The following is a 60,948-nucleotide window of genomic DNA, read 5'->3' as shown; positions in this document are numbered from 1 at the left end:
AGCTCACAGACATTATCAGGTTGACCCAGGTTGCAGCGGAAACACTGCCTGCAGGCCTCAGCCCCTGAGCTCCAAGCTTTTTCCCTTCAATACACAAACGCTTTAGCCTGGAGGAGGGAGACAATCCTGCTCCATCCTAGAGCTGGCGGCTTGCTCTCAAGTACTCGGGGTGACGCAGGCTCGAGGCTCCACTCGGGGGCGCTCTTGTCTAGCTCGCGAGCCGCCCTTCCCCTCAGGTGGAACCATCCGGCTGGGTCCCTGGTTTCTGGGCGTTTGGTAATCAGAGAACACCAGGCACTTCCGGCGCTTCCGTGCAGGCCCGGGAGTGGTGCTGGGCCCCAGGGGGCATTTAGCTGGGCGCCTGAAGTGGACGGCGACCCTGTCCACCTGCGGATTCCTGCGGGCGCTCCGCCCCTCTGCCAGTCTAGCGCCGGAGCTCGGGCCTGACCCCGGGCCGCGAGCCGGGCGCCCAGGGGAGGCGGGGCGATGGTACAGATGGAGACCCAACTACAGAGCATTTTTGAGGAGGTGGTGGTGAGTGGAAGGGCCGGGGATCCAGGGGACGGCCCGGCGAGGAGTCCGGGGCAGCGGATGGCGCTGCCGCCACAGCCTCTCCGCGCCGCTCCGTGTGTGCAGAGCTGTAGCGATTCTTAAACTGCTATCGAATTCGGAGTCCCCGTGAAACCCACACCATTGTGGCAAAGAGGACTGTTGTGGGAGGAACGTGCTGTTAGTTTCTGCCTGTGGCTGATTCAGAGACTGGTCCTCTGTTACACGGTAATCGTTGGCTCGAGAAGGCCCCTTCTTTTTCCTTTTTTAATTCACATCGTTTTCTTTTCTTTGCAGAAAACAGAAATTATAGAAGAGGCTTTCCCAGGGTGAGTATGTACGTGGCAGATTTTTGTGTTTTTACATGAGTGTATCCTTGTAAGATTTTGCCTTAGTTTTGCCTTCGAGGTTTATAAGATCAACTGTTCTAGTTATGTTGAATTACCTTTTTCAAACTAGTGTCAAATAATGTGATTTTTGTTTATAGAATGTTTATGGACACTCCTGAAGATGAAAAAACAAAACTATTTAGCTGTTTGGCGGCCTTCAGACAGTTTTGGGGCGGTCTTCCTCAGGTGAATATTGCATTTTTAATACATTCAGCTGATGATTTTTGACCCCTTCTTTTTTTTAACATTTACTTTAATATTGCTGTTGAGGTTTTTCTGGGAAGGGAGAGATAAAATTGCCATTATCTTCTTTGTCTATTCTGGTTTCCATTTGTTCCAGTTTGTATTCTTCCGGTGGAGAACCTGTATTGAGAAGTCAAGTTGATGATAGCGCAGTGTGAGATGCTAAAAATCTGCCCCCATGTTAGATTATATAACACTGTTTTCATCCTATCCTGATTTATTTGGTGCATTTGAAAACAGCTGTGTTAGGGAGTATAAAGAATAAAAATTTCATTTTCTCAACAAGGGAATTGACCCAGTATAATAATGACACAGTATTAAAGATGCAAATATGCCACAATAAGGATGTAATTTTATTTATTTATTTTGAATATGTTTTTATTGATTTGAGAGAGAGAGAAAGGGAGAGAGAGAATCATCGATGTGAGAGAGAAACATCGATTGGTTGCCTCCCGCACACACCCCAACTGGGGAGCAAACCCGCCACTTGGGTAGGTGCCCTGACCAGGAATTGAACCAGCAACCTTTTGATGCACGGGACCACATTCAATCAATTGAGCCACACTGGCCAGGGCAGGATACAATGATTTTATAATAATGGTATAAAGATATAATAAAAATGAGGGAAAGAACAGTAAAACTTAGTAACAGACAACAGCCACCCAGAAATGTATCCCTGAAAAAGTCAAAATGTGTGATCCTTAAAGAGTTTGTGTTCTAGAAGTGCATTCTCATGGTTTATTATAGGTAGGGAAATGTTTGCAGTCGTGGTGCTGGTGGTTAAGACTTGCTACTGAGACATGGATCACATAGTGTCAATACATTCATTAATTATATTGTAATAGGTAATATTTATATGGTGCAAAACACAAAAAGTACAAAAAGGTGGGCCCAATTAATAGTTTGCCTTTTGCCCTGGCTGGTTTGGCTCAGTGGTTAGAGTGTCGGCCCACGGATCAAAAAGTCACGGGTTCAATTCTGGCCAAGGGCACGAACCTTGGTTGCAGTTTGTCCCTGGCCCTGGTCGGGGTCATGTGGGAGGCAACCAGTCAATGTGTCTCTCTCACATTGATGTTTCTCTCTCTCTCTCTCTCTCTCTGTCTCTGTCTCTGTTTCTGTCTCTGTCTCTTTCTTCCTCCCACTCTATCTGAAGATAAATTGAAAAATATCCTCTGGTGAGGATTTAAAAAAAATAGTTTGCCATTTATCTTTCTGAGCTTAATTACCTGTTCTTTTTTCTGTCTGCAGCCAGTATACTCAGTTTATGTTTCCTTCTAGAAGTATTTTTATGCATGTAGAATCATTTTTACAGAATGATCATATATTATGTACACTATTCATTCACACCTTGCTTTTTTCTTCTTAATAAATTCTGAAAGTAATTCTACAGTAAATCATTGAAAATTAAAATTTCTGCCTTTGTTCCTTTCCTGCAGCATAATGTTCTATTTATGGCTGTACCTTCCTTTATTTAACCAGTCTCCTACTGACTAACATTAAGGTTGTTTCATACCTTAAACTATGCAAAATGAATTAGATTATATACGGACACAGAAAAATTCCTGGAGTAGTATTGCTGGGTCAGAGTGTATTTATTTGTAGTTTTATAGAAATTGCCTAGCAGTCTTTTATAAGGGTCACAAATTTATACTCTGATTAGCAATATGAAAGTGTATATTCCCTATAGCCTCACAATGAGTGATTATGAACTTTTTTATTTTTGCCAATATAAAACATGAGAAATGTCATCTCAAGATAATTTTATTTTGCATTTTTCTGAGTGATGTTGGACATCTTTACAGAATATTTAAAAATTTTAATAATTCACTAAATATTTTATGAGGTAAGGTATGGCCCTTGTCTTGAAGAAGATTATGTTCTAATAGGAAGCCAGGAAGAAAATAGGTATTTCTAAATCAGCATGGTGTGTTCAACAATAGAAGGATGTCTGAGGGACGGTGGTAGTGCAGAGGAACAGGACATAGGCTCTTCTTGAGGATATCCTAGAAGACAGATTTTGATAAGGCAGATTTTTGTCAGATTTTAAGTTATGCAAGTCCAGAAATTTTCTGTCATTGGATTCATACCTGGGCTCTTAGGGATTAGATTCACACTAAATTCTCATGAGGCTGATATGCTAACCCATAATGAACCCCCCTCCCCCACCCTATGACAGAAATATTTTACCTGCTGTTAAATAACTTACCAGCCCTGGCCAGTGTGGCTCAGTTGGTTGGGCATTGTCCCATGCATCAGGAGGTTGCTGGTTCGATTCCTAGTCAGGACACATGCCCGGATTTTGGGCTTAGTCCCCAGTAGAGGGCGTGCAGGAGGCAACCGACTAATATTTCTCTCACCCTCTCCCTTCCTCTCCCTAAAAATCAATAAATAATCTTTTTAAAAAATAAAATAAAAATCAATAAACTAGTCTTTAAAAATAAAGTAAGTAAATAAATAGGTTTCTGCTTACAATACCTTACACATTTTGTGTTAGTTTTCTATTGACCACAAATATGTTAATATCTTACTCCTTTTGGAGGTCCCATGTGATAAAAATGTGGGAGTTTAAGCTATATAATTGTAAGATTTTAAGCTGAAATACTAAACCTGAATTTATTTATTTATTTAGAATTGTCTTTATCCACGAATGTTAATAGTAGAGTATCTCATTCATAGTCTTGATATACTCCCAGGTGTAGTATTAGCTGTTTTTTAGTTACAGGATGTAACTTTAAACTTAAAATATAATTATTTTCTCATTTTCCAGGAATCTCACGAACAGTGCATCCAGTGGATTGTTAAATTCATTCATGGCCAGCATAGTCCTAAAAGAATTTCTTTTCTTTATGATTGCTTAGCAATGGCAGTCGAGAATGGCCTTCTTCCACCCAGGTATGTTCAATGGTGGGCGTGAGCAATGCAAAGAATTTTCTTTTTTATTAATGCTTGGAAATTGGTGGAGATTATTGTTGTAAAAGGATACAGAAATGAAAATGAAGTTACGTTCAACAAGCAATCCTTAAACCCTGGCAGGTAGTTCAGTTAATTAAGAGCATTGTCCCGATACACCAAGGTTGTGGGTTCAATACCCGGTCAGGGCACATACAAGAATCCAACTATGAATGCATAAAAAAGTGGAACAACAAATCAATGTCTCTCTCTCTCTCAAATCAATCAATAAAAATGTTTTAAAAAACAGTTCTTTATAATACTACTGTTTTGAAAAAAAATTTTTTTTTTTTTTTTTGAGAAAGAGAAAAAAACATTAATTTGTTTTTATGCATTCATTGGTTGATTCTTGTATGTGCCCTGACCGAGGATTGAACCCACAACATTGGTGTACTGGAATGATGCTCTAACCAACTGAGCTACCTGGCCAGGGCCAGGGTACAGTATTCTTAGAGTTGTATATTTAAAGGCTCTAAAGTAGGCTGGCTTTGCCTTTTAGCCCAGGGGCTAAAATCACTCACTTTGATGACCTTTTTCTAATTAACATTTGCTATACCTCAACCTTTCGTGCCCTAAAACAATAATAATCATTTTATTATTAACACTCATGGTTAATGGTGGTTGACTGGGCATACTAGTCACTTTTTTCTCAGGGACTCATGATTACAGTCAGATGGTAGCTAGGACTGGAGTCAGGACAAAGGCTTACTCATTCGTATGTCTGGTGATTGATGCTGACCTATCATCTGGGAGTTCAGTTGGGGCTATTGGCTGGAACCTGCACATGCCCTCTTCTGTGTAACCCCGACTTTTCTCAAAGCATGGTGGACTCCAAGAGCAAGCATTCAGAAGAGGTCTAGGCAGAGCTATATCATCTTGCACTGGAAGTCATCCAGCGTCCCTTTTGCTATGATCTTAGGCCTGCCCAGGTAAAAGGGGAGAGAATGTAGACTCTCCTCCAACCTCTTCATGGGAGGAATATCAGTATCACATTTCAGAAGAGCATGAGGATGAAAAATCTTGTTGCAGCCATCTTGGAAAAATACAGTCTGCCACAAACATAGATGGTAAACATTTCACCATCTTACTTTAGCTAGATTTCTTTCTAGTAAAAATGTAATGAGTATTATTTAGTTCTACTTTGTATTTATTCTTTCATACAAGTAAAATATGTAAAATGCTATACATATTTTTTAAAGTGTTCTTGAATAATAATGTACTTTTATGAAAAATACTCACTATGACAAATATAATATCCAGAGTATACAGACCTTGACTATTAGAGAACTTGCAAAATTCTGTCTTGTAATTGGAATGGGTATTTTTTTTCCTAGGATGGTTTGTGAATCCCTGATAAACTCTGATACTCTTGAATGGGAAAGAACACAGCTTTGGGCCCTAACATTTAATCTGGTTCGGAAAATAATTGGTGGAGTGGATTATAAGGTATTTTTTGCTAATTATAAAAAGTAATCTCAGGCAAGATTAATTTTTCAGTTATATAGATTTTTTTTTTTTTTTAATACTCACCTGAGGACATTTTCCTATTTATCATCAGATAGAGCAGGAGGGAGGGAGACAGAGAGAGAAACATCAATATGAGAGACACATCGACTGGTTGCCTCCCTGATCAGGGCCAGGGATGAACTGCAGCTGAGGTACGTGCCCATCACTGGAATCGAACCCACAACTCCTTGTTCTGCAGGCCAACGCTCTAACCGCTGAGCCAAACCAGCCAGGGCACACACAAGTCCTTCCTTTCTTTTTTTCTTTATTGATTTTAAAGGGAGAGGGAGAGAGAGAGAAACATCGATGACAGAGGACATCGACTGGCCACCTCCTGCATGCCCCACACTGGGGATTGGGACCACAACCTGGTTTTTTATACGATTAATCACATAGTTTTTACTCAATAAATGCATGTTGAATGAAATGTATTCTCTATATATCAAATTCTGCTCTGAAATAATGCAACTTGTAATAAATATAAGAAGATAAATGATTAACAAAATAGCCTTGTTGGATAAATTTGAAGAATTAAGGTATGTGATGGCTGAGAATGGAGAATAAAGTTAGAATATGCCAAAGGGAGTGAGCAAGAAAGTGTCATCTGCCAGAAAGTTTAATATTTTTGTCCATATTTTCATATTTTCAAGTTCTATTGAAATATATTTCTGTCTGTAAGCCCAAATCAAGCTTTTTTTGACCTTCACACAGTAGAAAGCAAAGTGCAGAAAGTTTAATATTTATTTGTTAGTGCCTTTGTTTATTCATGACAAAGTATTGTTTAGAATTCTATTTGGAATATAACTCATCTCTTGGGTTAATATTAGGAACTTGAATATTAGCTCCAATTCATAAAAATTGAAGGTATGATTTTGAAGGGAACTTTTTTTCTGAGTGTATAATCTTGAAACCTTTAGATGTTTAACTAGAACAGGGAACATTACTTAGTTTTAATTTATGTCATTTTTCTTATATCAGGGTGTTCGAGATCTCTTAAAAGTGATTTTGGAGAAAATCTTGACAATTCCCAATACAGTGAGCTCAGCTGTTGTACAGCAACTTCTAACAGCAAGAGAGGTAATTTAAACATGTCTACAGTGCATTGGTCATAACCTCAAAAAGAAAGATTTATATAGTTCTGTATTTTTAAAACTTATGGTAATTTGTGGAATGTTCCATTTATTTACTTCTACAAAAATCACTTGTTTTTGTTTTTGTGGGTTTTTTTTGAGAGTATGTTTATTAAAGCTGGAGACAGTGACACAAGGAAGGTTGTAGGATAGAAGAAGAAACAGGACAGAGCCCAGGCGGGCTATTCTGGCCCACTAGAAAGTCAGAGAAAAGGGGGCTCTGGAGACAGGTTCAGGGAGAGGGTAGAAGGGGGAGTTAGCTTGGATGAGCTACTGCTTGATGCCTATTGCTCCCCTGGTTGGAAATCTCATGGGGACCCTTAGAGATGCGTGCCCCTCGGGAGTACACCCAAAAATCACTTTTGGTTTTAAAGATACTGTTTTACTTTTTAATATTTTTATTAATTAGTGGTTTTTAATTGTAAAAACAACAATATAGATATTAAACTACTTTCAACCATTACAAGATGTCAGCCTATGGATCACTTAAAAGATCTTTGGGCTTTGTAACTAATGTTGCAAGAATTGTTACTTTGGTCTGTTGCTCTCCTGTTGGTGTCTACCAATATTTAAAGCATTTTCATTATTGTTTACTAACCATCAGCAATCTGTTCCATTGTTTATTAATCTTCATTTTTAGAGATTCTTCACATATACATGAATTCCTTTGTATTGTAGTATAAGCCCAATAAATTACTGAAATAATATTTCTACTTTTTAATATATTTGTTGTTGTTGCATTTAAAGGGCTCATCTGTGGGACTGGTCAAGAATAATAACATTGCCCTTTTATTTTTTGTAGGTTATAGCATATATCTTAGAAAGAAATGCCTGTTTGTTACCAGCCTATTTTGCAGTCACAGAGATCAGAAAACTATATCCTGAGGGAAAACTTCCACACTGGGTAAATTTGATAGTTTCCAAATTTTTAATAGCAAGTTTTATTTTAAAAAAAATAGTTATAGTAATCTTATTTATTAAATGGTCACTTTCATCCTTAGAAACTATGTATTTTTTGTCATTATTTTCAATTTCTTTCATTTCTCTGCTGTCCTGTTGAAATAGTTTATATACCATGTGATAAAATATACATAGCTTCATCAAATAGCTAAGGACATTGCGATATGATTTGATTGAATTCAGAGACAGAGGAACTAGTAAGTAATTATTTGGAAGGAAGCAAAAAAGAACTAACCTTAGAGTCATTTTAATGTGCCAGGCTTTATACTAAATCTTTACATATTATCTCATTTTATGTAAGTAATGATTATATTCAGAGCAGTCTTGATTTTATTTTTATACTTGTTTGTTTTCTGTTTTGTTTTTAGTTACTTGGAAACCTGGTGTCAGACTTTGTGGATACCTTCAGGCCCACAGCAAGGATAAACTCCATTTGTGGTAGGATTATAATTTAAAATATACTAAATAGTGTGTGATTTTTAATGATCTGACTATGGAACAAATTTGACAGTATCTTATACATGTCTTGTGGCTTATCATTTTAGTAACTCTCTATGAGCTTAATAATAGCTCTTTACTTGTTTTCAGGTACTTTGTGTGCTGAATGAAGAGAGGGAAAAGCAAATGTCTGCACTGATTCTAAGCTTTAGATAGAACCATTCTAGATGTCTTTCCTGGTGATTAGAGGGAACTTCGAATAGAGCTAGTAAAGCATCATGGAATCTCTAAGCAACTGGAAATCTTTACAGACCAGTCCCTCTGTGGCCACAATACACAAAACTATGAGACTCCTTTAGCCCATTTCAATTCACACCTTTGCTGTCTATTTCATCTGTTTTATTTTCCATTTTTTCATGTTTTGTTAGATTCTCAGAATTTTCTTTTAAAAGTAAGCATGTGATTTGGCAGTGTTTGTAGTGCCCATATTTATTCCTGAATTATTTTGAGAAATTATGGTGGCCACAGAACTGTCTGGAAATATAGACCATTGTTTAGTTAATAGCACTTCCTTTTCAGCACACTGAAATACAAAAAGAAACTAGAGAGACATTAGACAGATAATTCTCAGGCTTCTAGCTTTTGTAACTGAGTGGATATTGATATCATTTATGAATTATGGAAGTGATTTGGTTTTGAGAAAGATGATGAGTTCAATTTAATACATGTTGAGCTCGATGTGCCCATGGGGCATCCAAGTGGCAGTGTTCATCAGGCAGTTAGATGTATGTGTGGTAATCATATGCTACAACTGAGGCCTCAAGGAACATCCTGCTTAAAGCTAATCATACTGACATTAGACTGGAGAGGTCTGCAAACTTTTTCTATAAATGGTGATACAGTAAATATTTTAGGTTTTGTGGGCTATTCAGTCTGTTGCAACTACTCAATTCTGCCATGGTAGTGCAAAAGCAGCAGTGATCCAATAAAACTTTACAAAAAGAAGTAGCAAGCTGGAATTGGCCCATGGATTTGCTGACCTGTCTTAGACACTTGGACAAATGCAACATTTTTTTTTAGTTTGAAGGCTTGTACAAATGGGTATCATACTTTGTGGATACCTTCATGTTCACAGCCTTAAAAATTGGTCTCTAGCCATCCAGACTAAAATTAACCAAAGAAAATTTCCAAATTTTTATCTAATTAAAACATTTTTTTAAACTCGTGTCTAGTTCAGCATAGATAATTCATTAAGTATTTGTAGAGTAATGAAGGACCAGCATTGCTGTTTTCACATTTACTTAAAAACTTTGTATGTAATATATGTAGGTCGCTGCAGCCTTCTGCCAGTTGTAAATAACTCGGGCGCCATTTGTAATTCATGGAAGTTAGATCCTGCAACTCTTCGTTTTCCTTTGAAAGGCCTTTTGCCATATGATAAGGTATGTTGCTAAATATAATGGAACTTTTGGCCTAACAGTCTTCATCCCTTATTATATAATGTGTGATGCTAAATTGTCTCTTCATAGACTGAAGAAGAAAATATTTATTTTTCAAATATATTGATTTTTTGAGAGAGAGAGAGAAATCTCTTTGTTGTTCCACTTATTTATGCATCTATTGGCTGATTCTTGTATGTGCGGTGACTGCAACCTTGGTATACTGGGACGATGCTGTCACCAACTGAGCTACCCAGCTAGGGCTGAAGAAGTAAATATTTAATAAAAGATAGTGTATGGTTTAATATGTGGTTCCAGTATCCAAGTATACTCTGGTTTGTGATATTTCAGGTGTTTAGGCTCCAGTGGTCCAGCTCTAGGCAAGTACTTGGAGTTAGAAGACTGACTCTTTAAACTGACTGCCCATTTTCACTCTTCCTTTACAAAGGGAGGACCAAAAATGGATTTGCCATGTCCATAAAATTTGAAGAGTGAGCCTCCTATTAGATTTTTTAAAAGGGGGATAGGACAAAAGTAGAGTAGAAAACTCTCAAAGGAAAGAAAATCCACAAATATTAATAAAATGAAACAAGAGGCTAAACATAAAGCTATAAAGAAGATTGATAGATCATTATGTTGTCTTGGTTGGAGTGATAACAGAGCAGGGTATGGGGAGCACTGAATGTTTTTCGTGTAAATGTTTCATGTCAAAAATGATATATAGAGTAATTAGGAACCTTGTCTAAAAGTGAGGAGGGCAAAATACTGCAAGTAAGGTGACAGTCTGAGCTCTTGGCAAAATGTAAAAAAGCAATAAACTAAATTAATTTACTGTTATTATAGTAATAATAATGAAAATAGATAAATTTATTGTGTATTAACTATGTACCAGGCAGTGTCCTAAAAACTTTATTTTGCAAAAATTCTTATTTTTAACTATCATCTTAATGTCTCCATTATACAGATGATGAAACTGAGACACAAAGTGGGCAGTGACTTCACTGAGACCCCATGTTTAGGAAGTGGTAGAATCAGAATTTGAACTGAGACAATATGATGCCAGAACCTTCACTCTTAACCCCTGTGTGATCAAGTCTATCGAGTCATTTGTCCTCTCCAAATTGGGAAATAGTGTTTGTTTTCACTTGTATGAGGTGGTTGGAAACTGCCTCCATTTCTCTTTGATGAGATTTCTGAGCAGAAAATCCTCTCCTTGCAGTGGTGCTTAAGACTTTCGTGTGGCTCGCTGAAGTCATTTTTAAGTTTATACTCTATGACTTTGGGCAAGTCCCTTTGCCTCAGTTATCACTTAGCAAACAAGGGTCGGGAGTAAACTAATTGCAAGCACTAAAATCCTATGATTTTTTTTCCACTAGATACTGCCTACTCTGTGCAGGTAACAAGTACCTTTGGAGGATTTTTTTTTTTTTTTTTTATCCCAATTTCAATTTATTTGAATTATCATTTACTTTGATCTTGAAGCAATAATTATTTTTTTATTTTCTTTAAAGGATCTGTTTGAACCACAGACTGCTTTGTTGAGATATGTATTGGAGCAGCCTTATTCCAGGGATATGGTCTGCAATATGCTAGGTTTAAATAAGCAGGTACTGTACTGTGCTGGAAACCTAGTAAATTCTTCGTAGAATCTGCACTATTCTTTTCTCTTTTCTTTGCTATAGCTAACTGAGCAAAACAGTTAAAAACTATTTGGTGATTTTTGTAAATATATGATTTATTAAACGGTGTATTGTTCCTATCATATATATATATATATATTGCTTTAAGAATGTTTAAATTTAAAAGGAGGTATTTTAAAAGTTGATTTATTTTGCATTGCTTTTTTTTCTATAAGGCCAGTTTCAAGTATACCTTTTGCCAGAGAAACCTACACATGACTTAACCATAATTTTTTACATTTTTTGTTATTTGGGTGTCCTTTTTTATAACCCTCAGTATCTTCAGCATGGCTTCCTTGCTGATTTTTTTTGGGGGGATGGTGTTTGTTTTTGGTGGTTTAACATGTGGGAGGGTTTGTGCTGACTCTGGGTTCCTTGAGGCTGGCCTCATAGTCACTGTTTTGTCTTTTCTTTTTTTCTTCCTTTATTTTTGTTCTGTCCTGTCTTGTCCTGCCCATCCTCCAATGCTCTAGACCTTGAACATTGCTCAGGTATGTTCACAACCTTACTGTTGTATTGTGACTAACGATACGCTGGCCGCTTTGTAGCCACTGATTCCATTTAGAGAATACATGTATGGTCGGGGCTTGAAATTGGCAGGACCATGCTGAGACCAAGGCCACTAAAAGGATTTCTTCTTGGGATATGAGAGTTGTTTTTGGTTTTGGATTTTGGTGTTTTTTGTTTTTCATTTTTTTCTTTTTAACAAAGAGACAACACCTGGCACGCAATAAAGCCTGTCACTTTTTGATGGTTGTTTTTCCTTCCCACTCCGTTTTACTGTTTTTTCATAATTTAGGGCTAAAGCTAGCCTGGTGGAATTTTTAGAGATGGAAAGATTTGTGGTGGCCTTTATCTTTCCAAGCTTTTAAAACATAAATAAATAACAACATCAATAAAAATACTTCTGTTGCTTTGCCTTAAAAAAGAAAACAAATTAAAAACCAAAGAAAGAGAAAAAAGCACTTTAATAGAGATATGTTACTTTTAAAAGTTGGAGTGGTAAACCTCATACAGGGATGGTTTTTGTTTTTTGTTTTTTTTTTTGAAATATGGGGATTGACTAAAAAATGTCACACTCTTAGGTGACCCCACACCTGCCTGACAAACACCCTTCTTTGTCAGTCTTTGCCAGAGGTGTCCTCCTCCCAGAGTGAGCTCCTCTCTGCTGCAGCTCACCTGTGGTGGGAGAAGAACACTGTGGCCCAACTTTATAAACCAAACTCTTGTACAGTCCCAAGTCTGTTACTGGACTTTTCACCTTGGAGATTTTAAGCAAAACAGTGGTTCCAATTATTTTTGTTAAAAATTTTTGAGCCCAACATATTAAAATAGAACAGCTTTTTGATGTTAAAAAGACGTTCTTGTCTAGGTTATATAAAATAGCGTTACTGTTTGCAATACTATAGTGAAGGTTGTGCCAGTGCTTCCATTTATAAAGCCCTATTTTTAAGGACATATAGCTTGGCCATAAAACTTGCTCAGTGTTGAAACTTTGCATGCCAAACCTCACCCTAGTAGCAGTATCTCTTTTATATTATTTTAAGTTTTTTCTTCTGAAAAATTTACCAAGTTTCCTTGTTTGGACAAACCTTTGTACATGTGAAAATGAAACTGCTTCACACTACAGTAGCTGACAGTTACCTCATATAATCAATCTGTCAACTTAACATCTTAAATACCCAGACATTAATTCTGATCAACTTTCACTTGAGTTAGAGGTAAGTAATCAGTTAACTTCGAAAGAATGCTTCCTGCTGTGTCTTAAAACTTACTTTTGCAATGAACTTTAAATCAAACTTGACTCAACTTTTTTACAGTTTGGTGGATAACTGTATACCCATGGTCATTTGGGCTGCGAGTACCTTCCCCCAGAGAGCCTTAGCTGTCACTAGCTTCTTTCTTTTGGGGGGCAGCTCTTCTCAAACCAAAAACTGACAAAACATCTCAGAGAAGAGTATCTCTGATCTGATCATTTTAATAACAAGTTTCAACCTAAAAAAAGTTTATGACTAAGACATAAATCCATAAAAAATAAAGTTTATAATGGAAATGCTGACAGAACATTATTATTATTAGTCCCACTGAAGTGTAAACATTGTGAAGAATTTACAATTCATCAGTAGTTGGTTTTGGTAGAAAAGTCTGTAGTGAGTGGAATTGTAGATGGAAGATATATGCTGAATTAACTGGATATGTTATTTTTACCACCTGGAAAGTAGAGAAGAAAATGAGGACACACAGTATAATAAGCACATGATTAAAAATAAGCAAGTTACCTTGTCACATATTTTATCATTACAAAACTATATCCTGCACTGTACTTTCTTATCCTTTCTCTAGCAATGCAGTAATTAATGAAAGCTTGAAACCTTTTAAGAGCTGTCCATATTGCATTTTCCAGTAGGAATTGGGCTATACTTCGTTTTAAAATAGGTCACATTTAGGTCATAAATAGCCCAGTTCTGTGACCAGCAAGGTGTGGTAGTCACAGTGGAAGAATACTGTTTTGTGTGTTTACACGAGTTTGTGTTCTTTCTACTAAGAGCATTACAAAACATATACTTCTCAAGCTCCTGTGTGGTGGTGTATGAACTCTGGCTACTCTGAGACAGTGAAGTGCTAGACTCGTCACTGTTGATCTTTGAAAGGCACCATTGAAAGTGGCATTAGCTGGCATAGCGCTCTAGTTCTTATTGGCAGAGAATATAATAAAATAACATACAAAGGGATATGTTTTTCCCAACTTGTCCTGAATAGATATTTCTTTAAAATTGTTTTCTAGCACCGAAATAATGATTTAAAATTAATCTAAGTGCATGCACCTAAGCACAGTATGTTAAAATTTCACCACAAAAGCAGTGCCAGAAGTGTTATATGAAAGCATTAGAGGCCACTCAGCTAGAATATGGTCACTAAGACTGAAAGAAGCCTTTTCATTTGCCATTTGAAATCATGATGGGGAAGAGTCAGGGCATGGGTGGAGGTTAGTGTTAATGTTTGTCTTAAGGCTTCGGCTTTTCAGTAAAAACGGAAAATTCAAGATGTTTCCAATATAGCTTGAGCTATTATGCATAATTTGAAGTGTTAAAATATTGAATTTAGAATCTTACTGTTAAGAGAGGTTTTGACTAAATATGCATAGAGATATGATGTAAACTAATTCAACTTATATGTTTATATAATAAAGACTTAAATTTATAAAAGCTTTCAGAAGGCAAGTAGTAACCATAGACATAGTGTCCATTGGCTTACAGAATGAGCATAGCCTAGGGACTGATAATTAACCTTTATTTACAGATCATTTAACTGCTTTGCAAATTTCCCTTTGTTCCACTTGGTAAAGTTATCTATGTGATGGAGAGTCTTAATTTTAATGTACTTATCATAGTAATTGAAAACGAAAGCAAAACTTACTCTAAAGTAGTTAATGGCACAGATCATTTCCTTTTTTGGTGTTATTAAAATTGGCAAGTAAACAAAGAAACATGTTTAAGCTATTCCTAAATTTGGTTTGAGAACCATCCTTGCTTTAACCAAATACACCTGGAAAATATAGAGTTAATCCTGACAGCTGCTCTGCCACCGCAAACACAGGGACAGGGACATTCAGGCACCATAGGGATTCCTGACTGATTTAATTCTTCGTAGAAAATTTAGATGTAATCTTGAGTCTTGGTATGTGTTGAAAAATCATCAGCTTTAACTATAACTTTCCTCCTTTGTCAAAATATCCTTGCTTTGTCAAAATCATAGTATTTTCAGTTTTCCTTCTTAAATCATTAACTGTATGACCATCACTACACCCCTAAAATATGTAGGTAAAAATTCAGTTTCTAAAAAAACGAATAGCTAATATTAAAAAGGGTAACTCCAAAATGACTCAGGTGCTAAAACCAATGTTATTTAGTTTGCTCTTTTTTTCTGAAGCAGATTGATGAAAGACCATCATGGATGGAGGAATAGGTGACAAATTGGTTAGTGTCCAAACTAGAAGCAAATTCCCATCTGAAAAATTCCTACTGGAAATAACGGCTTTACTTCTTTTCACAAATTTTTCTGACTCTTATATACTTTGAATGATCTCACTCTAAATTTGTGTTGTCTGACACATTTCTTAGGTTGTTGGTGGTTGGCAGAACTAGTGAATTTCAAGCCCTGTACACAGTAGTTTTGCATGCTGATTTAAGAAATAGTTTGTAGTGTTGTCTGTTGCACTTTGCTCTGCTTCATAATGATAATTACATTTGGAGGAAAAGTACTGTAGTCTCAACTGGTGGTGTTAATATTGCTCTTTGTAAACCTGTAATGTGGTTGAACTGTGAACATGGCATTGTGTTTTTGGAAAAAATATGAAACAACCATTGATGCTTACTGTTTTGGATAGATGTTTGTTTTCTTTGCATGCTTTAAGAAAGTGCAGCTATATTGGAGCTTTACAAGTTTGAAGCTGGCAGAGAGCATGCAAAAAAGGGGATGCTATTCATTATGTTTTGTTTTTTTCCAAATTTGTCCCCATTTTGCATTTTTTCCCTAAATTTAAAGAAATCATATCCCTTTTTCATGGCAAAAGACTAATAATTACATCTAAAGTTTAGAAGGAAAGCATGTATATTAATAATTGTATTCACTAGAAAGGCATCTAACTGCCTGGCTATTAAGCCATATAACATATTTTAAAGGAAATATGAAAATGCATAAAATATGGCTTAACAGATATCTGTGGTAAAAGTATATTTTTTAAATCACTTTAAAAAGCATAAATCATTTTGCCTCTAGAAAGGGAAGTTGCATTTTCATTTTTAGTGTTTAAACTCAGTTCTTTTTCTTGTTTTAGATTTTAAAATAGTCTAATATACAATTAAAGCTGCATTATGTTTGACTTCTAAGAGAGAAGAACAGAGATTAACTTTGAGACCAACTTTTTTCTGTAGAGGAAGTTTTCATTTCACTATCAGGATCAATAACATTGAAAAAAAGATATTGATAATCTGGCAGCTATTTATATATACTTCTATATATAAAGTTAGAGTAAACTTGTGGTGATTACTTCAAAATAAATTCATAGACTTTTTTGCTATCCTGTCACAGTATTTGATACCTGGAAATCCAGGGTTTTCATATTTTGAGTAGATTGCAAAATTAATACCATTCTTCTAATTTCATATGCCTTTTAAATTAACTTTTTTCAAAGGATAAATAACAAAAATTTCTACTGTGCAGTGCCCTTTGTCGAATTGAAATAACGATGTCTATAGTGAAAGTCAAAAGTTAATGGGAAGTCTATCTTGTGTGAAGCCTGAAAACAATTTTTTTAATGAAACTCGTCCTCTATGATAATGTAACATGATGCAGCTTTAATAGACTAAATCTAACCTTAACTTTCTAAGTTCAACTTCATTTCATGCTTCTCAGCCTCTTGTTATAAATAATGCCCATTAACTAGTAACTTAGGAAACTAACCAGGAGGCTTTTGGAATACTGTATTTAATCTCTGCCCCACAGCACAAGCAGCGCTGCCCTGTGCTGGAGGACCAGCTGGTGGATCTGGTGGTCTATGCCATGGAGCGATCTGAGACTGAGGAGAAGTTTGACGATGGCGGAACAAGCCAGCTGCTGTGGCAGCATCTCTCGAGTCAGCTCATTTTCTTTGTGCTTTTCCAGTTTGCAAGTTTTCCACATATGGTCCTTTCTCTTCATCAGAAGGTTAGTACTAAATCTTTTGTTAGAGCTGCGTCACCTGTTGATTAGTATGTTTTAGACTGGTATGGACATTGCCTAGTGATTTCAGCATTGGCAGAAGGTCTGAGTCCTAATTTATGTTTTGTTTAGTGCTTCTGTGGTTTCTTAACTGTTCACTTTCTTATGATAAAAAACTGGATTTGGTCATTCATTCTATATATTCACAGTGCAAGGATCAGGGGATACAAGATAGAAAGACTCTATGAGACCCTCAATGAGCTCCTTACTAGTGGAAAGACATAGATGTAAACAATTTGATTATAATTTAATGGTTTACATAGTGAAAGTATGTTTCCTTGAAGGGAATAAAGAGGAGTCCCGATTAAAGACATAGGAGTGGCTTTATCAAAGAGATTGTAAAGCTAGCACTTAAACAACAAATAGAAATTGGCCAAGAGGAAAAGTTGGGAAAGTGTTTCCATAGCAATAAGATAATCATTTGGAGAGGTATAGAAGTGTGTAAGAACTGAAAAGAAAAATGTAAAGGGGAAAGTATTGATGAGGTAAGGAAGACAGGAAGGAAAGACCAGACATGGAGAACTTTATATGGCCATGTGTTTGTTCCAAGGAGTTTAGATTTTCTCTGGGAAGCAAATGAGAAAGGGAATGACATCATCACATACAAGTTGAAAAGATTATTATTAATGGCCACATGTAGGAAGATGGTGACATAGATGAATGGGACCAAAATCAGAGTCAAGGAAAATAGTAAGGGAGCTATTGAAGTGGTCTGGGTGAGAGGTGCAGAAGGCCTGAACCAGAACAGAGGAGAAGCCCGAGACCAGGTATGCTGAGAATTGACTAGAACTTGGTGACTCTAGGTGACAGAGGGAGTAACAGGAGTTTAGGATCACTCACTGGTATCTACTTTGCAGTGAATGGAAATGTAAGACAATTAATGCAAAACAGGGAATGTAGTACAAGAGTAAGTTTATATAGTGGCAAGAGTTTATTTTAGCCATAAGCTTTTAGACACATTGGATAGGAATAAAGTAAGTGTTATATTTATAACATCTCTACAGCATGGATTATTTGGAGCAAGATTTTTCAAAAGAGTTGCTAAAATCCTTTCTACCCCACTGAACCCGAACCTTCCTCACTCCCACCATTGATTTCTATTATAGTCCACAGGAAGCCAGAAAAGGTGTTTTTTTGATAACCAGTCCTTGAGGATTTTAAATTATGCTTGATCTGAGCCAAAAGGCTGAGAAGCTTGAGAATTTTAAATTTAAAAAACATTTTAGTATAACAGCATTCTTCCTGTTTTGATTAACTATTTTTAGTAATTACCTCATATTAAACTTGATTCTCATGCACGCGTGATCAACTTTACTATGTTCTGAAACATTTAATTTTTGATATGCATAGTTGGTGTGGGAGTCAGGGAGGAAAGATCTATACTATATCAATATAATTTAAAAGGCTATCCTTGGTGTATCTTGAGTTGAGACTGAGTCATTAGCAAATCCCAAAGTTAGATGCTAACATTATGAAAGCAGGGTTTTTTCTTTTTGACTTTTATTCTTTAAATTTTATATCTAACTCTTTAACTAGCTGTGTAGATGTATATTTAAACCATCTTTTACAGTTAGCAGGGCGAGGACTGATCAAAGGCAGAGATCATCTAATGTGGGTTCTCCTGCAATTCATTTCCGGAAGTATTCAGAAAAACGCACTAGCTGATTTTCTTCCTGTCATGAAACTCTTTGACCTTCTGTACCCAGAAAAAGAAGTGAGTTTTACTAAATAGTTAACACTGTGGTGAGTGAATCATGTCTAATATATGTGTAAGGATTCCGGTGTAATTCTGTGAAGAGCATTGGATCTGGAAGCGGGAAATCTGAGTTCTAGTCCCCGTTCTGTGACTAACCACAGTCATGAGATGGACACTAGATCTCTTGTTTACTCATGTATAATGAAGAAATTTCACTAATTATTTTTGACGTTTATCTTAAATCATAGTTGAACATTTATTATAGCAAATTTTTTTCCTACATTTTAAGTAGGTTTACAGTTTTCAAAAGCATTATGCTGTTTTTATCTATGCACATAACATTAGTGTCTGTGAATATCTTTTTTTGTTTGTTTGCTAATTGATGTGTCCCCCTCAGTGTTTTATTACATAAGGTATTTGAGTAAAATATGGTATGTATTTATGATTATCATTTTTTAAAAACCATTTTATTATGGAAATTTTTTTCCAGTTTTGAATCAGGCCATCATTTTTTCTTTTTACTTATATAAGCTTCAGGTGTATAATATTATAATTCAACATCTGTATACACTACAAAGCAATCACCCCCAAAAGTCTAGTTTCCATTCATCACCATACAGTTGACTCCCTTCACCCCTTTCACCCACCCCCCAACCCCTTTCTCCTCTGGTAACCTTTGATCTGTTCTCTGTATACATGAGTTTGGCTTTGTTTTATTTTGTTTGTTCCACTTATTTATGTATTTTTTGGTTGCTTCTTGTATGTGTCTTACCGAGAATCAAACCTGAAATCTTGGCATATAGGGATGACACTCTAACCAACTGAGCTACCCTGCCAGGTAATTTATGGAAAATTTTAAATGCACAAAGAGTAGATTTAATAGAAAAGTAAACTCCTAGGAAATATTTGTTTCGTCTTTCCTTTTTATCTTGCCAATGCTGGATATTTAAAAGCAAATTCTTAACCCTGCCGGTGTGGCTCACTGGTTGAGTGTCAACCCATGCACCAAGAGGTCACTGGTTCGATTCCCAGTCAGAGCACATACCCAGGTTGTGGACCTGATCCCCAGTGGGGGGCATGCAGGAGGTGGCCAATCCATGTTCTCTCTTATCGATGTTTCCATCTCTCTCTCTAAAATCAATAAAGAAAAAATTTTTTTGAAGCAAATTATTTTTATGTTCTCAAAAGGCATATATGTGTCCTTTAGAAATTCTGTTTTCAGTATATATATCACATTCATTAAAATTTCATAGTGTTTAATTTTTAAAGAATAAAAATTTTTAAATGATTGTGAGTGCTTGGCTAAGCACCTGTGAATTTGTTATTTTCTTGGTAAGTCAGAACAATTTCAATATTTTATAGTTGTTATATTTTCTGATTTATATTATTGAATAATCAAAGAACAATTAGAACTAAATTACTATAAGATATTTTAAAAAGAGCTGTCTCAAACATAGATTACTAAAATAGTTTTAAACAGTTAATTTTTCTCTTTCTGATATTACTTTTCAGTGTATCCCAGTTCCTGATATTAACAAACCTCAGTCAACCCATGCATTTGCAATGACTTGCATTTGGATTCATCTTAATAGAAAAGCCCAAAATGACAACTCTAAGCTACAGATTCCAATACCTCATTCCCTAAACCTTCACCATGAGTAAGTATATGTAACTTAACAGTTAATTTTTTAAATTTTATAAATAGTGGATTATAGATTAATATTATTGTTAGTATTTGTATAAAGGATGGAAATCTCCCCACACTCACTGGCAATAAGGGTGCATATTTAATGTGTATGTCATACCAAGAGAAACAGAAATTGACCAATATCCTCATCAGAGAACAACTAGAAGATCAATTCTATTTACATATATGTATCTGTGTATATTATATATATATATGTTTAATCAAGTCTGATCTTTGCATTGATATGTTTTGGTTTAATTAGAGTTCTTAATTTCCAAAAGTATGTACAAATGTTTCAAAATTTCTTAAGTACTTGGGATTTGAGCATGATCTGACTGGGATGTCTTTCACTCCCTGGGCTGCCAGTGTTGACTGAGCTGATCTGTCTGGCATGCTCCCTTACATCATTCCCTAAGCCGTGATTACTCAGAGAAGGTGTTCTTTTTTCGATAGGATGGGGCTTCAGTCAAATGTGTTAGGAAATGCTGAACTTATGAAAAGGACTTCCTAAGAGACTGTAGAATAGTCAGACTTCACATTTCATTTAGCTTTCATTGTAACTGACTGCCCTTAACCATTGTTTTCATAGTGACATCTGTACTGAAGGCATATAGTTGGGTTTATGCAGATAGATAATAAATAGAAACCTAGTTCATGAATCTGTGAGTTATTTCTTCATTTCTGAATCTTAGTGCTGTATTTGTAGTACATACTTTCAAATACCCATTAATTGTTAACTTATAATACTTAATTCGTTCTGAAATGCTACTTCTACTTTTATATGTGTTTCTACATTTTGGGCAGAAACTATAAAACCTATACAGATAAAAATGGTATTAGTAAACAGTTGCGTGAAATTAAACTCTTCTACAAATGCAAGTTAAGTTTCTGGAAATTATTTGCATTTTTTCTGTTTAATGGGACTTGAAATTTTAGATTTCTACAGCAGAGTCTTAGGAATAAAAGTTTACAGATGAATGACTATAAGATTGCCCTGCTGTGTAATGCCTACTCTACAAATTCAGAATGTTTCACATTACCCATGGGAGCTCTGGTAGAAACTATTTATGGAAATGGAATTATGAGGATACCTCTTCCTGGAACGAGCTGTTTGGCGTCAGCATCTATTACTCCCTTACCAATGAACCTCCTGGATTCACTGACAGTTCATGCCAAAATGAGGTATGGTCTATATATGTGGTCCTGTGTCATGGAATGGATATCAATATAGTACAGACTTGATTTTGTGATTATGTGTATATGTTATGGTTAAGTACATTAAAGAAATAACTAGGTTTTTAAATGATAAAATAATTGTTTATTATAGGGTTTCCAAAATATACAAATAAACCTAAAGAAAATAATTCCATAATCTATGAGAAGTAAGCTTTGTAAAATTTTTTTGTATATTTTGAGTCTTTTTTTCTATGAATAAATATATGAATTTATGGATTTTTTTAAACAAAATGAGCTCTTACTGCAATACAATTTTTTAACCATTTTTTCCCCGTAATAATCTATCAAACACCTTTTCAGGTTTAGTGTTCTTTAAAAACATCTGTTTTAATTGCTACAAAGTAGTTTTTTGGCCTGGCCAGTGTGGCTCAGTGGATTGAGTGTCAGTCCCGTGGACTGAGAGGTCTCGGTTCAATTTCTGGTCAGGGCACATGCCCAGGTTGTGGGTTCAATCCCCAGTAAAGGGCATGCAGGAGGCAGCCAATCAGTGTTTCTCTCATATTGATGTTTCTGCCTCTCCCTTTCCCTCTAAAAATAATCAATGCAAACTTTTTATTTTAAGTTTTTTGTATGGCTATAAATGACTTTTTAAAAATTTTTACTGATTGATTTTAGAGGGAGTGGAAGAGAGAGAGAAATATTGATTTGTTGTTCCGCTTATTTATACATTCATTGGTTGATTCTTGTATGGACCCTGACCAAGGATCGAATCTGCAACCTAGGCATATCGAGAACATGCTCTAACCAACTGAGCTGCCTGGCCAGGGTTGGCTATAAATGATTATTTAGCGAGTTCCACATTGTTGACATTGAGGTTATTTGCAATATCTTAGTTTATAAAGATGGCTGTGAAGACTATCTTATGGCTATCTTTGCCAGAAGACAAATTATGTAATCCATAATTACATTTTATTAAATAAACTTGCTGGAAATAGAATTGCTGGGTCAAGAGATGCAAAAATTGCAATGCCTTAACTGTTTTGATTACAAATAGGGGCACTTTTAGAATGGACCTTATAGTTTCTAAAAGGCAGACAGACTCTGTTGTGTGTGGTTCTAGAACCTCAAGTGTCCCTAAGAGCCAAGCTGATAATATAAATGTGATGCCTGGTACCTAGTGAAGGAGCCCAATATTTCTCATGGAAACATGAGCGTGCAGGGAACTGGAGCTGACGAGTGTGCCGGGCTCATCTCATGGTGCTGCCACTTGAGCTAGTTTCTCCGATGTAAGAATGCCGCCTAGCGTGGCTAGCTCTTGTCAATTGTTCTGAGAGGAGCTAGAAATTCACGTTTATTTCTTGTCTTTCAGCTCTTAAGTATTGGCTCAAATTTCAAAAACTATATAGGTCAAAGAGAATTCATCTGAAGGCTTCTAAGTGGTACTTCAGTTCTTGCAATGCATGCTCTTTTTCAGAGGGTAAACATTGTGATCAGGTGTACTTGAGCAGCGTGCTGTGCGTGACAGAGTTGAGGGAAGCCCTATAAGAACCTAACATGGGTCTTAGCCATGATTTATTAAGTAATTCTGTAACAAAAGTTAAGTTTCTCAGGTGGTTTTAGTTACATATTTACAAAAGAAAACATACTGAAACCATTCAAGTATATTCTATGACTTGGATTTAAATTCTGCTTTTCCACGAGCAGAGGGATCCCGTTGCACACCGGAAGCAGCACGGATTTTGTACAGTGTGTCACTGCCAGTGTCCTGTACAACTTCAGTGATTAAAGTGAGACTGAGTCATTCCATATATTTAAGTTCAGATTCATACCAAGTTTCCTATCAATAGATTAAATCCTGTATTTATGTCAAAAATATGGATTTTTATTTGTTTTCTTTTGTTTGTCCTCAGCCTTATCCACAGCATTGCTACCAGAGTTATAAAACTTGCTCATGCAAAGTCCAGTGTGGCCTTGGCTCCAGCCCTGGTGGAAACTTACAGTCGTTTGTTGGTCTATATGGAAATAGAATCTTTGGGAATCAAAGGATTTATCAGTAAGCCAGGACCTTCTTGTGTTTATAATCATTAACCCATTCCTTAATTCCATAAGTACCCTTCTAGGTACTGGGAATACAGCAGTGTACAGAAGTCACTGCCATCATGGAGAGTACCTGCTAATGAGGGAGACAGACAAAAATGTAAATAAATGAAATTGAAGTATGTCAGATGACAAGTCTTACAGAGAAAAATAAAAAGGAGGGATAGGGTCAGGGGAGTCAGTTGCATTTTTATGTAAAGTTGTGGTAAGAAAAGGTTTTGTACTAGCTGCTTGGGATACAGTGAGCAGGACACAGTCATTGTCTTCATGCAAGAATCATGGTCCTATTTGCCTCTCCTGCTGGTTGGTTCTTAAGTAGCAATGAGTACTAAATCTGACTGCAATACAGAGGGCATTTTCTGGCCTTGCAGAAGACGGCTTATACTGTCTGTTATGCAGTTCTGAATAAGAGATACTTCATAATATGGAAGTGTTTTTCTGATTCATGGTAATTCTAACTTTTCACCAATACAGTATAATTTTAATTTTAACCATAGTTACTCTTCTTATCACATAATTGAGAGCTGAATAAAGCTTTCTTGGGAGGGAGGAGGGAATAAGAGCATGTGTGATGCAATTTGTGTGTTAATAAGTTATCCTCTTCAAAACATTGGGAACCTTAACTTCATAAAAACAATTTTAAAAATAACGAAGTGAGAAAGGTTAGAATAATTTTATTTTCAAGTCCTGTCTCTTATTTTTCCAGAGGAAGTTGACTATCAGTTGTCAAATTCCAGAAGAAGAAAAAAGCAAACTTGGTATTATAATTATGATCTAGATTTTTTCCCTGACAGTTAAAGTAGAAATTATAGGGAAAATTTGGGAAATATGTGCACATATGTATGCCTCTGTTGTGTGTGTTCACATTCAAATTTGTACAGAGATTTTACTCAGTGTGACTTTTCTTAAAATGTCTTTTAATGCACAGCTTTTACTAATTAGTGTCGTAAATGATCTTGTTCCTTAAGGTCAGCTTTTGCCAACTGTGTTCAAGTCTCATGCCTGGGGAATCTTACACACTCTTCTTGAGATGTTCAGCTACCGGATGCACCACATTCAGCCTCATTACAGAGTTCAGCTCCTGAGTCATCTTCATACTTTGGCTGCAGTTGCACAAACGAACCAGAATCAGCTCCATCTCTGGTGAGCTATTTGGAGACTTTCTTTCAGATTTATAAGAAACTTAGGTGGTGCCTGGCTCAGTGGACTGAGCATTGTCCCATGGACTGAGAGGTCCCAGTTTGATTGCTGGTCAGGGCACATGCTTGATCCCCAGTAGGGGGCATGCAGGAGGCAGCCGATAGATGTTTCTCTGTCACATGTATGTTTCTCTCTCTCTTCTCTCCCTTCCTCTCTTTAAAAAAATCAATAAAAACATTTTTTTTAAACTATTTTGGAGACGGGAACTTAAACCTTTGCCTTATAATATTTTTATTGCTTTGTCATAAAACTCCTCTGCTTCTGGAGTACATTATTTCTATTATAGAATGAGTAGAGGCCAGCTTTTTATTTATATTTTTATTTTTTATTGACTATATTGGAGTGAATTGGTTAATAAAACTATATAGGTCGATACATTCTTGCCCGTGGCTCAGAATGCTCCTGCATGGGCCGTGCCAGCATCGCAGGACCAAGAGACCTTAGGCAGCTCCAGGTGAGCCTTGCAAACACCACAGGTTCAGCAAAAGACCTTGGCTCAGCCGTCCTTTACGTTTTCATATGTCTGTTGGCCATCTGTATGTTCTCTTTGGAGAAATGTCTAGTCAGTGCCTTTGCCCATTTTTAATTGGATTGTTTGGATTTGTGTTGAGTTTTATGAGTTCTTTATAAATTTTGGATATTAATCCCTTATCACATGTATCATTGGTGAATATATTCTCCCAGAGTCCAGCTTTTTTGTTGTTGTTGTTGTTAATCCTCACCCGAGGATATTTTCCATTGATTTTTAGAAAGAGTAGAGGGGGAGAGAGAGAGAAAGAGAAACATCGATGTGAGAGAGCCACATCAATTGGTTGCCTCCCACATGACCCCAACCAGGGCCTGGGATCATACCTGCAACCCAGGCACGTGCTCTTGACCGGGAATCAAACCAAGACCCTTTGGTCCACGAGCCAATGCTCTAACCGCTGAGCCAAACTGGTCAGGGTCAGAGTCCAGCTATTTAAACAGAAATTTATTAAGATAGTTGAGTCCTTGCCTATCTTTGGAATCTTTGGACTGAGAATAAATACTTCCAAGAACTTTAACGTTAGGTTCTAACCTAGCCCTTTTGAATATTGGATCTAAATATGCTTCAGATTATGGTTAAAGAATCAGTCATGACATTTTGATTTTGCTTTAAGTGAAAATATATTGCAAATGAAAATGTAATTTTTTTTTTTTTTTATCCTCACCCGAGGACATTTTTCCACTTTTTGTTTAGATAGAGTGGGAGGGAGAGAGAGGGAGAGAGAGAGAGAGAGAGAGAGAGAGAAACATCGACGTGAAAGGGACACATCGAGTGGCTGCCACCCGCACGACCCAACCAGGGCCGAGGACAAACTGCAACCGAGGTACATGCCCTTAGCGGGAACCGAACCCAGGTCTCTCTGGACCGCAGGCCGATGCTCTAACCGCTGAACCAAACCGGCCAGGGCTAAAATGTAATTTTTGAAATGCTATTTATCCAAGTGAAATTTTTTAGTCCTATGATCTATAAGCTATCTTTTTCTTTTCTTTTTAAAAAAATTTTTTATATAATTTATCTTTTTTGTTGAAAGTATTACAGATGTCCCTTCTTTTTTACCCCATTGACACCCCCCTCCAAACTGTCTTTTTCAAACGTGCAAACGTTAGGTGGTTTTCACTATAAAATTTGCCACTTCAGGTTTTTAAAACGAATTAAATAAAGTTCATCTCACACAAAAGAGTATTTTTTTAATCAAAGAAAGAAATGTATAGTTTGCATGCTTTTCCATTATAATTAACCTAGAATTAGATTTAATTACAAAATTCTGAAATTTATAAGCAAGTTAACTTTTTCATGTTTCTTTTTGTTCTCCCACCTTTCAGTGTTGAGAGCACTGCCCTTAGGCTGATAACAGCCTTAGGTAGCTCGGAGGTACAGCCACAGTTCACACGCTTCCTTAGTGATCCCAAAACAGTGCTGTCTGCGGAATCTGAAGAACTGAACCGAGCCTTGATACTGACATTAGCTAGAGCAACTCACGTAACAGGTACGTACAGGCTGGTGGTATCTTAGTATTATTATTTTAATAGCTTTGACTTCATCAAATCTTTGAAAGAATATTGGGGCCCAAAGGGTCTACAGACCACACTTTGAGAACTACTGTTTTAAAGAAACAGTTACTAAATTTAGTAACCGGAAATACATTTATGTAAACTATCTTACTTTACATAAAATTCTTTGATTTAGGGAGGTTCTTGTAGTCTGTAGCTGTTTCAGGCCCCATAAAAGATACCTACTTTCTTAACTCTATTCTCTTACCTCAAAGAGTGCTAATAACCTCATTGTGAGAATGAACTAAATAAGCAATCATGGTGGACCTGTACAAGTGTATCATTGGTGCTCTGTAACTTTATCCTCACCTGAGGATATTTTTCCATTTTTTGTACAGATAGAGTGGGAGGGAGAGAGAGGAAGGGAGAGAGAGTGAGAAACATCGACGTGAAGGGACACATCGAGTGGCTGCCATCCGCACGACCAACCAGGGCCGGGGACAAACTGCAACCGAAGTACGTGCCCTTAGTGGGAACCGAACCCGGGTCTCTCCGGACCGCAGGCCGACGCTCTAACCGCTGAGCCAAACTGGCCAGGGCTGGTGCTCTGTAACTTTAAAAGAGTCCAGTTGTCTTTGGCCTTCTTTTTACTCATTGTGTTCATATTTACCAATGTGGTAATTCTGTCATTCAAATTTAGATCCTAAGTTGAATATTACTAGTTAAGCAGTAAATGCATTGCAATAAAATTCTGAGTATACATAATTGTTTATGATTTTCTCTATGATCTCTTTATGAATTGTAGATACGATCATTTATATCTGGATTACATCTTTTTGTTTATGTTTAGACTTTTTTACAGGCTCTGATTCAATTCAGGGAACTTGGTGTAAAGACATACTTCAGACCATCATGAGTTTTACTCCTCATAATTGGGCTTCACATACTCTTAGCTGTTTTCCAGGCCCACTACAGGTAATTTTGTCTTGAATTACATATTGAATATATATGAAATCATTCTTCCCATTGTCAGTGTTATTCTAGAGAATGCGTTTTGGTGACATCCAAAGAAAGTTAGCTTTTATTATTATTTTTTAAAATCTTTGTTATACCAAAATCTTTAGTTGTTCCTTGTCCTAGTCTAGGACTGTATATTTTAAAGTTTTTAACTATTATGGTTTTATCTTACTAGTTAATTTTTATGAGAATTAACACATTACCTGAAAAGTTCTTTCTCACAGACTGAAACGGAGAGGAATGTAATTTAATGGAACTTCACAAAATACATGTATGCTATACACTTCAGTGCATTTTTTAAAAATCACACTGAAAAACTATAAACTTGATTTGTATAATATAGAGAAAGAAAACTGCGTCTACTACTTTTCAGAGAAAATTTTAGGCATAATAAACATCTGTTTTCTATAACTTATAACAGGGCTAGGGCAGTAGTTTCAAACGTTTCAGAATCTCCTGGAGGCTTGTGTAGATACAGATTGCTGCTGGTACTGATGGTTTGGAGACCATGTGCAGAGAACCACTGGGCTAGTATAATGGATTTTCATCATAGAGACACGAACATATGTAACCAAAGGGCACATAAATTTCTATTTAAGACACTGAATTCAGGCTTGCTTAGAATTTCTGTTTAGGAAATCTTAAGAAAGGAACCTTGGCGATAATTTAGTCAAGACTGCATATTTCCCAAAATAGAAATTTAGGCCTTGGTTACTGAGTTGCTTGAGGTCACAGAGAGTTTCTTAGTATCAGGGTCAAGTCTAGAATTGGTTTCTTGACTCTATAGCCAGTGTTCTTTTTACTACAACCATTGAAATTAACTTCTGATCTTCCTTTTAGGCATTCTTCAAACAAAATAATGTACCTCAGGAAAGTCGTTTTAATCTGAAAAAAAATGTGGAGGAGGAGTATAGGAAGTGGAAGTCAATGAGCAATGAAAGTAACATAATTAGCCACTTTTCTAATCAAGGCTCTCCACTCTTCCTTTGTCTTCTCTGGAAAATGCTCTTGGAAACAGATCATATTAATCAGATTGGCTATCGGTAAGCTCAAAACATATCTGCATTCCCTTGGGTAACCCCATTATACCATACAGCAATATAATTTATTTTTTACTCTTTGCCTTCCAGAGTATTAGAAAGAATTGGAGCTAGGGCCTTGGTAGCCCATGTGAGAACATTTGCCGATTTCCTGGTATATGAATTCTCTACATCAGCTGGGGGTCAGCAACTCAACAAATGCATTGAAATTCTTAATGACATGGTATGGAAGTACAACATTGTTACACTGGACAGACTAATTCTCTGCCTGGTAAGAATATGCCTACTTAAGAATAAGTTTCTAAGCTCTCTATTCTCATTTGGATCAAGATGTGTGATTGATGAATCTTGTACTGATCTACTCTGTATCGCTTCTAAGGATTTAATAAATGTATGTTATAATCAAGCATTGTTATCACTTTCCTACGGAACTAGAGATTTCTCAATTTCTTTACTCATTCATTCAGTAAGTATGTATTAGATATCTACTATGTTCTATGCACAGAAGGTATAGAGTAAATAAGATAGACATGATCCTGGCCTTGTGATGCTCTAAAAGTGCAAGCAGTGAGACCCGGAGGTGATTCCCAAAGTCTCCCACTGGAGTCAGGAATTAGTAAGTCACTGCATTTCTAAGGACCATTTCTGTACCATTTGGTAGTCACAGTCAGAAATGAATGTATCTCAAGGCCACCCAATATTCCCCAGATGTTTTTTTCTCTTGACTTTAATTCTATTTCAGGCAAAAATTTTAGAAAAAGACACTGAATCAAGATGGACAGTGCTACATCTTTTTAACTAATATGGTGAAATTTGGGCTGGCTTAGTTGGTTAACATTAACTTCTTAGCTGTGGCGTATAGATATAAAGATGGTTACAGTCTATCCCTGGGCAGGTAGCTCAGTTGGTTAGAGCATCTTCCCAATATGCCAAGGTTGCAGGTTCTGTCCCCGGTCAGGTCACATATGAGAATCAACCAGTGAGTGCATAAATAACTGGACCAACAAATCATTGTTTCTCTCTCTCTCTGTCAAATTAATAATAAATAATTTTTTTTAAAAGTTATTTTTAAAAACTGGTTATAAACTACTAGGGGAAATAATGCAAATATATAAATCAATAAAATAAAAGGATGAAATAGCGATATAGTAAGATTTTACTTACTCAGATTTAGACTGTCAAGTGGTAGAGCCATGCTTTTGCATAGGTTGGCATTTTCATATAATTTTTTTGTTGTTCTTTAAAGGCCATGCGTAGTCATGAAGGAAATGAAGCCCAGGTTTGTTACTTCATAATTCAGTTGTTGTTACTCAAACCAAATGATTTTAGAAACCGCGTAAGTGACTTTGTGAAGGAAAATTCCCCTGAGCACTGGCTACAGAATGACTGGCACACCAAGCACATGAATTATCACAAGGTACTAATTCAAGTTCATGTTTCATTTAATATTTTTTTAAACCATACTTAGGTATTTGGCTACTGGTTTGGCTGTTTTCTCTGTGGTTCTACTGTTTTCTCTCTGGTCTCTAAACTTCTTCAAGGTTCTAAAGTATCTCTAAAGTTATGAATTAAAATTACAGTTTTTGTAGACATAGGTACCTACAGTACAAAATGAAAAGAATTACTACAAATCCTTTTATACATAATCTCTTTTGGTGTATCTTTGTGATAAGAGATACTTGCTGAGTAAATAATTTTAGTTTTCATTGCATAGGAACAAACATGGTTTTGTTTTGTTTTTAATGGCAAATTTATTTATCTCTCTTTTAAGAGAATTAAAAAAAAAAATGCCCTAAACATTTACCATTTCCTCACTTCCACAGAAATATCCAGAGAAGCTCTATTTTGAGGGCCTGGCAGAGCAGGTGGATCCCCCAGTGCAGATCCAGTCCCCCTATCTGCCCATCTACTTTGGAAATGTGTGTCTCCGATTCCTTCCAGTATTTGATATCGTAATCCACAGATTTTTAGAATTGCTTCCAGTATCCAAATCGCTGGAGACATTACTAGATCACCTAGGAGGGCTGTATAAATTTCATGGTGAGCATTTTCAAATTTTAATCCCGTCTAATAGTTCTATAAACAAAAGTGGGCTAAGCATGACCATATGGGTAATAGTGGTTCTAAAGGTTTTGTTTTAATTTTTTTTTTAATTAAAGTGTTTTGAGGGTATGTGCCATGCATTTATACCATGACGTATAAAATAGACATAAAAACATGAATAGGTAATCATAGCATGTGTATTAAATAGCAAAAAAAAAAGTACTATGCAAGAGATGCTGTATTTTCCATAGTGTGTGTTTAATTGCCAGATGAATGTAGAGGGAGAAGAGTACGCGTTCACAGCAGGCTAATGTTACTGTGAATGAAATGGATCTTGGCAGGCTTCTTGGATGGATAGAATTTCAGCTGTGGTGTATGTGATTTGTATAAACAGAAAGGAGAAAAAAGCATGCTAGGCAGAAAGAATCCTTTGGAAAAATCATGAAGGTATTAAAAACAAGACATTTTTAAAACCATCTTCTCATTGGGCTAAATTGAAAATTAATATATGGTGCCTGACAGATCACCTTAAATGCCTGACTGAGAAGTTTTGATCTTACAACTTGCAGATAATGAAGAACCAACTAGAAGTTATTGAGTAAGATAATGACATGGAAAGCATAAATGGGAAACATTCATTTTAGATAAATCCACTTGTAGTTGGCAGGATGTTTGGAAGGAGGAGGACATTTTGATGACTTCTGTCCGAAAGTTCAGGTGTATAATGAGCATGTAAACAAGTATGATGGCGTTGGAAATGAGAAAGAAGGGACAGATAGTCAAAGAATAAGGAGTAGGACTTGGTTGGCTGGTTGTGGGGAGAATATCAAAAGAAAGGAATTAAAGACAACTCTAAAGTTTTAAACCTGGTCCTGGAGAATGGTCCAGTCAGTGACAGAAGCGTGGCAGTCCCAGAGCAGCCATTGTGGGCACCGAGAGCACTTATCTGGGGACATTCTGTGTAGAACTTGATGTAAGATGTTTCCCTCCAATGCAGAAGCTTGAATTGTCTTTTAGTACCTCAGAATAGGTATGAAGTTCAAGTGAGCATTCCTTTAAAAACATTTTTCATTTGGATTAGGTGATGTCTGCACATGGTACAGAAGGGTATGCACCAAAATGTCCTATCCCTGTCCTCTTTCAAGGAATGTCTTGGCACATGTGTCGTTTTTGCAGGGTAAATTTCTGTAACTGAAATTGCTACCTCAGAGTATAATGAATATCCTTAAATACAAGATGTGATGTATAGTATTAGAAGCCTTCTGCCCTGTCCTAAAATTAAAATATTTGTTGTCTGCAATTACGCAGCATGTGAAATAGTTTCATAATCTTCTGAGCTGATTTTGGTAATCTTGAAAATAGAAGATTCATTTTTCATAGTTGTCAGTAACCAGATAAGCATTGTGGTGATCTGTTTTCTTCTTGGCAGATCGTCCAGTGACTTATTTGTATAATACCCTGCACTATTATGAAATGCACCTGAGAGAGCGTGCATTTCTCAAACGGAAACTTGTCCACGCAATCATTGGCTCACTCAAGGACAATCGACCCCAGGGCTGGTGTCTAAGTGACACTTACCTGAAGTGTGCTATGAATGCACGAGAAGACAATCCTTGGGTCCCAGATGACTCCTACTACTGCAGATTGATTGGCAGACTAGTAGATAATATCCTTTTTATTGTGATTTTCTAGATTCTTTAAAAATAAGTATATGTGTGATTTGTGAGAACATGAGCTGTATTGTCTTTTCAAGGTAATATTTTTATATATTCAAAGACCAGATTTTTTAAAAATATGTCTTTATTAACTTTTTTTAAAGAGAGAGGAAGGGAGAAAGAAATAGAAACATGGATGTGAGAGAGAAACATCAATCGACCGCCTCCTGCACACCCCTACTGGGGGTGGAGCCAGACATCCAGGCATGTGCTCTGATTGGGAATCAAACCGGGACCTCTTAGTCTACAGGACAATGCTCAGTCCACTGAGCCACACTGTCCTGGCAAGATTTCAAATTTCTTAAAAAAGATTATTTCTACTTTTACTTCTGTAAAGGTTTTGAAATTTTAAATTAGCAGCATCGTGACAGAGAGGCAGAAATTCACTCTATGAAAATTTATATTTAAAAACAGGCCTTATAATATTTGTTTCAAAAAAAAATCCTATTTCTAAATAAATGTACTATATATTGTAGTACATGCATTTGTTTGCTACTGGATAACATAGACTTTTGTTGTTTTAAACCATTGATTTTTTTAAAATGTTAATAGAAATAAAACATTTTCTCTCTTCTTTAGTAAAAAAATTGCTATATTGGTATTTTTATCTCTTCATTTTGATTTCATGTTTTATCAGCACACTATGCTTAATATGTCTGTAGACCATGCCAATGTTTACTAGATAAAGCCGTTTTATATATAGATGGGTATGATTTATTTTCTTACACAAAGGAATGTATTTCCTGAAATAAAAGGATTACTTATTATAAAGTAATTTTCTTATTAACTGTCCTATAGCTATTGAAAGTTATAGCGATACTTTGGTTGTATCTATAGCTATCACATCACAGTTGAAGAGCCCACCTTTATAAGGCCAACCATTCATACCTTATGGTTGAGCACATGGTTGCAATCAATACGTTTGTCATGTCAAGCTTATTTGTCTTATGTGCCTTCTAATCTCTCAGATAAATCACTTCTTGGAGGTTCATAATCAGATAAATTGATATCGATGAGATGGTTACATGTGAAACATTTTGAAAACAGTAAAGAACTAAAAAAAATGTGAGCCATTAATCTCAAAATAATCAAATAGTTATTGCTTTAATCATTTGCACCAATGGCTGGCAAATCTCCTGGTCCATTTCCAAACTGTGACTGGAGATTCAATGAGTTTCCCAACCCAGCTGCCCATGCACTGCATGTGACTTGTGTGGAGCTCATGGCCTTGGCTGTTTCGGGCAAAGAAGTTGGAAATGCTCTTCTAAACGTCGTGCTGAAGAGGTATGTATCCTGTGGTATGCAGTAAGATTCACTGTTTATTTGCAAAGAGAGTATTTTCTTCGGTGCTGTTAGACAGACCTCTTGTCCCAAGGCACATTGGATAGTAACTGTCTTTTGGTTCCATATCTTGCCCTTATGATATATGTGTAGTGGAATGAGCCCTGGACAGTGTCAGAAGACCTGGGTTTGCTCCCACTTATATGCTCTATTAGCTGTTTGGGATTTAATTTAGGAATAATGTTAATTTCTCAGTAAAGACAGTCTTTCGAGAGTCCATTCTTAAAGTAGGGGATAAAGTAGGGGATAATGATTAAAGAAGTATAAATAAATGGAAATAGTCTTTCAGCCCATTTGTTAAAGCAAACAACCCAAAACAAAAGCCTTACTTTGCTTTTGTTTCTATATATTAAATTTTTACTCAATACAAATCTATCATAGTTTTATTGAAATAGGTCAAATGTTAGCCCCCGAATTATATTATGTCCTCAAAATATGATCTGTTGTCAACCATATAAAATGTTTTTATAATTCCACATTTTTATTCTTTTTTTTCTACTTGTAGTCAGCCTTTAGTGCCAAGAGAGAACATTACAGCATGGATGAATGCAATTGGATTGATCATTACTGCTCTCCCAGTGAGTTAAATTGTGATTTGTACATGGTAATGAAATGCAGCTGGTGCCCTGTCAGCCGAAAGAATAGGATGCCTTTTATAAGGACATCATGCAGTTAATGAAGTGTTCCATATTTTCTAAGTTTTCATATTATTATTGCTTCAAAAATCTGCAGTGACTCTTTTGCCTTCTGCATCAAATATAATTAAATCTGCCTGACTTTTGGGTCCCTACATTCATTGGTCCCACCTTACCCATCCAATCTTAGTTTTTACATTAAAATCTGATGTAGTTTTAACCACTTGACATTTATCTATGAGTTATATATATGTATCTAGAGACTTTTTCTCATGCAAATAATTCTCATTGAGACATGTTTCAGGTACCTCGGATGTGCTGGGGAATAAGACGTTATGCCAACACCCTTCTTCCTTCTGTCAGTTTCTCTAAAGCTACTCATTCTTTACCAGCATAGGGCCTGCTTCTTCTGGAACCCTTCCCTGCATCTCCACTCAAAGGAAGTCTCCCTCCTGTGACTTCCACATGTATCTAGTCAGCACCGTGTAGTTGTCTGTTGTGCTATCTGAATGTCAGTACTGTTGTCTAACCCTGTGCTCTCCAGACTTCTTTAATTAGGCACCTGTATGGATCTATTTTTTCTTATACACCTCCAAAATATATTTATTTCTGAGTTTTATATGTGTACCAGTTTTGTCTGTATGGTAAATATTGTTAAAGTGGATTTACTGTGTAGTAAGTATCAGATACTAAATGAACAAGACAGACGCATGTATGGAGCCCTCCAACCCACAAGCATTTCTCTCCAGGTTGTTACTGACTTATGAAGCCACCCATTTTGCTTTTAAAATCTTCATTACACAAAGACACAAGCTGGATAAGTAGAAAGCATTGAGAGTGCTCTTACTGTAGGCGTGGGAGTGTGATCGTGAATATGGGGTGGAATCCTAGATCAGTGATATTTTTCATCAGGCTTTCCTCTGGTTTTAAAGGAGCCATATTGGATTGTCCTTCATGATCAAATTGTGAGTGTTATCAGCAGTCCCAGCTTGACATCTGAAACAGAGTGGGTTGGCTATCCATTCCGCCTCTTTGACTTCACGGCTTGTCATCAGTCCTACTCCGAGATGAGCTGTAGCTACACGTTGGCTCTAGCACATGCTGTGTGGCACCATTCTAGCATCGGGCAGCTTTCTCTCATTCCCAAGTAGGTGTTACGATTTCTTAAAGAGATTTGACGTTTTTCATTTTGCTTTTGTTTCGTTTTTAACTTCATTTACATATAAGGTATATATCTCATTCGGTGGAACAATGTGCAAAGTAAGAGTTAATTAAGTAGAATTTCTAGAAAATCAGAAAGCCTCTTTCATTTCAGAATTGTTTGAAAAGAAGTAATTTGTATGTGCAAGTAATAATTTGGTATCTAGTTTTCCATTACATTTTAAGGAGGTTTTTTCCAGAATATATTCCAGAAGTTGCCTTTAAACTGAATAACTGATATAAGCCTATTTTCTGATTATTTGCCTTAACTATAAAATTGATGTTAATTATATTAAACTTTCTTGAGATTGGCATTTATATTGGATTGGTTATTCCCCTCTGTCATTCAGTAATTTTATTTTTAAGAATGACTTTAAAGTTATTACAGTAGTCAAATGAAAATAAGAGCCAGTAGTAGGCTGTATTAACAAAATTCAAACAATTTATCTGATTTCAAGTCACAAGAAATTTTTATCTTCAAATTTTAGGTTTCTCACTGAAGTACTTCTTCCTATAGTGAAGACTGAATTCCAGTTGCTTTATGTGTACCATCTTGTGGGACCATTTTTACAAAGATTTCAGCAAGAGAGAACTCGGTGTATGATAGAGGTAAAATATAATCTTGGTTTTCTGTGATAAAATTAAGTTCTAAAGTATCTATTTAGGTTTCATTCTCAGTGTTTTTCAAACTTCCTATCGTAATCAGTAGTAGTGAAGTCAGCTTAGTAGGATCAAAGCACACTTTTGGAGAACTTGGTGTACCCATGACTTACTGTACCTATAATGAGTTCAGTGTAAGATGTGTTGAGTTGGAGATGCAGGAGAAATACCCATTTTCAAGGTTGAGAAGAAAGTTAAGGATGGAGAAATGCATTTGAGAACCTGCACTATAGTACAGAGGAATTAATTAAAGTCATGGGAATGAATGAAAGTCACTTATAACAAGGGTGTAGAGAAAAGAAACTGAGCCAGAAATAGCACCCTGAAGTTTGAGCCACCAAATAAAACTAAGAAGGTACAATCTAAAAGATCCCTGAGATTGCAGTCATCCCAGAAATTGAGAGGTGGTTTCCTGAAAGGGAATCATCTGTCTCTTAATTTTAAGAGAATTTACTAAGCTGTAAAGAGACATTGCATTTAAACCCTATTGGGGGCATTTTGTAGCACTACTGAGGCCATCGTAATGCAGGCCACGTTACACAGAAATTTGTATGGCAGGTGACAGTTCTTCTGCAGACATGTTATGCTTCTGTGCTAGCCTAGGAATGGGGTCCATGCTGAATTATCAGACCATTTTTGACATTTAAATAATTTTATATTATTTGTTACTTAGATTGGCGTGGCCTTTTATGACATGTTGCTGAATGTAGACCAGTGTAGTGCCCACTTAAATTACATGGATCCCATCTGTGACTTTCTGTATCATATGAAATATATGTTTACTGGTGACAGCGTGAAAGAGCAAGTAAGTTAACTTTAATTATTTTTAATAATGTTTAGTTCCGAAAACTTGAATATATGGTGATAGACTTTTTTGTTTGGGTGAGTGGTTTTGTTAATTTTTTTTCTTTCAAGGGGAAAAAGTTGATATCAGACCCTTTAAGGCTACATGAGCATATTGTTCTGGATATAGTATTAAAGTAAAAGTAAATACATGTTACAATTTCTCACATTTGCCCTTGATGTTTGCAACAGTACATCTGAAAAAGACCTAGGAGAGTTAATTAACAGTTATCTCATTAGGAAGAAACGGTACAGTATGGCTACTGAAAAGACCAGATAGGTGTTGTGTTACAATGGAGGGGTCCTACCTCTCCCACTGTGATTGCGGAACACGATGGAAGTAGATAAATAAACTAGTTTCCTATCTGTAGGAAATAATCTTGGCTGTTATAGAAGGATGGGAGAAATGAAATAACCTCCCCTCCATACTTTAACATTATTTCCTTCTATAATGGCAGGGAAGTAAACTGATATAAAAACATATGAATCCTAGTCTACCGGATTCTTTCTTTGCGGCTGGGGAGGGTGTTGACTTCTTTATGCCTCAGCAGGATTGTCAGGGAACGTTGAGTGGGAACCAATACAGACATGTTTTATTTAATATATCCTTTGTATTCGGGCCTAAGGCAGTTTGACACAAGTGATCACAGAAAGGAAACATTGTTAATGGGCTGATCTTTCCCAGCAAGATCAAAGAGCATTTGACTAAAGCAGAGAAAGCTGTGAAACTGCTTGATGTATTTATTTCTTTAAAGTGTTTTAGGAGTAGATCTGATATTATTTAGTTTGAATTGCAAGTATAAATCAGAATTTAAAAAATTAGCTTTGTAGATATATGTTACAGACATATGTTATTCAAAGAACTTCAAAGTATAAATGTGCTTCATGCTTCTGTGAAGATGGCATTTTAAAAGGATGATTACTGCCCTGGCCAGTTTGGCTTAGCGGTTGAGCGTCGGCTGCGGACCAGAGTCCTGGGTTCAGTTCCTGCTAGGGGCACGAACCACAAAAAAAAGAAGGATGTATTGCATGTGAAAGATTTTCTGTGTAAACTATACTAGGTTTGGCAGTGGGATTACTGACTAGCTAGGTAAGTGTATATTTTTCTTTAAATATATGCATATATACACAGATATGTGCACATACACACATATATAGAATGTGTGAGAGAACACATGCTTTTTCTCGTGTGAGAGAGAAATAATTTTATCTGCTTTTGTTAAAATGCAAAATATGTAAATAAATTTCTCATCCACCCCACTCCCTAGTTTATTGTCTCAGGATATGTATAAATCACTTCTTTAAATGGTGGGAAATTAAAGTTCTCTGGTTAAAATATTTTTTCATATGTTTTAATTTTTTAGGTAGAGAAGATTATCTGTAATTTAAAACCAGCTTTGAAAGTTCGTCTTCGATTCATCACACACATTAGCAAGATGGAACCAGCTACAGTACCTCCACAAGCCATAAATAGTGGGTCTCCAGCTCCTCAGTCTAGTCAAGTGCCAGTGTCTTTACCAGTAACTCAGTGAAGTCAGGGTGTGCTGTGGTGAAATGGAGACACGTCTGACTATGGAAGTGGACTCAAGCCTATGAAATCTGAATGTGATCATGCTACATGGTGATGTAGTAGAAGCAGTAACATTCAGATTGTTTGATTTTGATTCAAATGGTGAATCTGTTGACACCTTCTAACTCCCATCTCCCTGTCTCTACTTATGTCTCTAAGAGATCAAGTAAATTACATGTTGTTCATATCCATAGCAATTGATTAGAGCTGCCTAGGAATATCGAGGTATCTATGATCAAAGACTTTTCTTAGATACTCCCAATCTTTCCAATTCTAGCCATTGGTTTTGTTTTTATATTCTATTATTAATGACTTATTCAGTCTTCAGATGCATTGTTTTAAAGGCACCACACATGTAAAATAGTTATTACATATCCTTTTATACATAAATCTCTTTTGATGTGTCTTTGGAATAAGAGATCTTTGTCAAGTAAAGAACTGAAAATTTCATTGCATTACAGGAGTAAACACAGTTTCATATTCTTTTTAAATGGCTTAAAATTTTTATCATAGATTTCCAAGTAAATGAGCTAATGTTTCTAATCAAGGTAGGTGGACAAGTTTTTGCCTTTGCTGTGGACTTGAACTTAACTGTATGAAATGAGTTGGAAGTGATGTCAGTAAATAACATAACTAGAAATGCATAAGCTTAATAAATTCATGCTTAAATGGTGATTCTTCAATGTCTGTTTTTAAAAATAAGTTAATTGTTTTTCCAGGTTGACATTTAACTGGCATATGATGTAATTCTTTGAATTTTTATCATCTTAAAATTTTTAAGTATTTATTTTTTAAAATGCAGTGTACATTTTGGTTCTTTAGGGTTTATGAAATTTTGAGAGGCTTAATGTTAATTTGGGGGGAAATGGCATTAAGATTGTAAAAGACTTCAAAAATAATTAGTAAAATCTGTTAAATTAATGAATTTTGTCTTGATTGATTACTCAGTTTGAATGAGCATCTGCGTGTGCCAGGCAGTGTGCTGGGTTATATCTGGGAGCTGGGCTGTACGTCCGTGGGTTGTATGGTACAGTTTGTGACCAACATTGACCTAAGAATTAAAAGTACTGATTTTTACAAAAGGAATTAGTGAAGTTTGCCCAGGCCAGGCAGCTCAATTGGTTAGAGCATTGTTCCAGTACACCAAGGTTTGGGGTTCGATCCCATCAGGGCACATATAAGAATCAACCAATGAATGTATAAATAAGTGGAACAACAAATCAGTGTTTTTCTCTCTCTTTCTTTCTCCCTCTCTCTCTAAAATCAATAATTTTAAAAAGAATTAGTGAAATTTAACCAAATATACTTCAACTTTTTATTTCTAAAGTACATCTTCCTAGACCTTTATCTTCTTCTTGGTTCATATTATTATAATCACTAAATTTTTAAAATTTATTTTAGAGGGGGGAAGCAAGAGAGAGGAAGAAACTGATTTGTTGTTCCACTTATCTATGCATTCATTGGTTGATTCTTATATGTGACCTGACAGGGAATTGAAACTGCAACCTTGGCATATGAGGACAGTGTTCTATGAGCTACCTGGCCGGGGCTTATCATCACTAAATCTTTGTTTGCCATGCAGTTTCAACTTAATATTTAAAAGTGTGTAAGTAATTTTTCTAGGTTAGTAATATTATTAAAATTCTCCAGATATTTTATGCTGGAAATGAATTCAAGTGTTCCTCCTCACAGTCTCAATATAGTTTTGCTATCTCGTGGAATATATTGCTTTGAGATCCTAGAAAGGGAATAATGATGACACTGGTATTATACAAATAGAATAAAGGAAGTGAAAATCAATATCATTTTCTCAAGGATATATACATTCAAATTCATTTATTAAAAATTCTGTTTTTTCTTCTCTAGTTTAAAAAAGTGGGAATAGCCCTGGCCGGTTTGGCTCAGTAGTTAGAGCGTCAGTCCAGAGAGACCCGGGTTCGGTTCCCACTAAGGGCACGTACCTTGGTTGCAGTTTGTCCCCGGCCCTGGTTGGTCATGCAGGTGGCAGCCCTTGATGTGTCCCTTTCATGTCGATGTTTCTCTCTCTCTCTCTCCCTCCCACTCTATCTGAACAAAAAATGGAAAACATGTCCTCGTGTGAGGATAAAAAAAAAAGTGGGAATGATTTTTCCCCAAATGGACTTTTTAAAAAAATGTGCGTGTGTGCGTATTGATTTTTTTAGAGCGAGAGGAAGGGAGAGAAACATCCATGTGAGAGAGAAACATGAATCAGCTGCCTCCTGCACGCCCCCTACTGGAGATCAAGCTCACAACCCAGGCATGTGCCCTGACCAGGTACAAACTAGGACCTCTCAGTCCATGGGACAGTGTTCAATCCACTGAGCCACATTGGCCAGGCAAAAAGAATTATTATTAACCAGAGATATTAATAGAAGGTAGAAGCTTTTTTGGGTTTAGATTGCACCTGAGGGGAAAAATGCCTTTACATTCATTATATCCTAAAAGTGTGTTTTCTTTAATAGTAACTTTAAAGTGGCTCTGTCCAATAGGACTTTCTACAGTGCTGGGAATAGTCTATATCTGTGCTGTTCACTACAGTAGTTGGTAACTACATGTGCCTATTGAGCACTTGAAATGTGGAACTGAATTTTAAATTGATTAAGCTTTAATTTAAATAACTACATGTGGCTGCTATATTGCACAGTATACCCTAGAGCAAGATCCAGCATAATTGCTCTTATCTAAAAGTAATTCAGTAAAAGAGGTATCTTACAAAGTCCATATGTCAACAGTTGGGTTTAAAATTCTGGGCTGCGTATGAAAAATCAGGTGGTGGAGGTGCTAGCATATGGCTGTTACAACAAAAACAATACAGACCCTCTCGCGGGGCCTGCTTCATGGCCGCGTCCACTTGAGCTTTGTATAAGTCCTGGAGGAGAAGAGTTTGTTTCCTTGGTTTTTCTTACAGTTTACTCTCATTTATTTTTTCTACCTCCTCACTATATTCCAGAACCAAGATGAGTTTTCTAGCATGTTTGAAGATTTCAGCTAAAGAGACACACTGTAATTGCAATGAGTGAGGGGTGGCATGTTTGAAAGTCACAGATAATTTTAGGAAACAAAATAGCTGTTTGATTTCTTTCTTCCACCTCCCAAAAGGCTACCATGCTTAAAATACAAACCAATGTCATGTTTGAGGTTTAGGAAAAGTAAAACATGGTCATCTAACATTAATGAACTTGGAGATCGCCCAAGCCTTAAGGTTACCCATTTCACAAATAAAGAACCCAGAGCAGAGAGTTCAGTTTCATCAAGGTCTCACAATGTTTAGGGGATGATGATTTCACTGTGGCTTTTTAAATTCTTACAGGTTTAAGCAGGATGGATGTGTGTATGTGTGCATATTTTGCATATATTTATAAATATGTAGACATGATAGAATCTTATTATAAAGAGTATTATAAAAATCACATATTTTGAACAACATGGAAATAGGGTTCCTTTTCAGGCAGGGTAGCTCTGTCTGCTACTCACTATGTACCATGTGTTTATTTTTTCTTTTTTGTTATTTAATCATTTTTTTTATTTTTCAATTGCAATTGACATACAACATCATATTAGTTGCAGGTGTACATTATATAACTTACTAAGTGATTAGACATTATATAAGTGATTAACCCAATAAATCTCATATCCATCTGACACCATACATAGTTAGTAGAATATTATTGACTGTATTCTCTATGCTGTACTTTACATCCTCATGGCTGTTTGTAATACTAATTTGTACTTCTTAATCCCTTCAGCTTTTTCACCCATCACCCCAACCCCCTTGCCACCTGGAAACTGTCAACATGTTCTCTGTATCTATGAGTCTGTTTCTGTTCTGCTTGTTTATTTTGTTTATTAGATTGAATTGTTGATAGATATGTATTGCCACTTCATATTGTTTATTTGTTGTCGTCGTCGTCGTCTTCTTCTTCAAGACCCTTTAACATTTCCTATAGTACTGGTTTGGGGGTGATGAACTCCTTCAGCTTTTTCTTGTCTGGGATGTTCTTTATCTGTCCTTCAATTCTAAATGATAGCTTTGCTGGGTAGAGTAACCTTGGTTGTAGGTCCTTGTTTTTCATCACTTTGAATATTTCTTGCCACTACCTTCTAGGAGTGTGTTTATTTTTAATGCCAGCAAATTTCTATTTAGAAATTAATGTATACTTTTCTTTCTAAAGATAAGTCTTTTGCCAAAATTGGAAATACAAGCTTTTTAAATTTACAGAAATTTGAGTTTCCAAATCTTTCACACCAAGAGGGAATTGATACAGTTTATACAAATTGTACTAATATTTCCTCAGGTAAAACATTTTTCTGAAACACCAAATCTGTAAGAGGATAACTATAAGCTTAAGTAAATTATTAGATTTGCTAATCATGTTATTAGCTGTGAGATTTTTATATAATGTCTCCACATTTACTTAGGTGGGTTAAGGTAGTCAATGGGCTTATGATTACCCTCTCGAGCAACTCCAAAACAAGCCAAGGTTATTGCTACTGCTGTGTTGACTGTTCGAGTTACTTCTTCTGGTGTCTTCCCCAGAGATGGGTTCACTTCCATTATGTCCAATCCTGACAGTAGCCCTACAACAACAAATGAAAATAAGGTAATGTGTTACATAGTTGACATTTTAAATTCAGTATCTCTGAAGTGTTACTCAGGTGTGTGCAGAGGGGGTGACCGACTGAAACCACTTGGGTCACTGCATCATGCGATGGGCATTCTGGAAGTGTCGGTCGGGGCTTGACTCAGATCAGGGGGTGTAAATATATATTGGTCATGTGTACACTTGCTTTTTTATTCAGTCAGATGTATACCTACCTGTTTTGAAAATTTCTTCTGTAATGTAGATACCTTCTCTGTAAGTCAGCCCTCCGACGACGGGTGTGCCAGTAGCGGGTGTGAAAGATGGGTCCAGCCCATCAACATCAAAGCTCAGATGAATCGGCCTTTTCTTTCTTTTAAGAAGTGGGAAAGTAATTCAGTTGAAAGTTGGTGGTTAACATTTGGTAGATAAATATAGTTCTTACTTGGCTCTATAACAAGGAACAACCTAGTGAAATTCCATGATTTTACATAAAGGCTTTCTTAATAACTTAACACTGATTAGAGTCAGTAGCAAGTTCTTTTAACACTTTCTGTTACACACACAAGTGTCATTACCTTCCCAGCAGATAGCTGAGTGTTTCTTCCATCACCTTGCCGATTCCCAGCTTGTCCACTTCAGTCATAGAAAAGTATTTAATACCCAGAGTTTTCAAAATGTAGCTATGAGAGAGGAGATATTGATAATCTATAATTAACACGGAGGCTGACTATGCCCTCGTTCCCTTTTAAGAAAAGATCAATGTTGTAAGAAACCTAAAATGTTTAAGTTCTGGGATATATATGTGTGTGTGTGTGTGTATACACAGTGTGTGTGTGTATATATGTATATATGTACATATACACATATATTAACCAAGTCAATATAAAATCATTTGAATGCATACATGTATGTATATGTACATTCATACATATACATACATGTGGACATAGGTATACATATATAGACTTGGTGCTTAAAATAGTTTTTTCTCATTGGTTTGGCCAGTATACCTAACATGCGCAAGGACAAAAATGAAGGTAAACTGCATCAAGGAATAAACTTACTGTTCCCCAGGGTCCACGTCTCTCAGGCCAATATACACAATATCTTTGGCAGATATGCAGGGCGTCACCCAGGAGAACCCTGGTACATCAGGGATCTGAAATTGCAATGTTTCCATTTGGTTATGTATGAGTCTCTTGAGCAATTCTTACCTTGAAAGTTAAGTACACTTGTTGGATTGCATATGTCTTAGATTCAGAACATACATTTTTAGGAATCATTAAAAGACAATACAAAATGAAGAGAATGCCTGCCTGCCCCAGCGGTTCCCGTGATTGCTTTGGCCCTACCCAACCTCACCCGAGGCCCAGACCTAACCTGAATCATTTGTCACGTTTACCAGCGTTCGGTCATTTGTGCCGTTTCCACTGGGCCCTGCTTTCCCGAACTCTGAGGAAGTCAGCGTGCTCCCATTACTGCATCGCTTCTCTTTCTCAATCAGGAGTTAATCCAGAAGGTGGCATAGAGTGGCTGAGGAATAATTTTGACCAACCCTTGTGACATGCAAATGTCCCAGAATCAAGCTGTCCCCATGTGCTGGCTACATATTCTGTTAGTGCATAAACCTATCCCTTAGTTGTCAGTTGAGAAAACGTTACTTCTGGGCGTTCAACATAACATTCCCAAGTGTCATAAAGACCAATATACTACGGTTGTATAAATAAAAGTGGTTTTATTGATACACTACAAGCATATCCATAAAAATGATGAACCACAATGTTAAATCTTGAATTTCATCTTTTATCTTTTAGAAAAGAAATTTCTAGGGAGCAAGGAAATAGTTCTGTTTATGATTTAGGTATGTGCTTCTCACGATCAAGATGTTAAATAATAAACCATTGTGATCCGGATTTTAAAACTCCATTTTTGAGAAGGCCCTATGATGTGGAGGGGACACTTGGTGAGAATGAGAGGCTGTGTGGCATGTAACAGGGTCAGCACGGGAGACCCGGTCCGGCCCTTGCCTGGCTCTGCTTGGCATGTGATCTTGAGTGAGTTGGTTAACCTCTGAACCTCTGTTCACTTGCTTATAAAAGATTACTCTCTGCCCCCGCCCCCCCTACTAAAAAGGGTAGTTTAAGAATCAAAAGGGAAGCTATAAAGTCAGTTTTCAAACTATCCAGGAAGGGAGAGGACAGCTTCACCACTTCTATCCTCCAACCCTTTGCTTATTGCTGCCAAGAAAACAATTTGAGATTATACCAATAATAAGATGGCTGAGGGGTGTTTACTTCTCTCCATCTCCTGAACTTCTACTAAAGGTTATTTTGTGACACGATACCAACCAGCCTCTTACCTTTCCCTTTAGCTCCTTCAGGAGGAAAGACACAGGCTGTCCGTGCAAGTTCCCACTCGAGGTTGTCTGTGGAGTGTTGACATCAGTGTGAGCATCCACCCAAATGATGCAGAGATCTGGGTGGACCTTGGCATGGCCAGAGATGCTTCCAATCGCCAGACTATAGAAAAAGTTTGTGTGAACATCAGGTTTGCAGTATCATGACATACATCATACCGTTATCTCACTTAATGCTCACTCTTGGTTTTCCTTTAAGTCAAAGTGATTGCTATTTCTCATGGGTTTTAAATCAGATGCCAGTTAAACAATTATAACAATAGCCAAAGTAGAGGTTACACTTAATAGTTACTAAGACGTTAACATCAAGGCATCACTGAATAACTTGTAATATTCTTCAAAACCACTTTCTAATAAAATTGTAAATTATAGTTTCACCAAAAATTAAATACGTGTGAAAATGCTACCACACAAGGAATTCCTTAGCATGAGACTATTCCCTTTTCACGGTTAAATCTGGCTTGTTTTCTGCACTCTCATTTCTCTTGGTACATATTTAATTCTCCCAAGTGAATTATGAATTATGACAGAGTCCTTCCATTTTTTTAGTCCAATTGTTTACAAGTGGGGAGCATCACTCAGAAGTCCTCCAACTTCGGTCCCATATCCCAAGTGCTCACTCACTATGCAATAAACAGGTCTCTGCTTGAACGTCCTCCTCTCCCGCCACACCGTGAAGGACCACTCAGCCAGGTCCAGAACCCTCACAGTTCATCTCAAGCACTCTAAGCTCCAGAAAATTTGCCTGAATGGAAGAGCTAAGTAATAGCTTAGACAAAAGTTAAAAGATTAGGACTGGCCTTACAATGTCCTTATTCTCCCACTGGTGAAATTTCTACAGATTACAAACAAAACAGGATCACACACACGCATGTTAAACAAAATCACGTCTGAGGGAAAAATATGACAGGAAGGATAATATGCCAGATTGTTAAAATTCCAGTTGAAGTGGTTGTTAGGGAAGTACAATTACCACTGGGTTATCTTTTTTCCCCTTTTATATGTGTGTGTATTTCAAAAAAATTGTATAATTATTACTATTATAATGGAAAACACTTTTAAAGGTTGACCTAAATGGGTTGTTCCTATGATCAGTGATCAAGAACAATGAGTTGACTGTGAATTTCCTCATTCAAACAGCACCTGTGGTCTCCTCCCAGGACCAGGCTGATCCGTCCGTTCTTCTTGACGTCTGCCACCACACCGGCCAGCTGCTCGTTCGCTTTTCCCACGGACCTTGGATTCTTCACAATTTGAAATGGACTGTCATTGGGGACATCAGCGAAGGGCAGGTCCCCATAATCTTTTACATCACATTCTATAGTTAAAATGAAAAGTTGCAGGTTACTAAATAAAGATTACAGAACAGTCTGTGCAGGACGGTTTTTAAATTGACAAAATAAGTCTTATTGTCTAAAGTATAAGCACAGTAAAGTCTGAACGACCTGTACAAGTTGTGAAGGTAGAGACCGTGGCAGCGCCGTCACACCTGGCCGCACACGGTGCCTGCTGCTCGCCAGGCTTCGCGCAGACCTGAGTCCGCCAGGGCGGCTCCGAGTACAACAGGGTGACCTTCTGGTTTGGGTTTTTGGGTGGTGTCACTGTCTTTGTCTCTGTGCTTATGTGCTTTCTACTTTCCTACAAAAAGTGTATACTGTATTTGTAATAAAGAAATTGTTTTTTAAAAGAATATATATATATACATATATATATGCCCAGAAGAAAATACACCACTATTTTATTAACGATCCTTGGATTCAATCCAATCTGTCACCTGCTGAAGCAGTTCAGCCCCCTCTTCTGTCCGCGGCACCTCCTCACAGTGGCATTGTCTAACAATTCAATAGGACTGTGTGGTTGCCAACCATTCTAATACTTCAGCAAACTCAGAAAATAAAGACTTTGTCATTACACTTGTTAAATCAGGTAACCCGAAGTTCCTAAGGACCTGGGTAAACTTTCTAAAAGGCCTCAAGGTACAGAGCTTCATGTAAAACTGTGATACGGGCTCCATTCAGTGTTCTGAACTAAGTGGTCATTGTGCATTGTATTTATTCATGTCTGTGTGTATCCATGATACAGTAACACCTTCAAGAGATTTAACTTGATATAAAATGTGTCCAAATTAACTTGTTAACTGACAGACTAGCTCAGTTCATCCATCCAGGTTTCCTGTTCTCTATTGGGATCTCTCTCTCTCTTTAGATTTATGACATATAATTTTTATTTACTAAAGTTTATATATTTTAAGTGTGCCAGTCAATGCATTTTAGAAATATCCAGTCTTTCAACCACCACCACAATCAAGATTTAGAATACTTCCATTACACCCCCCCCCCCCGACCCCAGTTCCCTCATGCCCCTTTGAAGCCAAGACAGTCACTGGTATGGATGTGCTACTTTATTTATTTACCAGTTGCTGGGCATTTTGTTGTTTCCGTGTTTGGGCTATTATAAATAATGCTGCTATAAACCTTCAAGCACAAACATGACCTTGTGAGAACATATGTTTTCACTTCTTTTGGCTAAACAGCTAGGAGGAGATTTGCTGTGTGAAAAGGTAAATATTTATTTAAGAAACTGCCCATCTTCTTTCTTGAGTGGCTATATCATTATGCATTCCCATCAGAAGTATCTGAGGGTTCCAGTTGCTCATTATCCTTGTCAATACTTCATCGGGGTTATTATATAAAGATAACATTTACTTTATCTGTACTTTTAAGATACAAAGTGTTTTTCCTTTGCCTGCTCACACACGCAAATATGTGTGTGTGTATAATATGAGTAATAATACGCACATATTAGTATTATTACTGAGGGTTTTTTATACTCTCTATGTTTATTCGTAGAAGTGGTGTAACTTAATACTCCCTTATTATTTCTGATATTACAGTGAATTTCCATTGGAATATTTTTGGAGAGCTTAGGCCTCCCAGGACAAACAATTCACCTGATCCTGACTCAGAAGCCCCAGATCCATCCCATTTCCAATCCTGTCTCACAGCCCAGTTTTCAGAAGCTGTGACAGAAGGACGGGATCCAGGAAGCCTGTTGATACAACCGGCCACCCAGTTCCTGGGTTCCAGGTGGCACAGGGCTCAGAAAAGCCTTGAGACTCTGAGCAACCACCGGCTTTCCTCGTCCTCCTCCCTCGTGGAGCTGGAAGGCCGGGCCGTATTTCCCACGCAGACTCCCCAGTGCCTCTTCCCTCAGGGACCATGCCCAGGAGCTGGGTTCCCCACTTGAGCCATTCAAGGAGCATGCTTTTCAGTCTGACCTTGACCTACTATGAGCTAAGCCCCCGCCGAGAAAAGCGGAGTCTTCAACCCAGACTCATTATTCCCGTTTTATTTCATCATCCAAATAGGGCCCGTCTTGCTAGTAGTGCACTTCCTGCTGCCCCTTGCCTTTCGGGTTCAATCCCCCCAACTCCCCTACCATCCATCCCAACCCCAGTTCATAGCACACAGATGTCCTTACACAGGACATCTGTCCTTTGCAGAAGTCTGGCTGCAAAGACGAAATAGCTGAGTCACCCAACAACATGGATTGCAAGTTTTTCCCACGAGCTGCCTTGTTTACAGGGCGTACTTCGAAGGTTGTAACCAACATCATGGAGACACACCCCTTCCTCAGAGTGGGAGGGGGCCAGGCTGTCCATCTTTCAACCTAAAAATTACCTTGTTCTTTCAGCTTCTCAAGGAGGCCAGCCTTTCTCAATACTTTAGGGCCTTCTTCTACTCCTCCTCGGGGCTGCACAATTAAAACATAAAGTAACTCAGACATCAACTTAATCATCAGACGCACGCAATACAGAACTCTTCATTATGTAATCAGTTGAATAATACTTTTTTTTTTAAGATCCTCCAGAGCCAGGAATATGTATTATCTCATTTAATTATCACAGCAAGGTAGATTGGATCACTCCTATGTCAAATACAAAGATCTAGAATCAGAAAGTTATATAATTTTCCTCCAGGCACACAGCTAACAAGTGGCAGAGCCTTAAGACCTTATCCAGGTCCTTTGAATTTCAAAACCTTCCATCGTCTCCTCTTCCCATTATGTCATGTCACCAACACAGTGAACATTTATTTTGTGCCAAAGCACACAGAGATGGAGACACAATAATTCAAAGAAGTTCCTGTCTTTCAGTAACTCATAAGCTAATCAGGGATTTGGATATTTCACATCAATTACTTGGAGATTTGCTTCAAAGCAGATACATGATGTCATAACAACAAAAACAGGATGCTCCTCTCTCTGCCCAGGACAGAGGGTGTCAGGTGGAGCAGATGACATTTCAGCTCAGTGGCACAACACAAGTTCAGGATGACAGACAGGGTGGTGGAGAAACTTTGTCAATTAGAGGAAGAGCCTGAGCAAAGGCTCGTTTTAAAGTGTGGCACCGGGCCCTGGCCGGTTTGGCTCAGCGGTTAGAGTGTTGGCCTGCGGTCCGGAGAGACCCGGGTTCGGTTCCCGCTAAGGGCATGTACCTTGGTTGCAGTTTGTCCCCGGCCCTGGTTGGGTCGTGTGGGTGGCAACCACTCGATGTGTCGCTTTCACGTCGATGTTTCTCTCTCTCTCTCTCCCTCCCACTCTATCTGAACAAAATATCAAAAAATGTCCTCGGGTGAGGATAAAAAAACAAAAAAATACACAAAAAAATAAAAAATAAAGTGTGGCACCGGGAGAGCTACGTGCAGTAGTAGTGAGGTAGGGCTCTGGGGACAAACAGGAAACAAGGAAAATCACCTGGGAGCTGGTTGAACCCACACAGACCAACCTAGTATTTCAACTTTTGACCTGCTTAATAAGCACAATGAACAAGAATTCTGCCCCTGCTGTTTTACATCAGGGAAGCTAACATGACTCCTCTTGGCAGTAAACCTTCTCTCTCCTGGCAGATGAGGGATCTAAAGAAACTTCTTTTATGTATCTCTCTGATTCTAATTTCCAACAAGGTTTTTACATATAAAGTTATCTCCTGTTGTCAAATGAGAAGAGGTGCCAAAAGACTCTTGTGTTTGTCCTTAGGATTGGACTGTGGCACCAAACAAAGCAAATACTTCTTCCCAGTTCAAATGAACAGATGACGTGCTTGCCCTGGGTGCCAAGTAAATCCCCAGTGTCAAGCTCCTTGGCTCCATTTCCTTTTTCAGAGTGATATTCTTTTTTATGTGTTTGATTCAAATCCCTTCTCATGATCAGTCCTGTGGTATTGCTTGGTCTACCTGCCCACTTTGGAAATCAGCTGTTAGCTCTACTGACTTTGAAGCAGAGTCCTAGTTCCTGACTGGCCACAAATGTAAGATGCCCTGTGTATCTGAAGAGGCATCAATTCAAGTCAGGAGCACGGGCTTTGGGATCAAACACTCAAGGCTGTTGTGGCCTTGAGTAGATTTCCAAACCTCTCTGAGCCTTAGTTAACTCACCTGTAAAGTAAATAGAATACTTACCTCATTTTTTGCCACCACCTCCCTCCTCCTTTCCGCTCCCTTACAAGAGGGTGAGGCAGGGTGGAGTCCTTTCTCAGACTCAACCTTCCAGCCATTTGCCCTCTAATCTTCTCCCTTGCTTGTTTGTCAAACTTCTACTCCTTTAGGTCAGGACATGCTTATATGTTGGTCATTTCCTCCGCCTATGCTATGGCTCAGTGTCGAAAAATATCTCTCTCTGCGTCCTTAATATCCTGAGACAATAAGCTTCATTATCATTGGCCCATGTTTTAATGGGGGAGGGGTTGTGGTGCAAAAGAAAAAAAATTGCTGAGGACAGAAAATGTATTGGCTATATCCCCTAGAGGGCTGTTATCAGCCTAAGGCCTTCTGCTGTTCCCTCCCTCCCTCCCTCCCTCCCTCCCTCCCTCCCTCCCTCCCTCCCTCCCTTCCTTCCTTCCTTCCTTCCTTCCTTCCTTCCTTCCTTTTCTTTCTTTTTTCTTCCTTCTTTCTTTTTTTCCTTCCGTCCTTTCTGCTTCCCTTACTCCTTTTTGTCAGTTATTGCAATTCTATCTTTGTTAGGACCTGCACAAGAATAAGGGAGCATATTGTGGATTTTTCAATTAAGCCCAGCATTAAAAGAACAGTTGCTGTGTCAGCAAAATGTTTCTATGTTCTGGGAAAGACTTTTGAAGGATTTCCAGGGAAAGTAAAGCAGTATTTACTGACCGTCCAAATGCAGTTTGGGTCTCTAACCTCTGACCTGTCCCATTTTGTTTTGCAACAAGAAGCCGAGTGCAAAGCAAGAGTTCAAAACTAAGAGGAGTACAACACTGCCCAGGTGGGCAGAGAAAGTTCTGAGAAACCCGAGGGAAACGCCACTTAAAACGACAACAAAAAAGTAACTTTAGGAGTTTCAATTCAATCTTGTCTTATTTGCTTTATTTTCCTTCTTCTTCCTCTTAAGGACAGATACATGTTGAAATCTAAGGTGTCTATAATCTCATTATATTTACCAGAATGAGTGTGGCCAGGCAGAAAAATAAAAGACTTTATTTCAATGTTACTGGTATGTTTTTGCAATCTGGGAGTTTCATAAATCCATCAGTCCTTTCAACGTTACCAACTTACAGTCAGATTTCCTTTCTTTCATTTTTCCTCCCTCAAAAAGAGGCACACAAAGGATTCTATTTGCAAGGATCTGAACAGAAAAGACACTGCTCAAGATTTCAAGGTTCCTTCACTCTCTTTGGAACAGGCTGAAACGTGCCTCCCAGATGGGTGGCGGACACGCCCTACACAGCCAGAATGAAGGCGCTGCAGTGGCCGGAGAAGTTTGGGAGGACCCGGGGCCAGGGCCTGTGAACAGCTACCCTATGTAAGCAAACCCCCTTCAGAGTTCGAGGCTGATGCCATTTTGGATTCAGTCCGTGTGCTTTGCAGGTGCCCTGCATACAGTTCTGCTCCTGCATCACTTTGGCTGTGCCCTCCTCTCTCCGAGATCGAACACTAATTAGTCCATGAACTAACACTTTTATATAGAATTATTAAAGCCCTTAAAAATATGAATCATAATAAATAAATAAATAAATAATATGAATCATTCACAAAGTTCCAAAAAATAATCATATATAAGTCATCCAAATTAAAATAACTTTAAAGTTAATGCCAATCTATGAAATTTTCCTAGGCATTAATTTCATAACCAAACAAATGAATTTTCTCAAAATTCTCTCTCTCTCTCTCTCTCTCTCTCTCTATATATATATATATATATATAATCACCAAAAACAATGAGAACATGAAAATTTAAATAAGTAGCTAAAATGCAGAAATAGTCCATTTCCATTCAAATAAAATTTTTTCTTTTAAAAAATATGAGGAAAATAGTAGATTCAAAGAAAGTAGACTGTGGCTGAGATTAGGAGCCACAGGAATGAGTGGGTTTGTGACCACAACTGCACAGTGTTGTAAACTGGTGAGACAACTTAAAATTATATACTATTTAGGGCCAGGTTGTATCAGGGAACTTAACTAAGCAGACAACACCACCTCACTGATTTTAAAGTCTGAAACTTCCTAATAAATCCCAGCTCTGCAAAGGAAGGCTTTGCACTCACCTGTCCCTTGGAGAAAGGCGCTCCGATGATCCCGATGGACTTTGGCTTAGAACTCATGCTCCGGGTCCCCGTCGCTGCGCCCGAGGTCTCCAGCCAGTCACCACTCCGCAGTCCTCAGTGAGAGAGCACATGTTTTTTCTACTTATAATTGGGCTGAATCTGTTTACCTTATTCTAATAAGAAAGACCGGCTCCACCTCCTGACCCGAAGAATGACAGCAGGAAGCCTGTAAGTTCTCCACATGTGGAAGAACTTGGGTCTCTGATTAAGTGAGATTATTTATGTTGCCAACGCACAGCCATTTGACAAGTCAGCTAGGTTAATACCTTCACTATTCACAATCTTTCTGTCCTAATCTTAATAATCTTTCTAATCTAATCAATTCAGCATTATCACATAAACCACAGAGCCACGGTTCTAGTTGTACAAACTCAGGGAAGGACACTTATGTCCTCCAGGGCTTTGAGTTCTTCTGTGTGAAAAAAGGGGCTGGGACTGACAAGATGATCTCCTCACGTACCTTCAAGCCCTACAATCCTGAGTTCAGGTTTCACACCCCAGGATTAATGGTTAATCAATGAGACACACCTCATACACCACTAGGGAAAGTATATGACTTCCTTTTCTGCTTATTATTAGAGAAAATCTCAATTGCCTCATTAATAACTAAGAGGTGTTACCATACTAATTTTTAAATATGATGTGTAGGAAAACAGTCTTTGGAATTATAATCCATTATCAAGATATAAAAGTAAAAACACCCAACACTGAGCTTTTATCCTGTGCCAGATGCTGTTCTGTTTTATATTATTTCATTTAATCCTTACACCAGCTTGATGTCAAGTCTCATCTTTAGTGCCATTTCACCGATGAGGAAACCAAAGCTCAGACTGTTGCCAAATGTCACACACAGATTGTAGACGAAAGACCATGATTCACTCTGAAGCACTGTGGATCCGCCTAACTTTGGCTTTCCAGTGTAGACACAAGCCAGGTGTCAGGTACTCATGCCTGTCAGATCTGTGAGGGAACTTATTTATTGTCATGCAAAAGTATGAGTTTAGAAGAAATGCACCCTGAAAAATCCTTCCAATTTAAAAATGACATAATCGTAATTTAGAGGGAAAACTCACTTAGTAGAAATGATTTCTTTTTTCTGTTGGTGAGAGAGAACACTGCGGAGCACTGACATTCCATGAGGACAGAGTTTTGTCTGTTGTATTCCCAGGACCTAGAACAATGCTGGTATGTGATAAGCCCTCAATAACTATTTGCAGAATGTGTGAACAAGAAAACCACAGTCTCGTGGGTTCATTTTAATAGGACTATTTTCCAAATAAGATTCCTATCTTTCACTTTGTGGATTTACTTGCATTTACTTGTAGTATTTTGTTATAGCTAAATAGTAGCCTCTTATGGCAGCAATTTTCAACCTTTTTCATCTCATGGCACACATGAACTAAGTACTAAAATTCTGCAATACACCAAAATATATTATATATTTTTTGTCAATCATTCTGACGAAAAAAAAAAAAAAGGTATAATTTTGATTCATTCATACTGAATGGCTATTGTTGTGTTAACTGTTGTCATTTTTTTACTTGACAGTCTATGGGAAAAGAAGCCAGTACCTCTGACTAAATAGTCAGGTATTAAGTGATATGTCAGGTATATGTTTTCAAAATTCTTGCAGTACACTGGTTGAAAATCATTGTCTTATGCTGCTGACATTGCAAAAAAAAGTTTCCCACTTAAAAGTAACCTGATAACTTTGTATATGTTATTATCCCAAATCCTTAATGTTTAAATAGGAAACTGAATAATTTTCCCCTTATGTTTTGTGTTTTGGAAATTTTTATTAAGTTCCTCCTACTCCAAAATCACAAATATATATTTCTATATTTTCTTCTATTTGTTTTAAAGTTTATCTTTCACATTTACTTCTTTAATCGATCTGCACACATCTTGATATATTGTGAAAGTTCTCCAACTATACTTTTTCCTATAGTTCATCAGTTTCCTAAACAAAACCCATGGAATAGTCCATCCATTTTTCCTCATTGATTCAAGTGGTATCTTCTCATATAACAAGTTCTCCTAAACACACGGACCTGTCACTAAGCTCTTTCTTCTACTCCACTGGCTTATTTACTTGTGGGTGTACCAAGTCCACACTGGCTTATCATCATGGTTTTATAGTATATCTTACTATTCTTTGGACAACAACATTTTTGCTCTTCTTTTTCAAAATTGATTTAGTTATCCATGGGCCTCTAAACTTCTATATATTTAAAATAAGTGATCAGATTTTTTAAATCCTGCCAAAATTTTTACTAAATTTATACATTAATCAATAGAGATTTGCTATCTTTCAAATTGTATTGCCTGCATTTTTTTTTTAAACTAACATCTTAAAATTTTTCTCATATCAAGCTGATATTGCTTTCCTGTTATTTGACCCACTGATGACAACACTTCAATCCAGGTAAAACACGCTATCTCTTGGCTGTCATATATGTCTTGGGTCCTCTATTATTTAACTTGAATATCCCCAGATACTCATCAGTTTCTTATATTACAGAACTGATATTTTCCTTCAGGTTACCAACTTGATCACTCTTGGCCAAAACATCTTCTGGCTCCCTTCTGCTCACCTTAAGTATATGGTTCCATCTAGAACTAGTGCGTATGTCCAGGTGTAGATAAAGTCATCTGGCCCATCAAAGACAAATTTAATAATGTCTGATGTTTTTGGGTCACTAATAAAAATGTTGAAAGGACAACACTTGTGTAATAGCTCTTTGGCATTCCACTGGAAACCTCAACCCAGATTGGCATAGCTCCATTAATTAATCATCAATCCATAGGTACAGTTGTTCCCTCAATTGCCAAGTCAACCACTCCATCTTGTCCATAAGAACATCATAAGGAAAACTATCAGGTGTGATAGTAAATTCTTTTTTTTTTTTTTTTTTTTAGAGAGAAAGAAAAGGAAAGAGAAAGACAGATAGAAACATCAATGAGAGAGAACATCGATTAGCTGCCTCCTGCATACCCCCAACTGGGGATTGGGCCCACAACCTGGGCATGTGCCTTGACCGGGAATCGAACTGGTAACCTCTTGGTGCATGGGTCAATGTTCAACCACTGAGCCACACCGGCCAGGCCAATACACTTTGTCAACTACCAGTCTGACTTTCCTGTCACAGGTGATGAATTGACCCTGATAGAACCTGTTCTTTGTAAAGTCTTGCTGACTTCTAGTGATCCCTGCTTATTTTTTTTTTTATCCTCACCTGAGGACATTTTTGCATTCATCTTCAGATAGAGCAAAAGGGAGAGAGAAAGATAAACATCGATACGAAAGAGACACATTGACTGGCTGCCACCCACATGACCCCAGCCGGGGCCAAGGACAAACTGCAACCGAGGTACGTGCCCTTAGTGGGAACTGAAACCAGGTCTCTGGACTGCGGGCTGACGTTCTAACCGCTGAGCCAAACCGGCCAGGGTGATCCCTGCTTACTTTTTGTTGTAAACATAAACCATCTTTTCGATCTCCAAAGCTGTCATCTCAGTACTTTCAAAGAAAGAAAATAAGAGAGCATCTTACCCAAGTCATTCTATAACAGCTTGATCTTTTTATTTATTTTAGAGTAGATAGATAGATAGATAGATAGATAGATAATTTTAAAGCCCTTCTCCTAACAATACAAAATTCTTAACCAATCTCTCTCTCCACCCCCGTCCCTGAAGATGAAACCACATTTTTTTAAACTTTGATTCAAAGCCACTAGAACGAGAATTGGTACATAGGCCCTTGTATTAGTTTCCTAGGGCTACCATAATAAAATAGGACAAACTGGATAACTTAAAAGAGCATAAGTCAAGACTATACTTTCAGGGATCATTTCTATAGTTTGTTAAAAGAGCATAAGCCATAATTCCGGAGGCTAAAAGTCTGAAATCAAAGCATCGCAGAGAACATGCTTCTTCCTAAGCCTATAGGGGAACACTCCTTGCCTTTTTCTAGCTTCTGGTGGTTTCTTGGCAATCTTTGGTGTTTCTTGGCTTACAGAGGCATCATCCTAATCCTCTGTCTTCACATGACATTCTCCTGTGTCTCTGTTTTTGTTGTTGTTGTTGTTTTTTATCCTCACCCGAGGACATTTTTTGATATTTTGTTCAGATAGAGTGGGAGGGAGAGAGAGAGAGCGAAATATCGACGCAAAAGGGACACACCGAGTGGTCGCCACCCACATGACCCAATCAGGACAGGGGACAAACTGCAAGCGAGGCACGTGCCCCCAGCGGGAACCGAACCCGGGTCTCTCCAGACCGCAGGCCGACGCTCTGACCGCTGAGCCAAACCGGCCAGGGCTGTGTCTCTGTTTTTAATGACTATCTTCTTATAAGGGCACAAGTCATAATAGATTAAGGGCCCCCCCCCTACTCCATTGTGACCTCATCTTAACCAAAATCTCTGCAATGACACTATTTTTACATAGGGCCACATCTGAGGCACTGGAGATTAGGACTTCAACATGTCTTTTTGGGGAACACAATGCAGCCCCTAAGAGCCCTCAATAAATGTTTCTGCAATAAAAAAAAAAAAAAAAAAATGAATAAATACATTACATAATGAGAAGAACCAAAAAAAAAAAAAGGCATAGCTCTTACTCTCTACCTCCTTCTAAGGCTCCAAATCTTGGCCTTTTTTTTTTTTTTTTATCAGCCAGCTAACATACAAGAAGCCCAGGATCCTTAGCATTTCTATAGAGGACTGGAAAATACACCAAATCCAAAGGACTGAGTCTCTAATGAAGTGCTTTCAGGACGTCATTTTGCTCAGTGCATTGGCAAGAATTTTTAAACCCAATACAGTAAGGATGGGCCTTTTCCTGAAACACCCGAGTTGATGAAAATGTTCAAACTGAATGAGCCCTGGGAAGTGACCGAGTCATGCCTCTGGGTAGGAGCTGTCCTAAGCTTTGAGGCATGCTAGAAGCCTAAGCAGAGTGGACAGCCGTGGCAGAAGGTTCACTCTGAGTGTCCGGCTCATGTCACTTCATGATTATATGCGTATAGCCTGCCCTGCTTTCTGTGCCTTCCTCTCTCTGTACCCAGCTGCACCCCTGGGAGCGTGGAGCCTATAGAAAACAAAATGTGGAAGAGCCGTCTCCCTGATCTCTCTACGGGCATAGGGAGTCAGGGAGCATTGCGCCAGGTGACAGAGTAATCCAAAACGGGGCTCTCCACCACTTCGATGCACTGAGGTCTCCAGAGATATGACCCCGTCCTCAGTGGGACCCTGAACTGTAGGCTTGTTGCGGGATGATATTTACATCTCATTTTGGAGGTTACAGCTACAGACTCCCAAAGACAGTCAAAACAATAGGGAGAAGGTATAAGTCACAGGGAAATAAAATCACTAAGATCATGCGTATGTATGGTCGCTTCTGGGTGCCACCTAGAAATAGTGTGGAACTTAATGTCCTGCATTCATGGGCAAAGACTGGAGACCAAGAACTACTGTGAATGTCTGTTCTTGGGACCTAGGTTTACTCAAAGGTATATATATGTGGCCTGGAACTTAAGATGATAGGCATATAGAATAACTGTAGCCTCTGAGGCAGAGTGGCTTACACATGTCACACAGCTAACTGACTAAAATTGAGACTGGAATGCACATTTCTTGGATCCCTCTAATGCTATTCCCACTTCTTCACGCCACCCCTCATCACCTGAAGACTCCTTCATTTTCATAAATGAGACAATCAACCTTTAGCTTTTAAAAAACAAAAGGGAGCCCGGATGTGTCCACCAACATGCACCAAGAGGTCGCTGGTTCAATTTCCAGTCAAAGCACATGCCCAGGTTGTGGGCCCGATCCCCAGTGGGGGGCGTGCAGGAGGTGGCCAACCAATGTTCTCTCTCATCAATGTTTCTATCTCTCTCTCCCTCTCCCTTCCTCCCTCTCTAAAATCAATAAAGAAAAAAAAGGGATATTCAGAATCTTTCAGAAACTAAACCTCGTGCACCATACACTTAAAAATTTGACAAAGAATCTGCAGAAAATGCATCATGTCCTCTACCCAGACCCAGAGAGTCAAATCAAGTTGAGTATCTATGTTTCAGTATTTCTTTCTTTTGACTTCTTCTATTAAAAGGTGGGTACCTTCCCTGGACGGTTTTGCTCAGTGGTTAGAGCATCGGCCCACAAACCAGAGAATCCTGGGTTCGGTTCCCACTAAGGGCATGTACCTCAGTTGTAGTTTGTCCCCGACCTGGCTGGGTTGTGTGGGTGCCAACCACTCGATGTGTCTCACATTGATGTTTCTTTCTCTCTTTTCCTTCCTCTCTTCCTCCCGCTCTATCTGAAGATAAATGCAAAAATGTCCTCGGGTGAGGATAAATAAAAAAATTAAGTAAAATAAAGGTGGATCCCCTCAAAGTCTAACTTCTCTGGAAAATTAAATTGATATTAAAAGCAAAATTTTATTCTTTTCTGAGGAGTTTTAGTGTATCTGCATATTAATTGACACTAGATATCAATGTCTTATAATTATTAAAGGAAAACAAAAGTGTCTTAATTTAAGAGATGGCATCATTTTGGGGTTTTTTAAAATAAATATCTTGGTTCATACTCTGGGATATAACTTATTTAAGTTTCCATTGAAACATTTCTGGAGGAAAGTATGTTTTGTCTAGTTATTTTTAAGATTTTTCTCTTTGACTTTGTCTTTTGGTAGTTTTTGTGTGCTGTATTAAACTGTGGAGTTCTGTATATCTTTCTTGGATTTGTTAGGCTTCTTGAATTTGTGGATGAATATTGTTTATCAATTTTTTAAAATTCCTCGTCATTTTTATGGTTTGTGTCTCATATTCTGTACCTCATATTCTCTTTTCTCTTTTGGGATTCAAGTTAAAAGTATGTAGGCCTTCTACCTCCATTCTCTTGTGTGTAAGTGTGTGTTGTTGTTGTTAATCTTGATTTTTCTATTGATTTTTTGAAAGAGTGGAAGGTAGGGAAGGAGAGACAGAAATATAGATAGAAGAGAGACACATTGATCGGATGCTGACCAGGGCTGGGGATAGAACCTGCAACCCAGGTACATGCCATTGCCTGGGAATCAAACCTGTGACCCTTCAGTCCATGGGCCGACACTCCTACCATGGAGCCAAACCGGCCAAGGCTACCTTCATTCTCTTATCACTTATTCTTTGTTTTCCTATATTGCACTCTGAAGAGTATCTTCTGACTTGTTTTCCAGTTCAATCAATCATTCTTTCTTTAGCTAAATTATCTGGTCAATGAATTCTTAGTACCAATTATTATATTATTAATTGTGGGGTCATGGTTTCCCTCTCCCTACAGTTACATACAAG

At 37.5% G+C, this 60,948-nt stretch overlaps 2 protein-coding genes across 3 annotated transcripts; one reads left to right on the top strand and one right to left on the bottom strand.

The window, feature by feature from the left end:
- The first annotated feature begins 387 nt into the window (after positions 1-387).
- On the top strand, positions 388-39,923 carry MED23 (mediator complex subunit 23). 2 transcript variants are annotated; one of them, XM_036247918.1, is made up of 30 exons: positions 388-534; positions 847-878; positions 1,037-1,124; positions 3,949-4,073; positions 5,465-5,576; positions 6,615-6,713; positions 7,569-7,670; positions 8,095-8,164; positions 9,494-9,606; positions 11,115-11,210; positions 11,756-11,773; positions 16,788-16,988; positions 18,613-18,756; positions 20,251-20,396; positions 21,362-21,607; positions 23,512-23,654; positions 24,667-24,841; positions 26,750-26,913; positions 27,768-27,892; positions 28,775-28,977; positions 29,065-29,245; positions 30,221-30,391; positions 30,798-31,014; positions 32,447-32,683; positions 33,851-34,016; positions 34,579-34,651; positions 35,641-35,855; positions 36,397-36,517; positions 37,242-37,373; positions 38,776-39,902. In XM_036247918.1, exons 1-30 carry the CDS (start codon positions 487-489, stop codon positions 38,941-38,943), a joined length of 4,131 nt encoding a protein of 1,376 aa, XP_036103811.1. In that variant the 5' UTR covers positions 388-486; the 3' UTR covers positions 38,944-39,902. The 2 variants fall into 2 exon arrangements, with proteins under 2 accessions (XP_036103811.1, XP_036103812.1); XM_036247919.1 differs by lacking the exon at positions 11,756-11,773 and having other exon boundaries at positions 38,776-39,923.
- A 3,209-nt stretch (positions 39,924-43,132) lies between these two features.
- Positions 43,133-53,701, bottom strand: ARG1 (arginase 1). Its single transcript, XM_036247917.1, has 8 exons — positions 53,560-53,701; positions 49,682-49,754; positions 47,145-47,319; positions 45,945-46,104; positions 44,650-44,744; positions 44,161-44,265; positions 43,819-43,955; positions 43,133-43,580 (listed from the first exon to the last, which is right to left on the bottom strand). Exons 1-8 carry the CDS (start codon positions 53,614-53,616, stop codon positions 43,414-43,416), a joined length of 969 nt encoding a protein of 322 aa, XP_036103810.1. The 5' UTR covers positions 53,617-53,701; the 3' UTR covers positions 43,133-43,413.
- Positions 53,702-60,948: the final 7,247 nt, after the last annotated feature.

The sequence above is a fragment of the Molossus molossus genome, unplaced genomic scaffold (genome assembly GCF_014108415.1).
Source record: "Molossus molossus isolate mMolMol1 unplaced genomic scaffold, mMolMol1.p scaffold_m16_p_8, whole genome shotgun sequence".
NCBI lineage: Eukaryota > Metazoa > Chordata > Mammalia > Chiroptera > Molossidae > Molossus > Molossus molossus.
Note: the sequence above shows the minus strand (reverse complement) of the source record. Positions and strands in the feature narration are given on the sequence as shown.

Excerpts from the sequence above, each read along its gene's own strand:
- MED23 (XM_036247918.1), top strand. The coding sequence starts at position 487 with ATGGTACAGATGGAGACCCAACTACAGAGCATTTTTGAGGAGGTGGTG. Across the intron at positions 535-846 it reads GCATTTTTGAGGAGGTGGTG|AAAACAGAAATTATAGAAGA; the intron begins GTGAGTGGAAGG and ends TTTTCTTTGCAG. Across the intron at positions 4,074-5,464 it reads AATGGCCTTCTTCCACCCAG|GATGGTTTGTGAATCCCTGA; the intron begins GTATGTTCAATG and ends TTTTTTTCCTAG.
- ARG1 (XM_036247917.1), bottom strand. The coding sequence starts at position 53,616 with ATGAGTTCTAAGCCAAAGTCCATCGGGATCATCGGAGCGCCTTTCTCC. Across the intron at positions 44,745-45,944 it reads TGAAGGAGCTAAAGGGAAAG|ATCCCTGATGTACCAGGGTT; the intron begins GTAAGAGGCTGG and ends TTGCAATTTCAG. Across the intron at positions 44,266-44,649 it reads GACGTGGACCCTGGGGAACA|CTACATTTTGAAAACTCTGG; the intron begins GTAAGTTTATTC and ends CCTCTCTCATAG.